At 41.6% G+C, this 72,089-nt stretch overlaps 1 protein-coding gene across 1 annotated transcript; it reads left to right on the top strand.

Annotated features, from left to right (window-relative positions):
- Nucleotides 1–51,861: 51,861 nt before the first annotated feature.
- Nucleotides 51,862–52,260, top strand: LOC149147226 (uncharacterized). The gene has a single exon (XM_089441756.1). The coding sequence runs from the start codon at nucleotides 51,862–51,864 to the stop codon at nucleotides 52,258–52,260; it is 399 nt and encodes a 132-aa protein (XP_089297882.1).
- Nucleotides 52,261–72,089: the final 19,829 nt, after the last annotated feature.

Below are 72,089 nucleotides of genomic sequence, written 5' to 3'. Positions count from 1 at the left end.
ACTACCCAAGACCCATTGCCCATCCATGTTTATCATAAGGTATTATGGGATTGCCTGTTTGCCCCTCACTTTTACCAGATTTGCCATGGGCTTATTTTGCCCCTATATAGAAAAATATATGATAAAGACCCCCCAAGGTGCTCTCCCAAGGCCCAAATTGACATCATCCCCATCGCGAGATGGTTCGGGGAAGAATGGTTTACTTACAATAGAGTTTTTGGAGGCACTGTACCTCCACATGTCCTACCCGTATATGTCCCTGATAAACTTTTGGCTCAGGAAATCGCTTATCAAACCTGTTCTGAAGGCGGCCTGACCAAAGACCTAAAGGACAAGAAGAAGGCCATAGGGCCTCAATTTCCCGTAACTTGTGGGGCCTTCTCTTTGTTCGATGTAGGACACGCTTTTGGCGAAGTGGAGAATGTGACGTGTCTTCAATTATTTAAATTCCCAGCGAGGCCATTCGACCCAAATGATGTGGCCCAAGAATTCACAACGAATGCCAAGATAAGAGTGTTCTCTGGAAAGAAAGATTTGTTTGATGATCTGTTTCAGAATAAGAGTTCGCTCCAAGAAATTTTGCGGGAAGCTCAGTCGAGGTTGTCTCCAGGTGACCTCCAAAAATTCATGTTATACAGAGAAAGAAGGCTGGCCAGTATTCCGCTAGAGAAACTGCGACTGCCTGCTAGAGAACCAACTCAAAGCATCAGCCTCAGTGAAACCTCTAGCACTTCTAGATCCAAGTCCAACATCGTGCAAGAAGTATCTGAGCATCCTAAAGAGTCTGTTTATGACCAAGGAAAAAACGAAGAAACAACCAAAGATACAGCTCAGTCAAGTGCAATGTCTCAATAGCAAGTTATCGCCTCCCCACCAAGAAATCTCACCCCTCCTATCATCGAAGCACCACTTGTCACAACAGAGTTAGATAAAGAGTGGGAAACCTTCAATGAATTGATCAATCTTGAAGGGAAAGCCCCAAAAACACCTGTGAATAATACAAAGGTGGTGCAAGAATTGGTTTCGACCATAGTCAGTAGTGCTGCAGAAGCAGAACACCTTCCTATCGCTCCACCTTCAGAGCTTCTACTTAACGTAGAAGAAATTCCCCCACTGGATGTATTCTATAGACCCAAACACAAAGCAGTTGTAAGGAGACAGAGAAAGAAAAGAAAACTAGAGAACACACTGTCGCAAGATGCTGAACATTTGGACGTCTTATGGAAAGACCCCAATAATAATCCGACTGAAAATCTCACGAAGTTGTCTCAGATTGCAGGAGCATATGCTTCTGCAACTATTGACAAGGCCTCGGAAGTTTAGCAACTATTGAAGGAACAAGAAATTAATATACAGGTACTAAAACAATAGTTGCAACAAGCCAACGCTAACACTGAAGCTTCCAGACAGCTCGAGAAACTACAGGAAGACTTTCAACAAATGCAGATAGGCTATCAAAGGAGTCTCGAAGAGAAAGAAAAACAATTGTAGACTTTACAAGAAATGCATAAAGATGAGCCCAAGCTGGTAGAATTCATTTCAGAATCTATTGGCTTGAACGAGCAACTACTGCATCAACAGGAAGAGTTGGGACGTAAAATATCATAGTGGAGGCACTATTGTGAGTTGAGCGACAAAATCACCAGTCAAGTGGTGGACTTGCGGAGTGACTATGATCAGAATGACAAGAAGGTGACAGAATATTTGACTTGGCAAGATGATGATGAAGGCAAAAGGGCAGGTGCACCCAGGATAAATGAAAATCATAAGGAGTTGCTCTTTAATAAATGGGACGATCAAATCAGGCAGGCGGAGCAAGCAGCAGAGACAGCGGCAACTCAGGCAAGTATTCTTATCGACTGTGTAAATGAGAATTTACACAGGGCCAATTTAATTGCAGAGACCACCCCGGGGTACCTACCAAACAAGTCGCAAATGGAAACAGAATGGAGGCAGAAAACACAGGCAAAAGGGAAAGCAATCCAGGCATTGGCTAGGTTGAACTGGGAATGTTGATGAGCCCCAAAAATGTACAATTATTTGGGCTCATTCAACCTCCTAATTTGGCTTAGTCCACCATTCTCATTTGTTTATTGCATGTTTTTGATTATTTTTATGTTAATAGAGTGAATTTGGTTAGTCATTATGCCAACAAGTCTAATGGGTGCTTTGTGTAGCCTTTTTGGTCAACTTGGAGACAAAATTGAAGGTCTTAATGAGCACTTGGCAGCCAAATTCGTGGGAGAACAAGCTAGAGGATTTGTAGGAAGGTGTCCCCCTCATTTATGGGCCCTTACCTCGAATTCTCCACCATCAGCTCGGAGTTCAAGGGCCACCGAATCAATCAGCTCAAGGGCATCCAAGCAAGTCAAGTTGGACTGCTGTTAACTACAAGTCTTGGGCAGCCAAGTCCCTAAATTTTAGGAGGACTGTTGGGTCCTCAAATTGTATAAATAAGAGGGCTTAAGACCTCATTTCAGTTAGTCATTTTTGGGATTAGCTAGTTAGTCAATTTGGTTAGCTAGTTGGTAGTCATTTTGTAGCTAGTAGTTAGCCAGTAGTTAGTCATTTTGTAATTCGATTTGTAGGCCATGGATTAGCTTTGCTTTCAGCTCATTCTCAGCTCTCCTTGTGGACAGTTTTGATGTAACTCTTCATTCTTGATTAATAAAGATGAATCCAGCTTTGCACCAGCTCTAAATCTATCTTGGGAGGCTATAGCTCTTGGGGTTGGGCCCATCTCAAGCACCCAGTACCTCCCTTGTTTATCTTTATGTGTTTGCTGCGTTCTTGAAATAAACTCTGCTCTTTAGATTTAATTCGTGCTTTTTTACTTAGGTTTCTTTTGATGGTTCAAGTAGCTTCTCATGTTTATAATATATTGGTAGGAGTTTGTTATGCATTTAGATCTTTTGGCATGTTCTTGCTCACGTGATGTATATGGTTCTCTTTCCAAACAAAGCTGCTGTTTATTCATTTCATTGACAGTTGGATTGAGTTAGCTAGGACTTGGTTTGTTTGCAAGAATTCATTGATTCGTTTGAATGAGCATTGTGCAGGGCACCTCTAGCACCTTCATCACCTCCTCGTTCATCTGAGCCTCGTCCAGATCAGCTCCTCCATCACCAAGTCTGTTTCCTTATCTCCCATCTGCTCTTTTTCCACGTTACCCTACCTTCTTCTCCATTGTTGTCTCAACTACCTTAAAGCCAAATCAGCCTTCCACATATCATCTCATCACTCCATCCATCAGTTCCTGGGTCACTTCAGACCCCCATCCTACCTCCATAACCATCCATGCATCTTCCATCAACCATCCATCCTCAAAAATCCAATTCTTAAACATCCTGTAGAAGAATTACAGAACATCCTGTAGAAGACTTACAGAACTTCCTGTAGAAACCCCTGCAGAATTCCTGTAGAAGTTCATAAACATGGTTGCATGGCCTCCAGACTTTTTGAAACTCTCAGAAAGAATGCTAGGGATCCCTTAGACCCTCTCTGTACCATCCCAACCTTTCCCAAAGCATTTCATCCCTTGATCCATCCCTGCACAGTGGAAAACTAGTTAGAAGCACATGCATGATACTTCCAACAACTTAATCAAAAATACAAAAACATGTCTTTTCATATGCAAATAGCTTAGATTCATGTATTTCAACTCACTGCAAGTAATGGCATCATTGGTAGAAGTTTCATTCACATTTTTGCATTGTAAGGGTCAAGCTAGTTAAATTAGGGTTTATTAGGGTTTCCATGCTTTGTTGGCTTTCAATTTCCTTTTTGCAAAGTAGGTTAGCTTCCTTCAAGATAGCTTTCGTCCATCACTCATAAAGCTTCTTCTGAGAGCATATAGAAGTTGGCTTGAGCCCTAGCGGACTTGTGCCATCTGACCAAGTGACAGCTGCGACAAGAGCTAGTACTTGTGCATACAGCACCGTCGCTTCCAAGTTTGTACGAACTACCGGGTTGATAAAATTAGAGATAGGAAAGTCCAGGAGTTGTAGCATTATTGCTACAATACTGGAGCCCACCATATTTTTGGCACCGTTGCCGGGGAAGCGTCAGAGTATTAGTGATTGTTGCTATTCTTCTATTTTCTACTACAACCTTCTGCTAAGTAGTTTATTTCATTTCCATTATGCAATTTCATTTATGCAAAAGTAGATTAGCATTTCTTGCTTTCATATATTAGCATTTCAATTCCGCAATTTCATTTCTGCAAGCGTAGATTATCATTTCAATTCCACAATTTCATTTCTGCAAGCGTAGATTAGCATTTCAATTCCGCAAGCGTAGACTAGCATTTCATTCCTGCAATTTCATTTGAGCAAAATAGATTAGTCTTTTCCTGCTTTCATTTCAATTCCGCATGTTCATTTTAGCGAGATAGTTAGTTGCAGTTCAATTTATTTCAGTTTTGCAAGTAGAAGTAGAAAAAAGCAAAAATCAAGCAAAAAGATTTCATTTCATGCCTTGTAGGAGTAGAGATAAGTTAGAAAAATGATTGCACAACACCCCCACTACTTCACACAGCCAACGTTCTCTCTTCTTCGATGGCTGTGATTAAAGAACCTCTGGGTGGAAATCAAGGCATATTTAAAGAACCTCTAGGGGAGAAGAAGAAGAAACCATTCCTCTGGAGAAAATGGCTACAAGCAGAAATGTTGGGAGCAACATCTTGTCCAAAGATGAATTTGAAAATCAGATCGAAGATTTCAAGAGTGATATGAGGCAGTTTCTTGCCATGCAACTGGATACCTTGTGGATCCAAAAGAAGCAAGAAGAAGCCAAGAGGGCTTTGGCCATTTTTTGTCCTAGGTGCACTAGAAAGCATCCTAAGAATGAATGTCCATTGTACTCCATAGAAGTGTGTTTTGTCTGTGAAGAATACCATCCTACAGATCAGTGCCCTTCCTTACCCAGATTCAAAGCTGCATATCAGAGAGCCAAAGGAGCCACTGAATCACTCTATTACATGAACCAAAGTTGGCCGCATGGACCTAGATCTTACCAGGAGGAACTGCAAGGGACACCCAAGACCTATTATGACCCCTATCAAGCCACTTTCATGCCTTCTTGGGGTCCCCCTGCTCCTCCTTCCTGGTCTACACCTCGTCCTTGGTCATATCCTCCTTGTTCCTTCACAGATCCATATTATGCCCTACCAGTTGCTCATTCATTTCACTCTTATGCTCAGCCACAACCTCAGTGGAATGCACCTTATCAGGAGTGGAGGCCCCAGTACAACTCTCATCCCGCTCATTTTCCTCCACCACCTGCTCATCCACAACCATCGCCTCCTCCTCCACCAAGGCAACCCCAAATGCCTACCCAACCACAATGCCATCCACCTCCATCTCAATTACACCCCTCCACTCAGCTACCCGTAGCACCATTTCCAAAGCCATACAATGGAGCAGCTCAACCCCATTGCAAATCTGAGGCACAACATGTGCAAATGACTCCTCTTGAGCCCAATGATCTTCACCAAAGCTCAGGAAGAGTGTTGCAAAGCAGAGATTCTATTGACAACATTGAAGGACCAAAAGAAAAAGAAGAGTCCAAAGAGGAGATCAAAGAACCATGGGCTGCACTTGATGAAGAGAAGACATCAGAATCAGAGATCGAGAAAGCTTCCTCATGGTTAGCATCAAATCTTCCATGTATTCAAGAGAAAAATCAACAACAAGAGGAAGATCAGAAGGTCATGATAGAAGGTGACATGAAGAATGATCCAAATCAGCAAGATGACCAAGGATATCAAAGCTATATTGAGATATGGTTTCAGAAGGTCACTAAGTTGCAGCAGTACTCTCCTCCTCAGCTATGTTTTGTACTTTCAAAGACAGATCATTTTGTCTCTGAAAGTTGGATACCTGTCAAAGCATGCATTTCGAGCCTTCTGATGAGCCCCAACAATGTACAATTATTTGGGCTCATTCAACTTCCTAATTCTACTTGATCCACCATTCTCATTTGTTTATTGCATGTTTTTGATTATTTTTATGTTAATAGAGTGAATTTGGTTAGTCATTATGCCAACAAGTCTAATGGGTGCTTTGTGTAGCCTTTTTTGTCAACTTGGAGACAAATTTGAAGGTCTTAATGAGCACTTGGCAGCCAAATTCGTGGGAGAACAAGCTAGAGGATTTGTAGGAAGGTGTCCCCCTCATTTATGGGCCCTTACCTCGAATTCTCCACCATCAGCTCGGAGTTCAAGGGCCACCGAATCAATCAGCTCAAGGGCAGCCAAGCAAGTCAAGTTGGACTGCTGTTAACTCCAAGTCTTGGGCAGCCAAGTCCCTAACTTTTAGGAGAACTGTTGGGTCCTCAAATTGTATAAATAAGAAGGCTTGGGGCCTCATTTTGGTTAGCTAGTTGGTAGTCATTTTTGTAGCTAGTTAGTCATTTTGTTTTAGCCATTAGTTAGCTAGCTTGTAGTTCGATTTTTAGGCCATGGATTAGCTTTGCTTTCAGCTCATTCTCAAGCTCTCCTTATGGACAGTTTTGATGTACTTTTCATTTCTTGATTAATAAAGATGGATCCAGCTTTGCACCAGCTCTAAATCTTTCATGGGAGGCTGTAGCTCTTGGGGTTGGGCCCATCTCAAGCACCCAGTACCTCCCTTGTTTCTCTTTATGTGTGTTTGCTGCGTTCTTGAGAAGAAATCTGCTCTTTAGACTTAATTCATGCTGTGTTACTTAGGTTGCTTTTGATGGTTAAAGTAGTTCCTTATGTTTAAGATAGATTGGTAGGAGTTATTCATGCGTTTATATCTCTTTGATAATGTTTTGTTCACAGGTTGTACGTGATTCTTTTCATGAATAAGGTTGATGTCCACCAATTTCATTAACTTGTTAGATAGATCACATGATATTTCGATTGCACGCAAGATGTAGTTGGTTTGATCAAGCAACCACTATGCAGGGTATCTTCATCACCTCCTCGTTCATTTGAGCCTCGTTCAGATCAGCTCCTCCATCACCAAGTCTGTTCCCTCATCTCCCATTTTCTCTTTTGCCAAGTAACCTTACCTTCTTCCCCATTGTTGTCTCAACTACCTTCAAGCCAAGTCAGCCTTCCACATCATCTCACCACTCCATCCATCAGCTCCTGGATCACTTCAGACCCCCATCCTACCTCCATAACCATCCATGCATCTTCCATCAACCATCCATCCTCAAACATCCCATTTCAGAACATCCTGTAGAAGAGTTGCAGACCTTCCTGTAGAAATTCCTGCGTTTCCTGTAGAATCCCCTGCAGACATCCTGTAGGAGGCCACTCACTCGGTTGTTGAGCCTCTGAACGTGAGGAACCTCTGTGGACTGATGCTAAGGATCTCTGGGGACCTCTCCTAGCCTCCCCAACCTTGCCCATGCTTTCCTTCCATCTGAACCGCTCCTGCACAGTCAAACCCTAATCAAAAGCATCATCACAATAAATCCAACCACTTAATGACAAAATACAAAAAACATGTCTTTTCAAGTTCAAGTAGCTTAGATTCATGTATTTCAACTCACTGCATGTAATAGCATCATTGGTAGAAGTTTCATTCACGTTTTTGCATTGTAAGGGTCAAGCTAGTTAAATTAGGGTTTATTAGGGTTTCTATGCTTTGTTAGCTTTCCATTTCCTTTTTGCAAAGTAGGTTAGCTTCCTTCAAGATAGCTTTCATCCATCACTCATAAAGCTTCTTCTGTGAGCCTATAGAAGTTGGCTTGAGCCCTAGCGGACTTGTGCCAGCTGACCAAGTGACAGCTGCGACAAGAGCTAGTACTTGTGCATACAGCACCGTCGCTTCCAAGTTTGTACGAACTACCGGGTTGATAAAATTAGAGATAGGGAGCTCCAGGAGTTGTAGCATTATTGCTACAATACTGGAGCCCACCATCTTTTTTGCGCCGTTGCCGGGGAAGCGGCAGAGTATTGGTGATTGTTGCTATTCTTCTATTTTCTACTACAACCTTCTGCTAAGTAGTTTATTTCATTTCCATTATGCAATTTCATTGATGCAAAAGTAGATTAACATTTCTTGCTTTCGTAGATTAGCATTTCAATTCCGCAATTTCATTTCTGCAAGCGTAGATTAGCATTTCAATTTCGCAAGCGTAGCCTAGCATTTCATTCCTGCAATTTCATTTGAGAAAAATAGATTAGTCCTTTCCTGCTTTCATTTCAATTCCGCATTTTCATTTCAGCAAGATAGTTAGTTGCAGTTCAATCTATTTTAGTTTTGCAGGTAGAAGTAGAAAAAACAAAAAAAATCAACCAAAAAGATTTCATTTCATGCTTTGTAGGAGTAGAGATAAGTTAGAAAAATGATTGCACAACACCCCCACTGCTTCACACAGCCAACGTTCTTCTTCGATGGCTGTGATGAAAGAACCCCTCGGTGGACATCAAGACATATCTGAAGAACCTCTAGGGGAGAAGAAGAAGAAACATTCCTCTGAAGAAAATGGCTACAAGTAGAGATGTTGGGAGCAACATCTTGTCCAAAGATGAATTTGAAAATCAGATCAAAGATTTCAAGAGTGATATGAGGCAGTTTCTTGCCATACAACTAGATACCTTGCGGATCCAAAAGAAGCAAGAGGAAGCCAAGAGGGCTTTGGTCATCTTTTGTCCTAGGTGCCTTTAAAAGCATCCTAGGAACGAATGTCCAATGCACTCCCTAGAAGTGTGTTTTGTATGTGAAGAATACCATCCTACAGATCAGTGCCCTTCCTTGCCCAGAATCAAAGCTGCATATCAAAGAGCCAAGGGAGCCACTGAGTCACTCTATTATATGAACCAAAGGAGGCCACATGGACCTAGATCTTACCAGCAGGAACTGCAAGGGATACCCGAGACCTATTATGACCCTTATCAAGCCATTTTCATGCCTTCTTGGGATCCCCCTGCTCATCCTTCCTGGTCTACACCTCCTCCTTGGTCATATTCTCCTTGTTCCTTCACAGATCCATATTATGCCCAACCAGTTGCTCATTCATTTCACTCTTATGCTCAGCCACAGCCTCAGTGGAATGCACCTTATCAGGAGTGGAGGCCCCAGTACAACTCTCATCCCGCTCATTTTCCTCCACCACCTGCTCATCCACAACCATCGCCTCCTCCTCCACCAAGGCAACCCCAAATGCCTACCCAACCACAATGCCATCCATCTCCATCTCAATTTCATACCTCCACTCAGCTACCCGTACCATTTCCAAATCCACACATTGGAGTAGCTCAACCCAATTTCAAAGATGAGGCACAACATGTGCAAATGACTCCTCTTGAGCTCAATGATGTTCACCAAAGCTCAGGAAAAGCATTGCAAAAAAGAGATCATCTTGAAAGCATTGAAGGATCACATCCAGCAAAAGAAGATTCAAAAGAGGAGATCAAAGAACCATGGGCTGCACTTGATGAATGGAATAGATCAGAATCAGAGATCGAGAGAGTTCCCTCATGGTTACCATCAAATCCTCCATGTACTCAAGAGAAAGATCAGCAAAAAGAGGAAGATGAGAAAATCATGATAGAAGGTGACATGAAGAATGATCCAGATCAGCAAAAGGACCAAGGATATCAAAGCTATATTGAGATATGGTTTCAGAAGGTCACTAAGTTGCAGCAGTACTTTTCCTCAACTTCGTTTGATCCCTTCAAAGCCAGATCATTTGGTCTCTGAGATCTGGATACTTGTCCAAGCATGCATTTCGAGCCTTCACATCATTTTTTCTCTAATCTCGATGTGCACATGGCTCCATTGGAAGTATTCTTATACTTGAAAATGATTTTGTTTTTCAAGTAGGGTAGGGTAGAAAAAAAAAGAAAAAAGAAAAAAAAAGAAAAAAGAAAAAGAAAAAAAAATGAAAAAAGAGGAAAATAGAAATCTAAGGTGAAAACCTCCTCGGAGGTGCCTTAGATTGGTTCATTGATTGAAAACCTCCATGAGGCGGTCAATGGGTTGGGAAAAAATAGAGAAAAGAGAATAAGATCTCTGGGTGAAAACCTCCCTTGGAGGCTCCCAGGGCAGGAAATTAGGGTGAAAACCTCCATGAGGCGCCCTAGTTGTTTTTCAAAAAAAAAGAGAGAAAAAATAAAAAGCTAATCTCCATTGAATAATTTCATGTTGCAGCAGTGACATTGCAGGTTGCAAGAAGGACATTGTAGGTCAGGTGGATCATTCAAAACAAAGACAAAGGAGTTTTTGTGCCTTCTACAGGAAGTTTCGTATCTTCTACAGGAAGCTTACAAAAAAGCAAAATTGATCTCCGAGGAGGACCTGAAGGCTTGGAATATGTCCATGAGGCCTACCCACATCCATGTTTCCATTCCTCACCCCTTTTCAATCATTTTTTTCATGTCATTATGCTTCTTTCCTCAAAACTGTGTCTTCTACAGGAAGCTCTGTATTTCTACAGGAAACATCCTCTAGAACCTTTGGACGAGCCAAATCCAATTTCAAAAGTGAATCTGATGGTGGGAGTCTATTGGTTAGGCCTGCAAGCACTTGTGTGTCCATCCCTTGCCTTCATCCATCATTTTTTTCACCTCCTTGTGCTTCTCATTGTGCTTCTACAGGATCTTCCTGTAGAAATTGTGGGAAACTAGGCATGCTTTTCAAAAAGTGATTTGGTAAGAATGGTAGCTTCCTCAAAGGTTCAAAAGTCCTCCTGCAATCTTCCAACTCCTCCTCCATCATCTCCATACCTGCGTCACAAACAAAATTCATTTTGTCATCCCATGCAAGCAAATTCAAAAAGCCCTGAAGCAAAAATACCTAGAGCCAAATTTGTTTTTGCCATAACTTGAAAACCATGCATCCATTTGACAAACCGTTTTATGGGGAATTGTACAAGGTTGATGACAGCATGCCTGAGCAGTTTCATGCAATTCCGATGCACGGTTTCCAAGAAATCAGCCTCCATCACCATCAGCCATTTTTGCCTTTTCTCCATAACCGTGCATCTGTTTCAAAACCTGTTTCATGGGGAGATGCATATGGATGATAGTAACCTACCCAAGCCATTTCAGCGGATTCTGATGCACGGTTTCCGAGAAATCGAGCTCTGAAATCTTCAGCCATTTTCCATTTTTCTCGAAATCCGTGCATCCATTTATCACGAATTTGATATGGGAGATGCATAATGATGGTAGTAACATGCTCACCAAGTTTCAGATCAAACCGATCTACCGTTTGGGAGAAATGGCAAAAAGAAGTTCTGGTTGTGACCATGCAGCAGCAGCAGCTTGAACGGGCAGAGTTGAACGTGGAAATCAATGCACGCAGCTCAGATCCGGCCAGAGGACACCTGCACAAGGGAAAAAACAATCAAAGATTAGCAGCCAAGCCACATGCAATCAAGAAAACTAGTGCATGCAGCAATGACAGGCCACAACAGCTCACGGCAACCATTTAACTTCGAGGTATGTGACTAATCTCATTCTTCTATTGCATAGATTTAATTGGGAACTGCATAAACGAATGGGATGAGGGATTAAGCCACGAATGTAGCAAGGCTCAACTGATTGTCTGCTTCAGAACTCCGCCGGCAGCCACGCAGTGCACGTGGACAATGGACTCTCGTAAAAATTAAAAAAAAATTAAAAGAAAAAAACAGTGATAGAAAGTTTAACTCCAATGAACAGGATGTCAATTAATTAACAGAGAGAAGAAGACATGTATCACTGCAGTTTGAAAAATCTAGCGCACATGTTTTTGCCACCACATCACAAATCACGGAGAAATTAAAGACGGCTTGGCTGAAACTCATGAACTGTTGTCCATCTGCACTTTCCACGTCCTCCACTGAAGTTTCCACAATCTATTAACTTTATATCCTCCACCGATCTTTCTCGGCCATTTTTCAAGACCCTTCAGCTCATCGGCATTCTACAGGGAGCACTGTTTCGTTCTACAGGAAGCGAGAGCCGCCTACAGGATGTCGTCTACAGGAAAGTGCAGCAGAGCAGAGGAGCCTGAGTTTCTCTTCATCAAGTTTGGAGCTTGAAGAAAGGTGAAAATAGCTGAGGTGGATCATGCTATTGATTTTATTGTTTGTTCACTTGCATGTGATATTGCAGAGGGTATGAAAGCCGTAGAATTGCTTTTAGAGCTTTCAAAGGATATGGCTGTGTGTGAACAGATTGGCAAGGTACAAGGTTGTATCCTCCTCCTTGTAACAATGTCAAATAGTGACAATCCTAAAACTGCTAAGGATGCAAACGAAGTTCTGGAGAATCTCCCATGCAGTGAGCATCATGTACTGCAAATGGCATAGGCGGACTATTTCAAGCCCTTGATACAGAACCTGAGAGAAGGGTCTGAAACAATGAAGATTGTTATGGCAAGGAAGTTGTCAGAGATAGGTTTAACAGATCAAAGCAACGCTACATTGCTCAAAGAGGAGGTTGTATTTCCACTTCTTGAAATGATTTCCAATGTTCATTTGAAGGCAAAATTAGTAGCCATTTAAACACTTCAAAATCTTTCAAGTTTACCTGAGAATGCATTACAAATGAACAAAGATGGGGTGGTCTGACCCATCTTGGACCTTCTATGCACACCACTGTCAACTATATTTTCTTTGAGAGAAAAAGCTGCTAATACCTATGCAAACCTTGCTATGTCTACAGCATTGCCCCAAAGAACAAATGACACAACAGCTGCATCTTAAAAGTGTGATTCGGTATGAAGTTTTGCTCTACTCTTGGTTATACAGCAACTTGAAACACAACTTGGGAATTCTCATTTTTGGCCTGTTTTGAAGCAATTGCAGATTGAAGGGAAATGCTGATTCATAGCAATGATATGTGAGCAAGTCATATTTTCTCTACCCTTGATCTATCTTATGTTCTGCTCTGCCTCTGTTATCAATTCTTAGTAGAGTTCAAATCCAAGATTAAGAATGCCATTCGATTCAGTTAAAGGCCTGGAAACACTCTTTCCCATCCAGATTTGGCATGCACTATCTATTCTCGGGCAGTTCATTGTACTTGTGTGCTTTTATAATACATTAGACTTGCCATTCATGTTGGATTCGTCAGCTTTCAGGCAGCACAGTTCAAGGAGAAGGCATCCCCAGCCAAGCAAGCAAAATCAGAGAAAATTGTTCCTACAGGAAGTTAGCAGACTGTTTCTACAGGAAGACAGAGACTGTTTCTACAGGAAGCCAGCGAACAGTTTCTACAGGAAAGTTTGAAAAGCGGGAAGCCAAAGGAGAAATCGGCCGAAATGCTAGCCAAGAAAGTCACCAAGGCCATCAAAGACAAGGGGAGAGATTTGGTTGCTCAGAGGATGAGCAACACTTTCAGTAGGGGGGTGATGATGAGCCCCAACAATGTACAATTATTTGGGCTCATTCAACTTCCTAATTCGACTTGATCCACCATTCTCATTTGTTTATTGCATGTTTTTGATTATTTTTATGTTAATAGAGTGAATTTGGTTAGTCATTATGCCAACAAGTCTAATGGGTGCTTTGTGTAGCCTTTTTGGTCAACTTGGAGACAAATTTGAAGGTCTTAATGAGCACTTGGCAGCCAAATTCGTGGGAGAACAAGCTAGAGGATTTGTAGGAAGGTGTCCCCCTCATTTATGGGCCCTTACCTCGAATTCTCCACCATCAGCTCGGAGTTCAAGGGCCACCGAATCAATCAGCTCAAGGGCAGCCAAGCAAGTCAAGTTGGACTGCCGTTAACTCCAAGTCTTGGGCAGCCAAGTCCCTAACTTTTAGGAGGACTGTTGGGTCCTCAAATTGTATAAATAAGAAGGCTTGGGGCCTCATTTTGGTTAGCTAGTTGGTAGTCATTTTTGTAGCTAGTTAGTCATTTTGTTTTAGCCATTAGTTAGCTAGCTTGTAGTTCAATTTTTAGGCCATGGATTAGCTTTTCTTTCAGCTGATTCTCAAGCTCTCCTTATGGAGAGTTTTGATGTACTTTTCATTTCTTGATTAATAAAGATGGATCCAGCTTTGCACCAGCTCTAAATCTTTCATGGGAGGCTGTAGCTCTTGGGGTTGGGCCCATCTCAAGCGCCCAGTACCTCCCTGTTTCTCTTTATGTGTGTTTGTTGCGTTCTTGAGAAGAAATATGCTCTTTAGACTTAATTCATGCTGTGTTACTTAGGTTGCTTTTGATGGTTAAAGTAGTTCCTTATGTTTAAGATAGATTGGTAGGAGTTATTCATGCGTTTATATCTCTTTGATAATGTTTTGTTCACAGGTTGTACGTGATTCTTTTCATGAATAAGGTTGTTGTCCACCGATTTCATTAACTTGTTAGATAGATCACATGATATTTCGATTGCACGCAAGATGTAGTTGGTTTGATCAAGCAACCACTATGCAGGGTATCTTCATCACCTCCTCGTTAATTTGAGCCTCGTTCAGATCAGCTCCTCCATCACCAAGTCTGTTCCCTCATCTCCCATTTTCTCTTTTGCCAAGTAACCTTACCTTCTTCCCCATTGTTGTCTCAACTACCTTCAAGCCAAGTCAGCCTTCCACATCATCTCACCACTCCATCCATCAGCTCCTGGATCACTTCAGACCCCCATCCTACCTCCATAACCATCCATGCATCTTCCATCAACCATCCATCCTCAAGCATCCCATTTCAGAACATCCTGTAGAAGAGTTGCAGACCTTCCTGTAGAAATTCCTGCGTTTCCTGTAGAATCCCCTGCAGACATCCTGTAGGAGGCCACTCACTTGGTTGCTGAGCCTCTGAACGTGAGGAACCTCTGTGGACTGATGCTAAGGATCTCTGGGGACCTCTCCTAGCCTCCCCAACCTTGCCCATGCTTTCCTTCCATCTGAACCGCTCCTACACAGTCAAACCCTAATCAAAAGCATCATCACAATAAATCCAACCACTTAATGACAAAATACAAAAACATGTCTTTTCAAGTGCAAGTAGCTTAGATTCATGTATTTCAACTCACTGCATGTAATAGCATCATTGGTAGAAGTTTCATTCATGTTTTTGCATTGTAAGGGTCAAGCTAGTTAAATTAGGGTTTATTAGGGTTTCTATGCTTTGTTAGCTTTCCATTTCCTTTTTGCAAAGTAGGTTAGCTTCCCTCAAGATAGCTTTCGTCCATCACTCATAAAGCTTCATCAGTGAGCCTATAGAATTTGGCTTGAGCCCTAGCGGACTTGTGCCAGCTGACCAAGTGACAGCTGCGACAAGAGCTAGTACTTGTGCATACAGCACCGTCGCTTCCAAGTTTGTACGAACTACCGGGTTGATAAAATTAGAGATAGGGAGCTCCAGGAGTTGTAGCATTATTGCTACAATACTAGAGCCCACCACCTTTACATCATTTTGTCTCTAATCTTGATGTGCACATGGCTCCATTGGAAGTGTTCTTATACTTGAAAATGATTTTGTTTTTCGAGTAGGGTAGGGTAGAAAAAAAAGAAAAAAGGAAAAAGAGAAAAAAGAAAAAGGAAAAAAAATGAAAAAAGAGGAAAATAGAAATCTAAGGTGAAAACCTCCTCGGAGGCGCCTTAGATTGGCTCATTGATTGAAAACCTCCATGAGGCGGTCAATGGGTTGGAAAAAAAAGAGAAAAGAGAATAAGATCTTTGGGTGAAAACCTCCCTTGGAGGCGCCCAAGGCAGGCAATTAGGGTGAAAACCTCCATGAGGCGCCCTAGTTGTTTTTCAAAAAAGAAGAAGAGAGAAAACGAAAAATAAAAATAAAGCTAATTTCCATTGAATAATTTCATGTTACAGCAATGACATTGCAGGTCAGGAGGAGCACTCAAATCAAGGTCAAAGGAATTCTTCTTGTGCCTTCTACAGGAAGCTCTGTATTTCTACAGGAAACATCCTATAGAACCTTTGGACGAGCCAAATCCAATTTCAAAAGTGAATCTAATGGTGGGAATCTGTTGATTAGGCCTACAAGCACTTGTGTGTCCATCCCTTGCCTTCATCCATCATTTTTTCCACCTGCTTGTGCTTCTCATTATGCCTCTACAGGAACTTCCTGTAGAAATTGTGGGAAACTAGGCATGCATTTCAAAAAGTGGTTTGGCAAGCATGGTAGCTTTCTCAAAGGTTCAGAAGTCCTCCTGCAATCTTCCAACTCCTCCTCCATCATCTCCATACCTGCATCACAGCCAAAATTCATTTTGTCATACCATGCAACCAAAATGCAAAGTGCCTTGAAGCAAAAACACATAGAGCAGAATTTGTTTATGCCATAACTTGAAAACCATGCATCCATTTGACAAACCGTTTTATGGGGAATTGTACAAGGTTGATGAAAACATGCCTGAGCAGTTTCAGCCAATTAGGTGCACGGTTTCCAAGAAATCAGCCTCCATCACCATCAGCCATTTTTGCATTTTCTCCATAACCGTGCATCCGTTTCAAAACTTGTTTCATGGGTAGATGCACATGGGTGATAGTAACCTACCCAAGCAGTTTCAGCCGATTCCGATGCACGGTTTCCGAGAAATCGACCTCTAAAATCTTCAGCCATTTTCCATTTTTCTCTAAATATGTGCATCCATTGATCACGAATTTGCTATGGGAGATGCATAATGATGGTAGGAACATGCTCACCGAGTTTCAGATCAATCCGATCTACTGTTTGGGAGAAATGGCAAAAAGAAGTTCTGGTTTTGTGACCATGCAGCAGTAGCAGCTTGAACGGGCAGAGTTGAACGTGGAAACGAGTGCATGCAGCTCAGATCTGGCCAGAGGACACCTGCACAAGGAAAAGCAATCAAAAATCATCAGCCACGCCCTCATGCAACCAAGGAATCCAAGCATGCAACAGCAAAAAGCTTCACAGCAGCCAGTCGACTTGCAGGTACGTGACTAAACTAATTCCTCTGTTGCATGAATGTAATTCGAGAACTGCATGAACAATGAGATGGTTGGATTTAGACAAATTGGTGGCCAGCTAACTGGCCACCCTCATCCAGTTCAACAGCACTTGGTGGGTGAATGAGACACGTGCGCTCAGCCATCTCAGGAAGGAAATTGAAAACGGGCAGTGGTGAACAGTTAGACTTCAGCGTGCTTGATGGTAAGTGATTACAGGCAGAGGACTACAATTCATAATTACACTACAGTGAGGAACAATACTTCTGGTCGCATGAGGCCACGTACACTTGGCCACTTCTCTCTCTCACGTGAATCACGCCTCAATTAAAGTTGCTCGGCTGAATATTTGCAAGATTTGGGATAAGAATTGGTTTTAGTAACAATCTCTTCCACTGTAAACCACCATCTAAAAGGTAATTCAGCTTCTAAAGGTGTCTCTTGTTATCCCAAAAAGACCACCAATTCTCAACTGCTTCAATCCATGCATGCTGCATTCTCTGTGTGTGTTGACATTTTTTTTTTACAAGTACCTGTGCAACAAAGTGAAAAAAATGAACAAGTACTCATGGAACTCCAGAGACGCTGAAAGATTCAGTTGACTTTGTGCAGCACCTTCTTGATAAGTATGAAAAAATTATTAGCATGGCATTTAGCAATGATAAAACTTTCCAAAATTCTTTGAATTCATCATTTGAATTCTTTATTAATTTGAATACAATGTCACCAGAATATATTTCTTTGTTTGTTGATGATAAACTTCGGAAGGGTCTAAAAGGAGTCAGCGAAGAGGATGTAGAAGTAATACTTGACAAGGGAAAACTATTTCAGATGATGCTGAGAGGAATCTAATTGTGAAATTGAAGACAAAATGTGGTTATCAGTTCACTTCGAAGTTGGAAGGTATGTTTACAGATATGAAGACTTCCAGGGACACTATGCAAGGCTTCAATGCATTGCTGGCTGGCTCCAATGAAGTCAGCGAAGAGCCTACTTTGGCCGTGCAAGTTCTCACAAAAGGGTTCATGGCTAACACAGCCAGGTGCATGATGCAACCTGCCCACAGAAATCTGGGATGTGTGTGAAAGGTTTAGGGGATACTATCTCAACACACACACTGGTCGGAGATTGACATGGCAGACTAACATGGGAACTTGAGGAACATAAAGTGCTTCTAGGTTCAGTGAAGAATAAAGAAGAAGCAGTGACTAAGGGAACCGGGTGTCTGTTCGATAAGCCAACAAAAGGGAAAAAGAAGATTGTTTCGTTGCAGGAGGATGATGAGCTTGATGCAGCGTTGGATGTAGCAACTTCAGGGCTCATTGAAACTAAACATGGAAGGTCTCGCCCAACGGAGGATGATGGGGACAAATTTTCTTTAAATTCTGTCTCAAAAGCTTCCAGATCATTGTCTGCACTCTCAACAGCTCGACATTCAACAAAGTTGCTTGATGCAGGAGATTTACCTAAACTGAATCCTCCCACACATGAATTCTGAAGGCTTAGAAGGTCTTTCAATACTCAAGAATCCAACGAGGTTGAGAAACCTCCAAAGGATCAAACAAACCATTTAAGAAAACGAGGAAGATGACCTGTACCTGATCAATACTGGAGGAAAGCTACCTCAAGTGATGATAAGCCATGGAATGATTCTGATCACCATGAAGGCTGGGAAGACGACATCTTGCAAAAACAGAATGATAGGAATGGACAGCAGGAAGTTAACAGACTGTTTCTACAGGAAGCCAGCGAACTGTTTCTACAGGAAGTTTGGAAAAAGGGCAGCAAAAGGAGAAATCGGCCGAGATTTTACCTAAGGAGGCAGCACTTGTGTTGGCCACCCTAAACACATCCATCCCCTCCATGAACACTCATTTCTTTCAAGGTTCGGGCACAATTTAGTCACGGTTCAACCTTCTACAGGAAGTTCTGTATTTTTACCAAAAACATCCTGTAGAAGCCTTTTGGTGGGCCAAAATCAATTATGGAGAGGGATTTGAAGCTTGAAGTCTGTTGAGGAGACATGCAACGACTCTTTTCTTCCATCCTCCACTGGTTTCATCTCCTTTCACCACCGTTTCCGCCATCAGATTGAATATACTTGCACAATCATACCCAAGCTGAGAATTCTTTAGGAAAAGGAGCAAGTAGTGGGAAGAAGCAAAGAAGCATGGTTTCATGACAGAGAAGAGGACATCACTTCAGAAGCTTGGCATGACAAGGAGGCCATCAGGGCCCTCAAAGACGAGGAGAGAGATTGGTTGCTCAGAGGATGAGCAACACTTTCAGTAGGGGGGTGATGATGAGCCCCAAAAATGTACAATTATTTGGGCTCATTCAACCTCCTAATTTGGCTTAGTCCACCATTCTCATTTGTTTATTGCATGTTTTTTATTATTTTTATGTTAATAGAGTGAATTTGGTTAGTAATTATGCCAACAAGTCTAATGGGTGCTTTGTGTAGCCTTTTTGGTCAACTTGGAGACAAAATTGAAGGTCTTAATGAGCACTTGGCAGCCAAATTCGTGGGAGAACAAGCTAGAGGATTTGTAGGAAGGTGTCCCCCTCATTTATGGGCCCTTACCTCGAATTCTCCACCATCAGCTCGGAGTTCAAGGGCCACCGAATCAATTAGCTCAAGGGCAGCCAAGCAAGTCAAGTTGGACTGCTGTTAACTACAAGTCTTGGGCAGCCAAGTCCCTAAATATTAGGAGGACTGTTGGGTCCTCAAATTGTATAAATAAGAGGGCTTAAGACCTCATTTCAGTTAGTCATTTTTGGGATTAGCTAGTTAGTCAATTTGGTTAGCTAGTTGGTAGTCATTTTGTAGCTAGTAGTTAGCCAGTAGTTAGTCATTTTGTAATTCGATTTGTAGGCCATGGATTAGCTTTGCTTTCAGCTCATTCTCAGCTCTCCTTGTGGACAGTTTTGATGTAACTCTTCATTCTTGATTAATAAAGATGAATCCAGCTTTGCACCAGCTCTAAATCTATCTTGGGAGGCTGTAGCTCTTGGGGTTGGGCCCATCTCAAGCGCCCAGTACCTCCCTTGTTTATCTTTATGTGTTTGCTGCGTTCTTGAAATAAAATCTGCTCTTTAGATTTAATTCGTGCTTTGTTACTTAGGTTTCTTTTGATGGTTCAAGTAGCTTCTCATGTTTATAATAGATTGGTAGGAGTTTGTTATGCATTTAGATCTTTTGGCATGTTCTTGCTCACGTGATGTATATGGTTCTCTTTCCAAACAAAGCTGTTGTTTATTCTTTTCATTGACAGTTGGATTGAGTTAGCTAGGACTTGGTTTGTTTGCAAGAATTCATTGATTCGTTTGAATGAGCATTGTGCAGGGCACCTCTATCACCTTCATCGCCTCCTCGTTCATCTGAGCCTCGTCCAGATCAGCTCCTCCATCACCAAGTCTATTTCCTTATCTCCCATCTTCTCTTTTGCCACGTTACCCTACCTTCTTCTCCATTGTTGTCTCAACTACCTTAAAGCCAAATCAGCCTTCCACATATCATCTCATCACTCCATCCATCAGTTCCTGGGTCACTTCAGACCCCCATCCTACCTCCATAACCATCCATGCATCTTCCATCAACCATCCATCCTCAAAAATCCAATTCGTAAACATCCTGTAGAAGAATTACAGAACATCCTGTAGAAGACTTACAGAACTTCCTGTAGAAACCCCTGCAGACTTCCTGTAGAAGTTCATAAACACGGTTGCATGGCCTCCAGACTTTGTGAAACTCTCAGAAAGAATGCTAGGGATCCCTTAGACCCTCTCTGTACCATCCCAACCTTTCCCAAAGCATTTCATCCCTTGATCCATCCCTGCACAGTGGAAAACTAGTTAGAAGCACATGCATGATAATTCCAACAACTTAATCAAAAATACAAAAACATGTCTTTTCAGATGCAAATAGCTTAGATTCATGTATTTCAACTCACTGCAAGTAATGGCATCATTGGTAGAAGTTTCATTCACATTTTTGCATTGTAAGGGTCAAGCTAGTTAAATTAGGGTTTATTAGGGTTTCCATGCTTTGTTGGCTTTCAATTTCCTTTTTGCAAAGTAGGTTAGCTTCCTTCAAGATAGCTTTCGTCCATCACTCATAAAGCTTCTTCTGAGAGCATATAGAAGTTGGCTTGAGCCCTAGCGGACTTGTGCCAGCTGACCAAGTGACAGCTGCGACAAGAGCTAGTACTTGTGCATACAGCACCGTCGCTTCCAAGTTTGTACGAACTACCGGGTTGATAAAATTAGAGATAGGAAGCTCCAGGAGTTGTAGCATTATTGCTACAATACTGGAGCCCACCAAATGTTACTGGACGTACTTGGTTAAACCGCACAGCCAATGGATGACGGTGAAATGCGTTACAAACGCAGCCGAAAAGGTAGCGCCAGCTCTCGTAGATGCCGTTTTCGCAGCCCAGCTCAGCGCAGAAATCAGTCAGCCGACTCTTCTCAAGCCTATGCTGAACACTTGAAACTTTAAGGACCAAGTTCATAAGTGACTTCATTTAGAATGTTGTTTTTTTTCTTCAACTAGATTAGAAAAAGGACGGTCGTTTGAAAACCGCATCCTAAATTTTGTAATAATACTATTATTAAAATTAGGAAGTAGTATTTTAACCCTTCTCATGCATTTAGAGAAGGGTCCAGAAATTTGTCAAAAACTTGTCCTCGGAACATGCACTTCTGCACCCTCAGAAGAGGTTTTGATAAATGGATAGATCGAGATTTATTCATCTTTGCATTTTAATGTCTGCTACTGATGTTGCACTTTTGTACTCTTAGTAGATGTTAGAACAAGTAGAGATAAATCGTTATTGCTTGAATTTTGTGAGTGAAATCAGTCATAAATGGTACTTTTATCTCTTGACCAATTTTTGCTTATATTCTTAGAGTGATATGCAGTTTTAGTTGTTTCTATGTTAATATATGAATGTGTGGGTTACCATTTGGCACTTCTGTACGGTGGAGTCATTTATTTGTGTTTGACATATGAATAACTTATTATGCGATATGCTGTTCACAACTGTTTTGCCTAACTTTTTATGCAGAATGGTTTATCTTAATTGATTTATATTCTTATGATAGCTGAATGATCTTTATTACCAGTTATTGTTTGAAATCTTTTTAGATTGCATAATAGAAGAAATATACCCCGGGTTAGCGTAGATTAGATGTGTTGTTTTCATTAGATTACAATAGCATAGAGTCGGTTTAGGAGTTAGAATTGAATTATCTCTAAAATTACTTCTAGATCAGCATCATCAAACTCTACACGCACACACACCCCTTAGATTGGGAAACTGGTCCCATTATCCCCAATCAGACCCGCTATACCAAACGGACAAGGAGCTGCCAACCAAGTTCCAGACCGGGTGGCTATCCCCCTTATTGTTGACCCGATTTTAGGGCCCTCAACACCCAGCTACGAATGAGAGTTGGTTACGAGGGGCCAAACGACTTACGCGCCCACCTTTCCTGATGGGTACAACCATATGACATGCAGATTTCGCGAGCGCACACCACCCCGAGGCTAGAAAATCATAACACAACACAGTGGCAAGAAATGAAAAATGCGCCAAATGTTATCCATGGAGAAGCATTCGATAGGGTGTGTGAAGTGCTGAATAGGGTTCACCAATTGAAACACACTGACTGAGACCTGCGTGTACTAGTAGTTCAATGGGCCTATAGGACCATGTGTAAAACCCTGACCGCAAAAACAATTCCAAGGTGGCGAAATGAGGTAGGGATCAAAATCTCTAAAGAGCATGGCAAGATGAATCCACATGTAATAGCATCCACAAGTGTGATAGTGCACAAAACCCAGGACGAAGAACTCAAAAAGCTACGTGAAGTAGAACATATAAGGTTTCGGGAAGCCATTAGGTAAGGGAACCTTTGACTTCATGAACTTTAAAAGGATCAGGTATGCCTAAGGTACAAAAGTAGCTTGATGGACACAGAGGTCAAGAGGCTGGGAAACAAGGTCCACCGCAGCATGTCTCATTGATAAAACAAGGATGGCCAGGCAAGGTGCGGATAACTATCCTAACGAATTATAAGATTGTCGCCGAGAATTAATCAGCCTGTTGCCATGGCTAGGAACGCATATCACTAACCACAGTAGCCAGGGGAGTGAACTACCTAAAGTAGAGTGCACAATGCCGACTGCCATGAGGACGAATGAGGATTCTTCACGAACTATACTGGAGGGCGAGATGGGGTCTCACACAGGTGGTGTGGCCACCCGACTAGCCATAGGAAGAACAGTCTTAGCACTCCAGGTAGCTGAAAGGGAGTGCGGGACTATAAATTAATCTACCTAGGAGTTGTGCGCTCTGATAGGTGCATGCAGTAATAGCTTGTCCCAAGGTTTGCACCCGTGCAGGGGGGATGTGTTGCCATGTGGGTAGGCTGGGAAGTAACCATTGGTGTCACTATTCATGAAGGGATGTTCGATTTGAGGCCAAATGGAGCGGGCAGTGAGCATTTAAAACATTAGTTATGAGCAAGATTTCAAAAAATTTGCCACCAAGAAAGCATTAATGGCCTAGAATTGGGGGGAATGATCGAATTTGAATTCACAAGACACTATAAAACTCCATGGGTTATCCACAAGGAAACACTTGTTCGTTTGAAACTTGAGCGGTTGAACAAAGCAGAGAGTGTTGAGTGTCGAGCAATATTATAGCTCCTAAGTTTGCAAAAAACTACATACAGTGCAAAAATGATGTTGGGCATGGTATCCGTCGCAACATGTTTATGGGGCTCAAAGCCCAAGTTTTGGTCAATTATATTGTAAGACTCTGTGAAGTGCGAGTGCGAAGTCTAGGATGAGTCATAGGGTTGTCCACCCTAAAATATTGTAAGTTAATGTAAAGTTGTGTCAGCCTACCCATGGTTCACAGACCATGGGATTGTATAAATAGATCAAGGCTCTAAGTGTAAAGAGAGGTAATGAAATATAGAATAACGAAGGCATGGTTAGGGCGTAGAGTTGGATCTGAAGTGTATTGGGTCATAGTAGTAGTAGGAGGCTCTACAGCTGAGTGCGCAGAGGCCTAGTAGAGTCCGCAGCTTAGTGCATGGACCCCTACAGCTAAGTGCATAGGGCAGAGTCAAGTTTGTAATTGGGATTGAAAGTTAATAAAGAGAAGTTTACTCTGTGCATCTATTATCGAATCCGTATTTTGATGTTATGCATTACTTTTACTCTATTTATTTATGGTACGCACTTGATAATTACTTGTATGAATGCTTATAGATGAAAATAATCTAAGTAATCAACTAACAGAGTCTAATTAAGGAAGACTTGGGTGAATAACACGGGTCATGCTACAGTGAGGGTTGCAAGAGGACCACATCACAAGGCATGGCGTGCGCACTTGTGCGTAGCCCAATAAGTGCGAAGGTTGGACCACAAGCCAATAACCTCACATCAGACATCCCAAAGGTGTGGAAACCTGGTTCTAGCACCCTCCCAAACTACTTCAAGTGAGACATCAGTCCGTGTTCCATGGACTATTGCTGAAAGGGCCAGTAGTACTGGGATTTGCTTGGCTAAATCACTTCTGAACCTGGGTCAGGCCCCACTAAGCCAATAAATGGTTTCATTGCCAAGACTGGGATCTACATAAGGGATGTCTGATGTCATGCCACTAGGAGACAACAAAGAAGGAAATTGAAGAGTGGTTGGACAAGAAGATTCACGAGTTTACGACACAGGAAAAAAGAACTCTGCAAGTATCTAAGGAAATGTGGTTGGAGAACTACGTGTATACAGAGATCCAGGAGATTTTCTTTGCATCCTTTCCTTCTGAGCTATATGAGTGGATTGTGAGGTTAGCCGAAAGACAGAGAAGGTGTAGGCTCGACAAGCCAATAGTGTGAACTTCGGAACTAGTGCGCCAACTAGAAGCATCAAAGGACAAGATGATGCAAGTTGTGGACCACTAGCTCGACCAGATAATAGGGGGATTTATCATTGAGTTTGCAGTAGAAATAACTGTGAGCTACAACGAGGTAGAGAGATGCTTTCTCAAGGGACCACAAGGTAAGTATATTAAATCTTTGAATACTTGGATTAAGATGCTATTGTGTGAAAAACGGGTCATGTGAATACATTAATGTTTGGGACTACATGGAGCAGAAATATCTACAAAAGTAGCAAAGAATTAGAAAATAGTCCCTTAATTTCACCCTCACAAGAGAGTGAGGAAGAGTTCTCTAAGGTCTCTCTAAGAAGCACAATCAATTTGATAAGGCAGCACATTCTGCAGTTACCACCTCCACCCGCTTCACCTCCCTCACCTCCATCTCCACCCACTCCACCTCCACCACCTCCACAGTTCAGTATGGCAAGCGTAATTAAGCTACCAATATTCAGGGGAGTAGGGAATGAAGATCTAGACCAATTCTGGTTTGTGGTAAGAGCGGTATGGGAAGCACAAGGTGTCACGGATGGTAATATTACGAAGGCTACATTAGTGAGTGCGCTGCAGGATAGCGCATTAACATGGTATATCAAGAACTCTAATGACCACCCAAACGCAGGGATAGTAGAGATCCAGACCGCACTGGACAGAAAATTTAGTAGGCCAAAGTCAGAAACACAATCAATCATTGGGTTTAAATAAATCACGATGCTCCTAGGTGAGACTCCCTAGGATCGGGATCAATGGATGAAGAGTACAATCCGCAAAGCCAATATGAAGTTGATATATGGACAACATTGTGCATGGTTTGTAGCATCTCTGACACCACACTTGAGGACGGCGTTGTCACAACAGAAAATTTCCACCCAGGGCGAAGCGTTGGAAATGGCAATGAGATTACATTAGACCCTGATACAAGACCCTAGGTTGGGAGTTCAACAAAACCACGTGCAACTATAGAATCCGTGTTTGGAAATGCAAATTTTGAAGTAGGATAGGTCACTGCAGCCATAGGTGTGTGAGGAAGTATGGTGCACAAAATTCAAAGGCCAGGGCCATGACAAGGATCATTGTCCAGTGTTCGCAAACTACTTTGCAGGAGGAGGGCCAATGCCATTGAGGCCAGAGGCATAGGCAGGGTTGAGCGCAACATCTGCTTTATGGTGTGCGATCTGTCAGATAGGAGGGAAACACATGATGGATGATTTTCATTTGCTGCAGAAGTATATGCAAACACCCCAACAATTGTTTTGTAATTTCTATAGGTCGGTAGGCCACGATGAGCATACTTACTGCAGCTATGAGCTAATGATGGATCGAACATCACCCTATAGGATGCAGATAGAAACGCGAGCCCTCAACCCAACTGCGAGGATGGAATGCACTGGATTTCAAGGGCGAGGTCGACAACGAGGAGGAATGGGACCAGGAAGGGGCCGCGGACAATTAATTTGTTACAATTGCAGAGGACTAGGGCACTATGCCCATGATTGTACCAACCTGACAAGGATGTCCTGTTCGTATTGTGCTTAGTTTGATATTGAAACAATAGATTGTCATACATTGATCATAAAGATTCACGAAAAAGGGGTATTCCAGCCTCCTCCGACTCAGAATATACAAATGATGAGGTCTGAGATGCGCGAAGAAGACCCAAATGTGAACATGATGCTGAGAAGCGCTGCAACCATGGGAGAGGATAAGGGGAAGTAGCCAGAGGAAGATAGGTGGGTTCACAAGGCTCCTGCAAAGGAACCCGAGTTTGACTTAGAACGCATAAAGGAAACATTCATGGAAGCTAAGAAGAGCTTCACAAAGGCCTCCACTTCATTATTAAGGATCAAGCAGAGCCAGGAATGGATCCTTCAATGCTCACTACCTTTCTGCAGACATGTATGAAACTATTGCACGACAGCAAGGTAGCGAAAGGACTACAGGAGGTGATCACTAGGTGCGCAAGGTCAGGAGAAGCGCGTGTAGTCCAGAAATTGGGGAAGCATGCTTTACGCACTGGAAGGGAAATGAGGTTGACTATGCAGATTGGTGAGTATGAAATGGATCAGGTAATCCTAGATCTGGGTTTGGACAAGAATGTGCTACCGAAGCAAACATGGGAATGCATGGGCGGGCCCACATTATAATGGTCCCCTATTCAATTACGCATGGCAAACCAACAGAATATTTTGCCCATGAGGAGGCTGCAAGGGGTAACAATTGATATTGAAGGCATGAGCGCACAGGTGGATTTTGAGGTAATAGAGATTGTCGATGACAGCAATCCCTATCCTGTATTGCTAGGAATAGACTGGGCCACCGATATGAACAGAGTCATCAACCTGAAGAAGCATAAAATGATCGTCGATAAAAAGTCACTACGAGTTGTGGTCCCGCTAAACCTAGCCGAAGGAGTGCACTATACTGAACCAGTGCGCGACGATCATAGCGACGATGATCTTGATTGTATTTACAAGATAACTATGCGAGCTAGGATTGGGTGAATCTGACTATAGATGGGAGGATATTGTGGGAGCGTGAAAGCTCCTACACTTCGGATTTAGATGAAGAAGTTGAACGATGGAACAATCGGTTGCACGAAGTAACAACGCTGAATTGCAACATGATGGTTAGATCAGTGCATTGCATGACATAAGAGGCAAGAGAGCTGCCGACATATGATGTATTGACAGCAGTGGATAAATTCTTGAGAAAATTTGAAAGCATAGTACTGGAATAGCAGCGGTTCAATGCGTTTAAATGGGCACTACGCGCAACACCCATGCGATCGTGGGGAACACATCAAGGAAATTTTGAGGACTGGCACAGATGCAGAAGGATGATGCGCCTATGATTTGGGAAAACGCAACTACGGTTGGTAGACAAATACCATGGATGAGATGACCCATGCACGAACCTCACGAAATGGACCAAGGTCTACGAGGAAGAACCATAGCCTGAATGGGTACACTTATTCTACCATACCCTGGATGTCATACCCATGAACTAGTACACTGAGACAGAGCTCCGACATGGGATGGGTGAATGGGATATCTTGTGTGAAGGATTTTTGTCAACATTCACATTTGAAGACCGATGGTCAGATATTGTTGATGACATGCTACAAGTACTAAAATCCACCATCTTCAAAATACCACAGGAGCCACTAGAAATTCTTCAACTAGTATGGGCGCCCTTGTTAAGAAGCACTCTAGAATGTTATATTGTGCAAGTAGAAGAGGATGATGACGATCCTCGAAATATTAATATTCCAAAAACTGAAGGTTGTCGCGAGGTTTGAGGACCATCAATTGAAGATCCCGACATCACCGTGCCACTATAAACAAAGCAGGACAACATTGGCATAGAAACGAAGCCAAAGTATGCAATGCTTCAAGATTATTTGGATGATGCTATGGTAGATAAGGTCGCTGAGTTACTCTGCGAATACCAAGACTTGTTCCCGACCAAAATCACGGACTTAAAAGGGATCATTGGCGACTTAGGGATGATGAATATCACTCTGAAACCAGACGTGAAGCTAGTTAAGCAGCAGCCTTACCGCTTTAAGCCAAAGTATACAGAGAAGGTCTGCAACAAATTAGACAGAATGCTCACAGCCAGAATTATTGAACTAGTGGAAGAATCCAATTGGGTGAGTCCTATGGTAGTGGAGGAGAAAAAATAGAAAGGCGAAATAAGAATATGTGTGGACCTCAAGAAGCTTAACGACGCCTATGTTCATAACCCATTCCCGACAACATTTACAGATGAAGTATTGGAGAATGTTGGTGGACAGGAATCTTAATCATTCACGAACGGCTTCTCAAGGTACCATCAGATCAAGATCGCTCTGAAAGATAGGAGGAAAAAAACCTTCACAACAGAATGGGGCTGCTTTCAGTACACTATTATGCCCTTTGGACTGAAGAATGTGCCCACCTTATTCTCGTGCATTATGGTGGCGGCGTTCAAAGAATACATCCACAAGTTCTTGGAGGCCTATCTGGATGATTAGACTGTCTTTGGATTAGTTAAACACCATGTAGCGAGCCTACGTTTGATGCTAGATACTTGCCTTCGACACCAGATTGCACTGAACCTTAAAAAGTGCACCTTCCTCATTCCCTTTGGAAACTTGTTGGGCCATGTGGTCTACAAACAAGGCCTGATGGTGGACCCTGTGAAGATTGCTATTATTTTGAATATGGGAGAAATGCGCAGTGTCAAGCAATTACACGCTACTTTGGGCACACTGGCTACTATAGGAAGTTTATCAAGAGCTATGCCCAAATAACAGCGTCGATTGGAAAAATATTGAAGAAGGATGCTACAAAATGTTGGAATGATGATTGCATGAAAAGTTTGGATGTCCTCAAGGAGAAACTGGCATCCACTCCCATCTTGATCTTCCCAAAACGGGACGTGGAATTTCATGTACATGTTGATGCATCGTGTATTGCGTTGGGAGTTGTACTCACGTAGGAAGGTACGGAAGGCGTGGATAAGCTGATCGCGTTCGCAAGTCAGAGATTGTCCACAGCCAAAAATAACTACTCTACTACTAAGCGTGAAGGGTTGGACATGGTGTACGCGCTCCAAAAACTACCGACACTATTTACTTGGTGGACATTTCAAGATGTATACCAATCATTCCGCGTTGAAATACCTGGTGAACAAGCCTGGGTTGGGGGGGCACATATGCAGATGGCTTTTACTATTTCAAGAATATGATTTTACAGTCATAGTCAAGACGAGATGCCCAAATGCAGGACCAGATCACTTGTCACGAATCGAGACAGGTGAGGAACTAACAAATTTGGAGGAGGGACTATCTGATGCATAGCTCTTCACAGTGCGTGTCGCGGATGGCCATTTAGAAGATACATTCCATTTTTTAACCACAAGGACTGTGTCGAAGGAATACTCAGTTCAATAGAAGAAGGAGTTGGTGGTGCGCACGACGAACTTTTCTATCATCGTGGGTCACCTCTACAAAATGGGAAACAATGAGATATTATGACGATATGTACCTGAATTTGAACAAGGGTAGATCCTCGCGGAAGCAAATGGGGTTGGTGCAGGAGGAAAATATGTAGCATGCGTGACTACCCAGAAGATTCTTCGTGTTAGAGCCTAGATTTATCTCAGGCTGAAAAGGTAAGATTCTAGGTCCACATCAAACCACACTCAGCCTCGTAGCTAGCCCTACGAGGACAGGAGAGGGCTCTCTCCGGGTCAATCTCAGCAAAGGATAATCAGATGGGGCTTGAGATGACCAATTTAACAACTAATCTTAGGCTAGGTATGAAGTGTAAGGATTGATTTGAGTTTTTGGGAGATTTTTTGTTGGAAAAAGGGAAAGGAAATTTTGGGTTCGGGGATAAGGCCAAATTTTTGCAGAGTTCTGATTGGGGAAAGGAAGGAAATCGTTTTGATGCTTTAGATTGAATGTATGGATGGATCAGACCAATGAGGAGCCAAGGAGGGCAAGAGAGTCTCAAGATTCCTCCTTAAATAGATGAAAACATTGAAAATTAAACAAAATTTCAAGGCAGAGCACAAAAATCCAGTGAATTCTACCTTAATCACTCATTTGTTTAATTTAAGAAGCAAAGAGAAGGGAGAATGATACACATAAACATCAATGAACTTACAAGTACATAGAGAAAAACACCATCAAAACACAAAGCCACATGGATCCCAACAAGTCTGTTGAAAAGTGTGCAACAAGAAATGCTTGTTGAGATTGCAACAAGATGATGGAGCTTAGTGAAAAGAGTTGCCTTCACTAAGTGGGCCCACAGGAAAATTATGGCGCAAGTTCTATTTTTGATCCCAGCAGGGATGATCAGAGTATGGGTGATCACAATATGGGTGATCACAGTATGAGTGATCACAGTATGGGTGACCACAATATGGGTGATCACAGTATGAGTGATCACAGTATGAGTGATCAAAGTCTATTTTTATACTGGCTGTCAAAAATAGAAAAGTCAAATATTATTGTCTCATAATAATATTTGGACTATAAACTTGATCTTATTCTCTTGGAGCACTTCAGGATGAGCTACAGATGTGGTACATGCAGATCCCAGAAGGAAATATGTGGTTACCTATGGGATGAGTAATATTTGCATGCAGGACTTTAGTTAGAACTCAAGTGAGTTGAGTTTAGTGGACTGGAGGTGCAGTTGATGGAGTTGTGTTCAGTTTAACTTTGTTAAACTAGTTTTATTTAGTCTAACTGATCAATAGACTAGAGATGAGTTGGGTGAATTAGTTATTAATTAATTCACAAGTTATTAACTCATAATGCAACTATAGAATACATCAGCTAACTTAGTTGCATGTCAGTGCATGTTCAGTTCAACAGGGACAGGTGTTAGAGGATCAGATTGCTATCAATTGTGACTATAGCTATGCATGATGATTTGCACAATCAGAGGGATTGAGTATGCCAATGAATTGGCCAAATACCACGAATTGTAGCCTATGCTCACGTCAAACACAGTGTGAGTGATTCTTTGCAGGTGAAATATGAGTTTGGTAAACCATTCTCATCAATTCTCTTACAGGTATTGTGCAGTGGAGGCAGGCAAGCGGCGGAGGAGATTTGGAGATCAAATCTGAGCTGTATTATGTGTAGCATGAGGAGATAATACTGAGTACTTGGGATGAGTATTGTACTATGTATTGTTACATGATTCAATCAATATAATATACAGATAGTTGGGGTTTTTAGCGAGATGCTTTCCCCGGGATACATACTGTGTTAATGAGTTTGATTGATGCTTCTATGTGCGCCTGTGAATGTTTATGCTTCTGTAAATTGATTATCAACGTAGAGGAGGTTATGTATTCTACATGTTCCACTTATAAGTGTATAATCAGGATAATATCCATTGAATATGTGTCATATTTTTCAAAATTTCTACATGGTATCAGAGCTGCTTGATTTTTAGAAGATATTTTTATAGGATATCAAGCGAGGATTGATCATCGGATCTATTATTGAGAAAGCGTTTACATTTTATTTCTTCAGGCAGAGTCTATAATCGGGCCAGGTAGCCTTTGGATTCATCCTTCTTTTGGAAGGTGAGATATCCGGTGAATGCCTAGACAGTCAATCTCTGTACAAGAAATACTTTGTTCTCACGAATTCTAGATCGGAAGTGCTTGAGTTTTTGAGCTGGTGGAATTCGAATTTAATTCCAAATCAAGAGATAAAAACTCAGAAACATTCAGTGTGAGAATGGAGACAGTATGCCCCAGTATCTCACGAAGTTCACCCAATACCGGGATGAGCTGGGAAGTGTGGGGGTGACTTTCGGATGAGGATGGTGAGTCTAGCACTCCTTGACCTTCCTAAGAGTTGGCATAGCTACTAGGACTCGGTGAATGGAAGGGAGAAACTGCCAGGATGGGAGAGACTTTGGTCGGATCTTATGCAGGAGGAGATTAGACAGAGCACCAGAGACGGTTATTCATCCATGCAGGATGAGGAGAACCGTGCCTTAGCGAGTAAGGTAAAGAAGAGGAAGGAGAAGGTTTTTCTTTCCGAATCCAGTTCTTCCAATGATGGGAAGAAGGTTGACAAGTCGAAGGTGAGATGCTTTCATTGTCATGAGATTGGTTCACGGGGCAGGAACCTGTATGCTCTTAAGGTTCAAGATGCATGCAAAGCCTTGAGCAGCAAGGCAACTGATGGAGACTTGGTGGTTGAAAGGGAGCATACATTACCTCTCAACATGGAAAGCCAGAAGAAGTCTTAGACGATTGTGGAGGAGCCACGATTGGTGTAGCAGCTTCAGGAGGTTGTGGAGGAGCCAGAACAAGGGAAGTTGAGAGGAGATCGAGTAGAGACATCTACTCATCCAGAGACCTCCAATAGGGGGAAACTTCGAGCCAGGTGGGCTGAGGGATCGCATGCAGCCATACCTCTAGGTAGGAGGTGGGGTGATGTGGATTGATAGTCCTAAGGAGGAGGGGCAGGATCCTTGAGGTACCCAACCTCTTGGATGAGACCTTGCTACAAGATCCCTAGATGTGTAGTAGCAGGAACTGACTTATTGGGTAGAGACAGATGCGGATGGAGCGGCAGAGAGAGCGACAGTGCGGGGAATCCTAGGACAGCACATAGCTAGCAGGCTGCAACAATGCGAGAGGCAAAAGTGTTTTGCACAGTGCTAGGTGGCACAGAGAGGTGTACAATGGCGCGAGATGCATGGAGATGTTGCAGTAGCACAAATGTCAAAGAGGGAGCACTTGTCAACAGCAGGTAGAGCTTCAGCATCAGAGGATGTTTCTAGCCCAACAGGGAGGTCAGTTGGGAGGTGCAGTGCGGATGCAATGCTGGGAGATAGAACTAGCAGCAACACAGATGAAGTCAGAGATCAAAGTGACAGAGGCTAGAGCAGTCAGATACTGAAGAGCACAGAGATGCAGAGTTTTCAGTCGACAGAGGCAATAGCAGTCAGAGACTTTGATGACAGAGCAAGTGGACCGACCAGATGTGTTGCATGGATAACATTCCAGAGTTATAGGATCGGGTTTGAGAGGAAGACTTTATTGTTGAGAGGGAGTGTTGAGAAGTGTGCAACAAGAAATTCTTGTTGAGATTGCAACAAGATGATGGAGCTTAGTGAAAAAAGTCGCCTTCACTAAGTGGGCCCGCAGGCAAATTATGGCGCAAGTTCTATTTTTGATCCCAGCAGGGATTATCACAGTATGGGTGATCACAGTATGGGTGATCACATATGAGTGATCACAGTATGGGTGAACACAGTATGGGTGATCACAGTATGAGTGATCACAGTATGAGTGATCAAAGTCTATTTTTAGACTGGTTGTCAAAAATAGAAAAGCCAAATATTACTGTCTCATAATAATATTTGGACTATAAACTTGATCTTATTCTCTTTGAGAACTTCAGGATGAGCTACAGATGTGGTACATGCAGATCCCAGAAGGAAATATGTGGTTACTTATGGGATGACTAATATTTGCATGTAGGACTTTAGTTATAACTCAAGTGAGTTGATTTTCTCCAAATTCCTTGAAATTTGTGCTAGAGGTCTATCATTGAGTATCATGTTCAGCCAAGGAAGCCTCAGCCAAGATTTAGAGCCTATCATCCTTTTTGCGTCGTCTCAATGCCTTCTTCATCCATGTTGCCCGAGGCAAATATGAAGAGTTTGGTGTCTTGTTGTGATTTCCAAATGTGTACCAAATAGAAAAAGACTATGAACAATGGGTACAATGGACTTTTTTCAAGTGAAAATTGGAGTGTGGGGACAGTCACTTGACTGTTTGGGAACTTTGGGCTTTGGGGATCTTTTATAAGTGAAATAGGAAGTGGTAGGGTTTAGGGATAGGGACATTCAAGAATGAGTGATAATGGGATTATAATGGAATAAGAGAGGAATGTAAACAATGATGATATTAGAATGAAGGGGAACAAAACCATAGGTGAGGAATGGTTTTTGAACTATTTGGCACAAAAATCAAACTTTTGAAACTTGAAATCCAAACCATAAGGAGCAGTTTAAAACAAGGTAATAGGGTTTGCAATTTGACATCACAAACTCTCATAATCCACTTCAATGAGTACCAGACATGTTAATGGCAATTTCATAAACTTCTTGGAGCGAGAAGAACCAAGTGGATTGGAGTTTTTGAAACAAATGACAAAAATTTGAGTTCTGGCTCTGTGCGCTGCGCAACAACCCAACGCACTGCGCATGTCATGTGCACCGCGCCAGTGTATTTTTACACTGCGGAAAACTACCCAATGCGCCGCGCACACCATGTGCGCCGCGACACTCAGCCTATGCGCCGCGCTCTGCAACTGCAACACATTTTCGGCCTTCAACGTGATTTCTTCACTCCTCCATGATTTGTCTTGGTTTCACTGATGTATCTTGGCATGAAATTGGATTATTGGAACACAAACATATCTCTTATGACAGGGATTTTGATTTTTGATTTGGGCACACCCACTTTTTCAATTTTTGAAACATTTGACACTTCACTCTATCTCTGTTTTGCTTGATTTGTGATTTTTTTGACTTATGAAAAATAGAGGAGTGACTTTGACTTAATCAATCACAGAGAAACCAAGCAAATTCGATGGGTGAAAGGAATGGCAAAAATCTTGTGTTCTGGCCCAATGCGCCGCGCACCAACACAGTGCGCCGCGCACAAACCCAATGCGTCGCACCACCAAACCGTATGCGTAGTGCATCTTTCAGGAGACCTTTGGAGGACTTCCCGGTGTTCAAATTGGGTGCGGGATCGCTCGTTGGAAATTTATTTGAGTCTAATTTCGAACCCAACTAGAATTTTTCAATTTGGAGTTCCTCTGCCCTGTAAAACATCAATTCTCCCAAGACTGGTGAAAATGTGCGAAATGAAGCTTCCTAAAGGCAGAGTGTTGTTGTAGTCAACTTTTGAAGGGCTTTCTCAACTCCAATTTAAGCACGTGATAGCTCATTGGAAAGATATTTGTGTCTACTTATCATTTGACTCATCATGAAAGTCATTTGGCGAAGAAAGCTAGGAGAAAGCTTGATTTTCCCAAGGTCACTTCGGAGGTGCATCAATTCTCCCAAGGTAACTGTATTTTTGAAATTTCTCCAAAACGATAACACCTGTGTAAAACGTGAAGAATGTGTTTCTTCCTTTTCTTGTTTTGGACCAAAACCTCTCTCAATTTTCCCAAATTCACTTTTTCTTGCTCAGAAAAATCATTGGAGTAAAACCTATCTCGATGTGTGGAACAAGGGATTTGTCGAAATGAAGCAAAATGAAGGGGATAACGGACTTTTAAATTCTTGAGAAAATTTTGGGAAGTAGGGAGGGATGTTAGGAAGTAGAGGAAAGTGGAATTTCAGAAATTGAGTGAGGGGAAGGGGTCCAAAAGGGTAAAACACAGGCCTAGCCTAGAAAATTGCCAAGTTGTAGCAAGAAACTAGGGTTTGTGCAAAAATGAGGAATTTGGCGGATCTCAGTGATGGGAAGTGTTTAAGAAGGTACATTAAGGATAGGGGAATGTGTATGAACATCAAGATACAAGTTTTGTTGATGGTTTGATCATCCAGGAGAAATTGCCTTCAAAACCCTAGGAGAGGGAAATGAACCTTACCTAGGCGCAACTGAAGCATGAACAAGGTGTAAAATACCTAGTGGAACTTGACATGATAATGAAAACCCTCTGAACAATGGCACACTCATCCGAATGGTGACATGGACTGACATTTGTACAACTTTGGAAGAAGTAAAAGCAAACCCTAGACCTAATACATAGTGACCAAATTTTGCTTGAAGACTCATTGAAATGACAAAATTTGACCTTGACACTTTAAAATCACTTTGTAAGGGCATGTTTGTTCACTGGAGGAAGGCTGCAAATAATGACACTAACATTGGCTCCAATGGGGATGGTAGCTCCTTGGAGGTGCCAAGAAAGACAGATCTCTGGGAGAGCAGACAAGTGCCTTCATCCATTGGGTAATGGAGTCAAAAACTCAAGCTGAAAGGCATGACTAAAAACTCATGACTTGACAACAGAAACTGACTCTCACTGAACTAAAAACTGACTCGATACTTAAACACAACCGAAAAACTAGAAAATATGCTCAATGTAGAGCTTATTCATCAAAACCTACTCTAACAGTTTCATTCATCACCTGATCAAGTGAAATGAAACAACCAATGCAACCAAGTACGTATCCTGGCTGATATTTGATTTCTTCCCAAATGCTTTCTGATGTGCAAGAAAAGGGAAGAATCGAAAGGCAACTCCCATGAACACTTGGAATCAAGTTGACTGGTGATAAACTTGCAAAATATGAATTGGCTGGATGACTTCAAGAATAATGCAAAAGGATCTTCATAAGCATAGCTATTGATTTCCATTAACACATTACTGCTCTCATCCAAGTAATCTTCGTAGCTAGATATTAAGATTTTCCTCACATCTGTGCTGTCTTTCTTTTGCGATAGTAGCAGGCTATCAAAAGGATCCTCAATTTCATGAATAACCAAACTCTGTTGTTGATTCCAAATAGAACAAAATTCTCCTTTATCGATCTCCTCATATGACTGCAAACCTTGGTATGGGGTATGTAATGAACAATCTGTTAAACAAGACAATGAAGGTTACCTTTGAATCAGACTATTATCAACATTCTCTTCTGTCACATGGTTAGCTAATGGAGAATAACTTTTACAGAAAATATCATCAAACACACGAGCAATAGTATCATCAAAAATTTGAGTAGACTGCTGCGAGATATCTATTAAAACTGTATGACATCATACTGGCTGTTCATCTTTTTCTTTAGAGATATTACGAAAATTCTGCCTTATAAACTGAAATGCTTCGAAACAAAAGGGTACAGAATCCTCTTGCATCATTAAATCATGTATTTCGGCTGCCACACCTTCATATGTAATCTGACCTTCATCCTCAACATTAAAGCTGAGACATTGTTGATTTCCTACAAGCTCTTCATTTGAAGATTTACTATGCAATTTACCCTTCAACAACTGAAATGATTCAAAACAAAATAGTATGGAATCATCTTGTATCATTTAATAACATGTGACAGCTTCCATGTCTTCATCTGCAACTTGACAAGCAATGGCTTTCGGGGACTGCAAAGCTGAATATGAGAAGTCTGGAACAAAGTATTCATCACCCTCAAGAGGGTCCAAATCAAGACCTGTTGATAGCTGATTTCTGATTGCATGAATGTTGTCTCCAATGAACTGAAACGAAGCAAAACAAAAAGGAAAAGATCCTTCACTTACTTCAAAATTTTTTGCAATTTCTCATCACTGTCATAGCTGATATGCATCAGCTCATCACTGTATTCGAGCTGCTATAAGTGAACTTCCTCCTCCCACAAACTAGCTGCTGGTTTGTTTGCAATATTGGCTTTTGTTTGGAGAACATAATCATCATCATACTGATCAAATTGAGGCAAATCATCAGTATAAAACACATCATCAAGCATACATGTCATATTTATAGATCTCTCTTCACCAAGATCATCTATAAAACAATCATTACCAGATTTATGACAACTAGAATCAGAAAGAAGATGTTTTGGATCAACAACTTGTTCTTCTTCAATCATCGAGCGATGGGCTTGAACACTATACTCATTCCTTGTGGTGATCATTTTCATTATCTCTTCTACTGCACCTACCAACATGTCAAGGTTTACCTCTAGAGATGTCAATTTATCTGGATCTACATTTTTCATCCCTTCTTCGTTCAATTTTTCCCTTCGAATCAGCAAATGAGCCTCTACATCTACTGCACTATTCTGCATGTCCTCAAGTTTTGCAATATTCCTTTCTCTCAGCTAAAAATCCATTTCTGGATCAAAGGCACCCGGATAGTGCAAGAGAGGAGGCCTTATATCAACTGGCATCAAATAATAAACTTGGTTAAATCTAGCAGAAAACTATTGTACTGTCTCCAGTGGTAATCTTTTCAGCTGGTTGTACTCTTCTAAAATAAGGCAAAGGTTTTGTCCGATCATCCACCTGTCGAGAAAAAATTTGACAAACTGCTCGAAATTTGAGATGCTCACATCAGGCAGGGTTTTGAACCAACTCTTGACTTTGCCTTGCAAAGAAAGAGCAAAAATCCTAATACTAACATCTTCTTCATCAACCTCAAAAATATCTAGAAAAGACTCAAAATTCTGCACCTGTTGCTCAGCGTTGACATTCTTACTTTCACCATCAAACCTCGGCAAGTATAGATCATAGCTTTTGGGGAAAGCATGAAGAAACAAATGTAAAACAAGAGGTTTATACATATTTGGGATTATAAAAGGTGTAGGAGTATATAAAAGAGCTACGGGATCAGGTTTGTTTTCTTTAGGCTCATCACTCTGAAGAGAGTCATCACGAGATATGGGAAAAGTAAGGAGGCTAGGATCAGAGGGAAACTCAGTATTTACATTTTTTGAATAGGTCGAGTGAAGATTTTTATCACCATCATCATACAACAAATTCTGAAAAACTTTCAGGACAACTTCAAGAACAACAAAGAAGTAATTTACAAGAAAGCAGACTAGATCCTCAATACCACTCCACTTTGGATACCAGAACTTTGTGTAAGATCCTTCCATTTTCTCAGAGAAAATTTAGTCCTCCAGTGGATTCTCTCCATTGAGTTGGAGTAACCAGGTGAATGATTTCAGCCTTCTTATGTCTGATCATTTTCCACCATCAACCATCAGATATAACTTGATACATGTACTGGGGTGATCGTTTAGATCAGATGTTTAGCTTATAAGACTAGACCGAAGATTGACTGAAGCAGCTCTTATCTACTTGCACTAATGCAAAGCAAAAGCGTTTCAAAGGATACTTGGCTAATCTTCAGGCTCCCTCTGTAGTCTACAAAGCCAAACAATGAAAATAAACTTCCTTCCCCAGTATGGTTGCCACTATGTTAGAGCCTAGATTTACCTCTGGGTAAAAAGGTAAGATTCTAGCTCCACATCAAACCACGCTCGACCTTGTAGCTAGCCCTACGAGGACAGGAGAGGGCTCTCTCTGGGTCAATCTCAGCAAAGGATAATCATATGGGGCTTTAGATGAAAAATTTAACAACTAATCTTATGCTAGGTACGAAGTGCAAGGATTGATTTGAGTTTTTGGGAGATTTTTACTTGGAAAAAGGGAAAGGCAATTTTGGGTCCAGGGATGAGGCCAAATTTTTGTAGAGTTCTGATTGGGGCAAGGAAGGCAATCGTTTTGATGCTTTAGATTGAATTTATGGATGGATCAGACCAGCGAGGATCCAAGGAGGGAAAGAGAGTCTCAAGGGTCCTCCTTAAACAAATGAAAACATTGAAAATTAAACAAAATTTCAAGGCAGAGCACAACAATCCAGTGAATTCTACCTTAATCACTTACTTGTTTAATTTAAGAAGCAAAGAGAAGGGAGAATGATACACATAAACATCAATGAACTTACAAGTACATAGAGAAAAACACCATCAAAACACAGAACCACATGGATCCCAACAAGTGCTGCAAAACCCTGGTCTTTCCTTAGCCAAAAATGCAGAGATAGAATGTACAATGATGTGCCAAGCAATCCCAAGTCTCCAACCCTGAAAATGACTTAGAAATTACATAATAGAGACAAGCCAAACCTATTCCCTTGCCTCTAGGGGTCGAGCTCATCATTCTAGGATCCGTTTGAACTAATTCTAAACAAGGAAATGAAATCTAGGTAGTTAAACAACTTGACCCTATATGCTAGGAAACTTATTCATTCATTTAATTTTCACTTTTTAGTGAATGAATCCTCTAGAAAAAGTACAAATGTGCCAACATTACATCATGGTTATTAAATTACATCATGGTGGATCAAGAGTTACATCAAAAATCAAAACTTGTCAAAACTGGGCGAATTTCTGAGCTATACAGTGAAAAACAGGCCAAAATTCTCTATGCGTCGGGCCCAAATTCTCTATGCGTCGCACCACTTTGGAGCGAATTTTGAGGCACTTACCAAAGTCCAAATTGAGCCCAAGATAGCTCGTTGGAAATCCCTACCTGTCTACTTTCCAACGCAAGTGGAATGTCTAGAGTTGGATGTCCTTTTCCCCTCCAAAACTTCAATCTCCCAATATTGCTTCCTGTGGGTGCAAAAGGTGGCAAAGAGGTCATTTTTAGGGTGTTTTTGACCTTTTAGGCAACCCAGAACTTGATGAAATCCTTAGGTAATCCATGAGCATGCATAACGTTTGATAAAAAATCCAAAAATGCAAATTTTTCCTCCAAAGGATCTCCCAATTATAACCACGCGCCAAGTGGCGCTACGCGTTGGGTAGAAAAATCTGTTTTAAAGCCAAAAAATTCAAAATTGACAAAATTTTCACCAAATTCCTTGAAATTTGGGCTAGAGGTCTATCATTGAGTATCATGTTCAGCCAACGAAGCCTCGGCCAAGATTTGGAGCATATCATCCTTTTTGAATCGTCTTAGTGCCTTCTTCATCCATGTTGTCCGAGGCAAATATGAAGAGTTTGGTGTCTTGTTGTGACTTCCAAATGCGTGCCAAATAGAAAAGCACTGTGAACAGTGGGTACCATGGACTTTTTTCAAGTGAAAATTGGAGTGTGGGGACAATCACTTGATTGTTTGGGAACTTTGGGCTTTGGGGATCTTTTATAAGTGAAATAGGAAGTGGTAGGGTTTAGGGATAGGGACATTCAAGAATGAGTGATAATGGGATTATAAGGGAATAAGAGAGGAATATTAACAATGATGATATTACAATGAAGGGGAACAGAACCATAGGTGAGGAATGGTTTTTGAACTATTTGGCACAAAAATCAAACTTTTGAAACTTGAAATCCAAACCATAAGGAGCAGTTTAAAACAAGGTAACAGGGTTTGCAATTTTACATCACAAACTATCATAATCCACTTCAATGAGTACCAGACATGTTAATGGCAATTTCATAAACTTCTTGGAGTGAGAAGAAGCAAGCAGATTGTAGTTTTTGAAACAAATGACAAAAATTTGAGTTCTGGCTTTGTGAGCTGCGCACCAACCCAACGCGCTGCGCATGTCATGTGCGTCGCCCCAGTGTATTTTTACACTGCAGAAAACTACCCAATGTGCCGCGCACATCATGTGTGCCGCGACACTTAGCCTATGTGCCGCGCTCTGCAACTGCAACACATTTTCAGCCTTCAACGTGATTTCTTAACTCCTCCATGATTTGTCTTGGTTTCACTGATGTATCTTGGCATGAAATTGGATTATTGGAACAAAAAAATATCTCTTATGACAGGGATTTTGATTTTTGATTTGGGCACACCCACTTTTGCAATTTTTGAAACCTTTGACACTTCACTATAACTCTGTTTTGCTTGATTTGTGATTTTTTTGACTTATGAGAAATAGAGGAGTGGCTTTGACATAATCAATCATGGAGAAACCAAGAAAATTTGATGGGTGAAAGGAATGGCAAAAATCTTGTGTTCTGGCCCAATGCATCGCGCACCAACCCAATGCACCACGCACAAACCCAATGTGTCGCACCACCAAACCCTATGTGTAGTGCATCTTTCACGAGACCTTTGGAGGCCTTCCCGGTGTTCAAATTGGGTGTAGGATAGCTCGTTGGAAATTTATTTGAGTCTAATTTCGAACCCAACTAGAATTTTTCAATTTGTAGTTCCTTTGCCCTATCAACAATCAATTCTCCCAAGACTGGTCAAAATGTGCCAAGTGAAGCTTCCTAAAGGCAGAGTGTTGTTGCAGTCGACTTTTGAAGGGCTTCTTTAACTCCAAATTAAGCACATGATAGCTCATTGGAAAGATATTTGTGTCTACTTATCATTTGACTCATCATGAAAGTCATTTGGATAAGAAAGCTAGGAGAAAGCTTGATTTTCCCGAGGTCACTTCAGAGGTGCATCAATGCTTCCAAGGCAATTGTATTTTTGAAATTTCTCTAAAACGATAACACCTGTGTAAAGTGTGAAGGAGGTTTTTCTTCCTTTGCCTGTTTTGGACAAAAACCTCTCTCAGTGTTCCCAAGTTCACTTTTCCTTGCTCAGAAAAATCATTGGAGTAAAACCTATCTCGATGTGTGGAACAAGGGATTTGTCGAAAGGAAGCGAAATGAAGGGGATAAGGGGCTTCTAAATTCTTGAGAAAATTTTTGGAAGTAGGGAGGGATGTTAGGAAGTAGGTGAAAGTGGAATTTCAGAAATTGAGTGAGGGGAAGGGGTCCAATAGGGCAAAACATAGGCCTAGCCTAGAAAATTGCCAAGTTGTAGCAAGAAACTAGGGTTTGTGCAAAAATGAGGAATTTGGTGGATCTCAATGATGGGAAGTGTTTAATAAGGTACATTAAGGATAGGGGAAGGTGTATGAACATCAAGATACAAGTTTTGTTGATGGTTTGATCATCCAGGAGAAATTGCCTTCAAAACCCTAGGAGAGGGAAATGAACCTTACCTAGGCGCAACTGAAGCATGAACAAGGTGTAAAATACCTAGTGGAACTTGACATGATAATGACAACCCTCTGAACAATGGTACACTCATATGAATGGTGACATGGACCGACATTTGGACAACTTTGGAAGAAGTAAAAGAAAACCCTAGACCTAATACCTAGTGACCAAATTTTGCTTGAAGACTCACTGAAATGACAAAATTTGACCTTGACACTTTAAAATCACTTTGTAAGAGCATGTTTGATCACTGGAGGAAGGCTGCAAAGAATGACACTAACATTGGATCCAATGGGGATGGTAGCTCCTTGGAGGTGCCAAGAACGATAGATCTCTAGGAGAGCAGACAAGTGCCTTCATCCATTGGGTAATGGAGTCAAGAACTCAAGCTGAAATGCATGACTGAAAACTGACGACTTGACAATAGAAACTGACTCTCACTCAACTAAAAACTGACTCGATACTTAAACAAACTGGAAAATATGCTCAATGTAGAGCATATTCATCAAAACCTACTCTAACAGTTTCATTCATCACGTGATCAAGTGAAATGAAACAACCAATGCAACCAAGTAGGTATCCTGGCTGATATTTGATTTCTTCCCAAATGCTTTCTGATGCGCAAGAAAAGGGAAGAATCGAAAGGCAACTCCCATGAAAACTTGGACTCAAGTTGACTGGTGATAAACTTGCAAAATATGAATTGGCTGGATGACTTCAAGAATACTGCAAAAGGATCTTCATAAGCATATCTATTGATTTCCATTAACACATTACTGCTCTTGTCCAAGTATTCTTCATAGCTGGATATTAAGATTTTCCTCACATCTGTGTTGTCTTTCTTTTGTGTTAGTAGCAGGCTGTCAAAAGGATCCTCAATTTCATGAATAACCAAACTTTGTTGCTGATTCCAAACAGAAAAAAATTCTCCTTTATCGATCTCCTCATATGACTGCAAACCTTGGTATGGGGTATGTAATGAACAATCTGTTAAACAAGACAATGAAGGTGACCTTTGAATCAAACTATTATCAACATTCTCTTCTATCATATCGTTAGCTAATGGAGAATAACTTATACAGAAAACATCATCCAACACACGAGCAATAGGATCATCAAAAATTTGAGAAGACTGATGCGAAATATCCATTAAAACTATATGACATCATACTGGATTTTCATCTTTTTCTTTAGAGATATTACGAAAATTCTGCCTTATAAACTGAATTTCTTCGAAACAAAAGGGTACAGAATCCTCTTGCATCATTAAATTCACTATGAAATTTACCCTTCAAAAAAAGAAATGATTGAAAACAAAATAGTATGGAATCATCTTGTATCATTTGATCACATGTACTAGCTTCCATGTATTCATCTGCAACTTGACAAGAAATGGCTTTCGGGGACTGCAAAGCTGAATATGAGAAGTCTGGAACAAAGTGTTCATCACCCTCAAGAGGGTCCAAATCAAGACTTGTTGATAGTTGATTTCTGATTGCATGAATGTTGTCTCTAATGAACTGAAACGAAGCAAAACAAAAAGGCAAATATCCTTCACTTACTTCAAAATTCGCTGCACTTTCCTCATCACTATCATAGCTGATATGCATCGGCTAATGACTGTATTCGAGCTGCTGTAAGTGAACTTCCTCCTCCCACAAACTAGCTGCTAATTTGTTTGCAATATTAGCTTCTGTTTGGAGAACATAATCATCATCATACTGATCAAACTGAGGAAAATCATCAGTATAAAACAAATCATCAAGCATACATGTCAAATTGACAGATCTCTCTTCACCAAGACCATCTATAAAACAACCATTACCAGATCTATGACAACTAGAATCAGAAAGAAGATGTTTTGGATCAACAACTTGTTCTTCTTCAATCAGCGAGCAATGGGTTTGAACACTATACTCATTCCTTGTGGTGATCCTTTGCATTATCTCTTCTACTGCACCTACCTACATGTCAAGATTTACCTCTAGAAATGTCAATTTCTCCGGATCTACATTTTTCATCCCTTCTTCCTTCAATTTTGCCCTTCGAATTAGCAAATGAGCCTCTACATCTACTGCACTATTCTGCATCTCCTCAAGTTTTGCAATATTCCTTTCTCTCAGCTAAAACTCCATTTCTGGATCAAAGGCACCCCGATAGTGCAAGAGAGGATGCCTTATATCAACTGGCATCAAATAATAAACTTGGTTAAATCTGGCAGGAAACTATTGTACTGTCCCCAGTGATAATCTTTTCAGCTGGTTATACTCTTCTAAAATAAGGCAAAGGTTTTGTCCGATTATCCACCTGTCGAGAAAGACTTTGACGAATTGCTCGAAATTTGAGATGCTCGCATCAGGTAGGGTTTTGAACCAACTCTTGACTTTGCCTTGCAAAGAAAGAGCAAAAATCCTAACACTGACATCTTCTTCATCAACCTCAAAAAGATCTAGAAAAGACTCAAAATTCTACACATGTTGCTCAGCATTGACATTCTTACTTTCACCATCAAACCTCGGCAAGTATAGATCATAGCTTTTGGGGAAAGCATGAAGAAACAAATGTAAAACAAGAGGTTTATACATATTTGGGATTATAAAAGGTGTAGGAGTATATAAAAGAGCTACGGGATCAGGTTTGTTTTCTTTAGGCTCATCACTCTGAAGAGAGTCATCATGAGATATGGGAAAAGTAAGGAGGCTAGGATCAGAGGGAAACTCAGTATTTACATTTTTTGAATAGGTCGAGTGAAGATTTTTATCACCATCATCATACAACAAATTCTGAAAAACTTTCAGGACAACTTCAAGAACAACAAAGAAGTAATTTACAAGAAAGCAGACTAGATCCTCAATACCATTCCACTTTGGATACCAGAACTTTGTGTAAGATCCTTCCATTTTCTCAGAGAAAATTTAGTCCTCCAGTGGATTCTCTCCATTGAGTTGGAGTAACCAGGTGAATGATTTCAGCCTTCTTATGTCTGATCATTTTCCACCATCAACCATCAGATCTAACTTGATACATGTACTGGGGTGATCGTTTAGATCAGATGTTTAGCTTATAAGACTAGACTGAAGATTGACTGAAGCAGCTCTTATCTACTTGCACTAATGCAAAGCAAAAGCGTTTCAAAGGCTACTTGGCTAATCTTCAGGCTCCCTCTGTAGTCTACAAAGCCAAACAATGAAAATAAACTTCCTTCCCCAGTATGGTTGCCACTATGTTAGAGCCTAGATTTACCTCTGGCTAAAAAGGTAAGATTCTAGCTCCACATCAAACCACGCTCGACCTTGTAGCTAGCCCTACGAGGACAGGAGAGGGCTCTCTCTGGGTCAATCTCAGCAAAGGATAATCATATGGGGCTTTAGATGAAAAATTTAACAACTAATCTTATGCTAGGTACGAAGTGCAAGGATTGATTTGAGTTTTTGGGAGATTTTTACTTGGAAAAAGGGAAAGGCAATTTTGGGTCCAGGGATGAGGCCAAATTTTTGTAGAGTTCTGATTGGGGCAAGGAAGGCAATCGTTTTGATGCTTTAGATTGAATTTATGGATGGATCAGACTGGCGAGGAGCCAAGGAGGGCAAGAGAGTCTCAAGAGTCCTCCTTAAACATATGAAAACATTGAAAATTAATCAAAATTTCAAGGAAGAGCACAACAATCCAGTGAATTCTACCTTAATCACTCATTTGTTTAATTTAAGAAGAAAAGAGAAGGGAGAATGATACACATAAACGTCAATGAACTTACAAGTACATAGAGAAAAACACCATCAAATCACAGAGCCACATGGATCCCAACAAGTGCTGCAAAACCCTAGTCTTTCCTTAGCCAAAAATGCAGAGATAGAATGTACAATGATGTGCCAAGCAATCCCAAGTGTCCAACCCTGAAAATGACTTAGAAATTACATAATATAGACAAGCCAAACCTATTCCCTTGCCTCTAGGGGTCGATCTCATCATTCTAGGAGTCGTTTGAACTAATTCTAAACAAGGAACTGAAATCTAGGTAGTCAAACAACTTGACCCTATATGCTAGGAAATTGATTCATTCATTTAATTTTCACTTTTTAGTGAATGAATCCTCTAGAACAAGTACAAATGTGCCAATATTACATCATGTTTATGAAATTACATCATGGTGGATCAAGAGTTACATCAAAAAGCAAAACTGGTCAAAACTGGGCGAATTTCTGAGCTATACAGTGAAAAACAGGCCAAAATTCTCTATGCGCTACGCCCAAATTCTCTATGCGTCGCACCACTTTGGAGTTGATTTTGAGGCACTTACCGAAGTCCAAATTGAGCCCAAGATAGCGCATTGGAAATCCCTGCCTGTCTATTTTCCAACCCAAGTGGAATTTGGACCAGAGATTGACTGAAGCAACTTTTATCTACTTGCACTAATGCAAAGCAAAAGCATTTCAAAGGCTACCTGGCTAATCTTCAGGCTCCGTCTGTAGTCTACAAAGCCAAACAATGAAAATAAACTTCTTTCCCGAGTATGGTTGCCACTATGTTAGAGCCTAGATTTACCTCAGGCTAAAAAGGTAAGATTCTAACTCCACATCAAACCACGCTCAGCCTCGTAGCTAGCCGTACGAGGACAGGAGAGGGCTCTCTCCAGGTCAATCTCAACAAATTATAATCAGATGGGCCTTTAGATGACCAATTTAGCAACTAATCTTAGGCTAGGTACGAAGTGCAAGGATTGATTTGAGTTTTTGGGAGATTTTTTCTTGGAAAAAGGGAAAGGCAATTTTGGGTCCAGGGATGAGGCCAAAATTTTGCAGAGTTCTGATTGGGGCAAGGAAGGAAATCGTTTTGATGCTTTAGATTGAATTTATGGATGGATCAGACCGGAGAGGAGCCAAGGAGGGCAAGAGAGTCTCAAGAGTCCTCCTTAAACAGATGAAAACATTGAAAATTAAACAAAATTTCAAGGCAGAGCACAACAATCCAGTGAATTCTACCTTAATCACTCATTTGTTTAATTTAAGAAGCAAAGAGAAGGGAAAATGATACACATAAACATCAATGAACTTACAAGTACATAGAGAAAAACACCATCAAAAGACAGGGCCACATGGATCCCAACAAGTGTTGCAAGACCCTGGTCTTTCCTTAGCCAAAAATGTAGAGATAGAATGTACAATGATGTGCCAAGCAATCCCAAGTGTCCAACCCTGAAAATTACTTAGAAATTACATAATATAGACAAGCCAAACCTATTCACTTACCTCCAGGTGTTGAGATCATCATTCTAGAAGTTGTTTGAACTAATTCTAAACAAGGAACTAAAATCTAGGTAGTCAAACAACTTACCCCTATATGATAGGAAACTGATTCATTCATTTGATTTTCACTTTTTAGTGAGTGAATCCTCTAGAACAAGTACAAATGTGCTACTATTACATCATGGTTATGAAATTACATCATGGTGGATCAAGAGTTACATCAAAAAGCAAAACTGGTCAATACTGGGTGAATTTCTGAGCTGTACAGTGAAAAACAGGCCAAAATTCTCTATGCGCCGCGCCCAAATTCTCTATGCGTCGCACCACTTTGGAGCTGATTTTGAGGCACTTAGCGAAGTCAAAATTGAGCCCAAGATAGCGCGTTGGGAATCCCTACCTGTCTACTTTCCAACCCAAGTGGAATTTTTGGATTTGGATGTCATTTTCCCCTCCAAAACTTCAATCTCCCAAGACTGCTTCTTGTGGGTGCAAAAGGTGGCAGAGAGGTCATTTTTAGGGTGTTTTTGACCTTTTAAGCAACCCAAAACTTGATGAAATCCTTAGGTAATCCATGAGCATGCATAAATTTTGATAAAAAATCTAGAAATGTAAATTTTTCCTCCAGAGGATCTCCCAATTATAAGCGCGCGCCAAGTGGCGCTACGTGTTGGGCAGAAAAACCTATTTTAAAGCCAAAAAATTCAAAATTGACAAAATTTTCTCCAAATTCCTTGAAATTTGGGCTGGAGGTCTATCATTGAGTATCATGTTCAGCCAAAGAACCCTCAACCAAGATTTGGAGCCTATCATCCTTTTTGTGTCGTCTCAGTGCCTTCTTCATCCATGTTGCCAATATGAAGAGTTTGGTGTCTTGTTGTGATTTCCAAATGTGTGCCAAATAGAAAAGCACTGTGAACAGTGAGTACCATGGACTTTTGTCAAGTGAAAATTGGAGTGTGGGGACAGTCACTTGACTGTTTGGGAACTTTGGGTTTTGGGGATCTTTTATAAGTGAAATAGGAAGTGGTAGGGTTTAGGGATAGGGACATTCAAGAATGAGTGATAATGGGATTATAAGGGAATAAGAGAGGAATATTAACAATGATGATATTACAATGAAGGGGAATAGAACCATAGGTGAGGAATGGTTTTTGAACTATTTGGCACAAAAATCAAACTTTTGAAACTTGAAATCCAAACCATAAGGAGCAGTTTAAAACAAGGTAATAGGGTTTGCAATTTGACATCACAAACTCTCATAATCCACTTCAATGAGTACCAGACATGTTAATGGCAATTTCATAAACTTCTTGGAGCGAGAAGAACCAAGCGGATTGGATTTTTTGAAACAAACGACAAAAATTTGAGTTCTGGCTCTATGCAAACTACGGAAACTACCCAATGGGCCGCGCACGTCATGTGCATGGTGACACTCAGCCTATGCACCGCGCTCTGCAACTGCAACACATTTTCAGCCTTCAACATGATTTCTTCACTCCTCCATGATTTTTCTTGGTTTCACTGATGTATCTTGGTGTGAAATTGGATTATTGGAACACAAACATATCTCTTATGACAGGGATTTTGATTTTTGATTTGGGCACACCCACTTTTGCAATTTTTGAAACCTTTGACACTTCACTCTAACTCTGTTTTGCTTGATTTGTGATTTTTTGACTTGAATGATGAATCTTGTCTATTTTTGAAGGGATAGATGGCATGGTGTAGTGATGAGATAATAGTGATGGGATATGGGAAGAAACAAGGTGGGGAGGTGGGATGATTGACACCAACAAGTTGCAAAACCCTAAGGAGGCACTTCTCAACAAGATAGTAGGGTTTAGTTTTGTACTCAAATCTTCATAATCAAAGACATAATCAACACCAAGCACACATTATGAGCAATAGAGGAGTGGCCTTGACTTACTCAATCATGGAGAAACCAAGAAAATTTTATGGGTGAAAGGAATGGCAAAAATTTTGTGTTCTGGCCCAATGCGTCGCGCCACCAAACCCTATGCGTAGCGCATCTTTCATGAGACTTTTGGAAGGCTTCCCGATGTTCAAATTGGGTGCTGGATATCTCGTTGGAAAGGTATTTGAGTCTAATTTCCAACCCAACTGGAATGTTTCAATTTGGAGTTCCTTGCCCTGTCAAAAATCAAATCTCCCAAGACTGGTCAAAATGTGCCAAATGAAGTTGCCTAAAGGTAGAGTGTTGTTGCAGTCAACTTTTGAAGGGCTTCCTCAACTCCAAATTGAGCTGATGATAGCTCATTGGAAATATATTTGTGTCTACGTATCATTTGACTCATCAAGAAAGTCATTTTGCCAACCAAACTAGAAGAAAACGTGATTTTCCCAAGGTCACTTTAGAGGTGCATAAATTCTCTCAAGGAAACTATATTTTTGACATTTCTCTAAAACCATGACACCTGTGTAAAAAGTGAAGGAATTTCTTCTTTCTAGGCCAGGTTTGGACAAAAACCTCTCTCAGTTTTCCCAAATTCATATTTTATTTCTCAGAAACATCATTGGAGTAAAACCTATCCCGATGTGTGGAACAAGGGATTTGTCAAAATGAAGCGAAATGAAGGGGATAAGGGGCTTCTAAATTCTTGAGAAAATTTTGGGAAGTACGGAGGGATGTTAGGAAGTAGGGGAAAGTGGAACCTTAGAAATTGAGTGAGGGGAAGGGGTCCAGAAGGGAAAAACACAGGCCTAGCCTAGAAAATTGCCAAGTTGTAGCAAGAAACTAAGGGTTGTGCAAAAATCAGGAATTTGGGGGATCTCAGTGATGGGAAGTGTTTAATAAGGTACATTAAGGATAGGGGAAGGTGTATGAACATCAAGATACAAGTTGTGTTGATGGTTTGACCATCAAGGAGAAATTGCCTTCAAAACCCTAGGAGAGGGAAATGAACCTTACCTAGGCGCAACTGAAGCATGAACAAGGTGTAAAATACCCAGTGGAACTTGACATGATAATGAAAACCCTCTGAACGATGGCACACTCATCTGAATGGTGACATGGACCAACATTTGGAAAACTTTGGAAGAAATAAAAGAAAACCCTAGACCGAATACCTAGTGACCAAATTTTACTTGAAGACTCACTGAAATGACAAAATTGACCTTGAAACTTTAAAATCACTTTGTAAGAGCATGTTTGATCACTGGAGGAAGGTTGCAAAGAACGACACTAACACTTCGCACTGGGTTGTGTTGGCCAACCCTGCACCAAGATTTGAAAGCTCACTAGCAGGCTTGTGACATATGTCAAAGGACTGGAAAACCCTCGTGAATGGACGAGAAGCCACTAATTTCGCAAATGACATTGCAACCGTTTGAAAAATGGGAAATATTTGTGGGATCGATCAAACCTCTGGGAAATATGGGAGTGCACTACATCATCACCATCACAGAGTACATAACACGATGGGCAGAAGCGTAGCCAGTTAAGGACTGCAAAACCGCTATGACTTCGAAGTTTTTGTTCGACAACATGCTAACACGATTTGGTTGCCCAAAAATCTTGATGAGTGACCACGGAACGCACTTCCTGAATGAAACCATCAGCGCACTCACCAATGAGTTCCAGGTGTATCATCAGCAAAGTACACCGTATCACTTGCAAGCTAATGGGACAATAGAGGCATTCAACAAAATACTGGAGATTGTGCTGACTAAAGTATGTAACGTGCAGCGAAATGACTGGGACCTGCACATACCTGCCCTATTATGGGCATACAGAACCATGTGAAAAACTTAACGAGTCAAACACCCTTCCAGCTAGTCTATGACAAGGAAGCTATCATGCCGATGGAATACATCGTACCTAGTCTACGAATAGCAGCACTTACAGGCATGTCATACCACAAAGATTTGGAGGAGAGGCTCGCACAATTAGAAGAACTCGAGGAAGAACAATTTATGGTGGGGTTTCATCAGCAGGTACAAAAAAAGCGTGAAAAGGCCTGGCACGATCGTCATATCAAGTTGCGCACTTTCAGGGTCAACGACTTAGTACTACTGTACGACAATAAATTCGGAAAATTCCTGGGAAAAATCAGAATACACAGGCTAGGACCTTACGTGGTTAAAGAGGTTACAGACAGAAGCGCCATCCAGCTAGGTAAACTTAATGGCAAACCCTTCCCTGACAAGGGAAATAGCAATCACTTGAAGCTCTATACGGGTGGGACGGCTACCTGATTCACCAACCGCTACACAATCTTCATGTCCCGAGGGGCCGGACTAGGGCACGAGACTATAAACATGTGCAACAGATGCCAGTACAGCTATAAGGGAATAACTTAGATGTGGTGGGCTCAAAGGATCAGATGTCACAAGTTCAACCAGCAATAGCTCCATGCGCTGCGGACCTTCGTGCAGCCTAGGCATAGTTGGAGGGGCTCTGTGCAAAGATCACCGCACCAGCAGAGTGACTCAGGACAAGTCACGATGATTGTGTTGGGGGCCTGTTGGGCATGGGTTCCCTCGCAACATATTTTTGGGGCTCAAAGCCCAAGTTTTCGTTAATTGTATTGTAAGACTCCACAAAGTGTGGGCGCGGAGCACGAACTCTAAGATGAGTCATAGGGCTGTCTGCCCTAAAATATTGTAAGTTAATGTAAGGTTGTGTCGACCTACCCATGGTCCACAGACCATGGGATTGTATAAATAGATCAAGGCTCTAAGTGTAAAGAGAGGTAACGGAATATAGAATAGTGAAGGAATGGTTAGGGCATAGAGTTGGATCTGAAGTGTACTGGGTCATAGTAGTAGTAGGAGGCTCTGTAGCTGAGTGCACGGACCCCTACAGCTGAGTGCATAGGGCAGAGTCGGGTCTATGATTGGGATTGAAAGTTAATAAAGAGAAGTTTACTATGTGCATCTATTATTGAATCCATATTTTGATGTTATGCATTACTTTTAATCTGTTTATTTACTGTGCACACTTAATAATTACTTGTATGAATGCTTCTAGATGAAAATAATCTAAGTAATAAGGTAATAGAGTCTAATTAAGTAAGACTTGGGTGAATAACATGGGTCACGTTGTGGCTAGAGCTGCGCGAGGACCACATCACAAGGCCCGAGGTGCCCGCTGGTGCGCATAGCCTAGTAAGTGCGAAGGTTGGACCGTGTGCCAATCACCTCACATCAGACATCCCCAGGGTGTAGAAACCTGGTTCTAGTACCCTCCCATACTACTTTGGGTGAGACCTCAGACCACGCTCCACGGACTGTTGCCGAAAGGGCCAATAGTACCAAGATTTTCTTCGCTAAATCACCTTTGAACCTGGGTTAGGCCCCATTAAGCCAACAAATGATCATGGCCACTAATGATTGGTTGGGTATTGAAGAAGGAACCGCTGGCGAGGCCGCGCAGACCCCCATGGTCCACGATGTTCTTAAAGGTAGTGGCATTGTGACAAAAAACCCTAAATGCCCCCAGACGCCGAGACCGAAGAAAGATAAATAGGGAATGGGACCGGTATGCATGTCCCCGAGGAATCCGTGACACAAGTTATCAATGGAAGAAAAAGGCAAGGTAGTTACCATTGAAACAAATGAAGAGGAAGAGGGCTTACAGGATCTAATTGTCGCAGTAGAGGAAGAAGAAGACATGGAGGAAGACATCCAACCATTGCGCTTTGCAGGGAAATTGCCCGAGTATGTCCCTCCACGAAAAGGGAAAACCAGGATACTAAACGATCTGGATGCAAAAAAGAGTGCTTCCAGACCTCGCTTCTCCCTAATGGAATTAACTTTGATGGATCGCTCCTAGGATGCATTCCCACTATGAAATTTGAAGTTTGGGACCTCACGACAGCGAGAAGTTCCCGCACTTAGAGACAGCGAGCCTAATGAAACAGAATAAGGAGGGGCCAGGGATAACATTAGAGCTGCGAAAATGGTTGTGTGGTGTGGAAAAGGTCAGGTTGCTTCATCTACTATGGATACCACATTTTCACCGCGTTCCAATCACCATTTTCATCATCAGGCAGTTGGTTTTCCTGGTGCATGATGGGTACTTATGGCTGGAGGAGCCTATTCCCATCATGACAGATCTCATCCATAGAATTTCTCGGCTTCCCTGTAAGGGAGAGGACCCCACGATGATAGCAGGAAAAAGTAGCAATTTGGCTCTCATGGAAGCCATGAAGACAAAATATAAGATCGAGAAAAAAAATAGGGGTTACGCTATCACTAGTATCAAGGATAAAGGGGTGCATGTAGCCACCCAACTCCTGGCTGGTAAAATAACGAGAAAATGCGATGCCGATGAAGTACCAGTGCTAGTGGTTGCTTTGGCAAAACAATGTGTGGAGTGGGTCCAGTTCAACTAGGCCAAGTTCCTCTATGAAGAATTTTTTCTCAACTGTCAGGAGGCCCAAGAATAGGGTAAGACCTTCCGCTATGCATGGTTTCTCTTATCCATCTTGCTGGTAGCAGGAGAACTATCAGAGGATAGCCAATTCCCGAGCATTGACAGAGACCTACCAGAGGCCGCAAAGTATGCTTTACTTTGGGCCACCAAGGACACGAAACGAATTAGCGATACCAAGATTTTTTGGGTGCTCATGGAGGCGAGTATCCAAATGTGGATTAATAGGAGGCTGTGCATGTCCCCCATAGTGCACAATAGTATGTAGAGTTTTTCAGACTTCAAGGTGAATAAGCAAAATATCTACATCAGGGCGTGAAAGGATTCGCCACAGCAGTGGACAAATTTCCCATTCATAGCCATTGACAATGTGATCTTTACAGTGTTAGAAACATGGCCTCCCAAGTGGCGCGCCTTGGATTTAGCGGAGTTGGAAAATATGGCAGTGCAACAAAGGAAGGATGATGCCAAGCTGCGCATCACCCAAGTAGCTGAGAAAAGATGCAATGAAAAAGTGGCAACCAAGGTCCGAATAGCCTGCGAAGTGGCACAGGCAGTCATGGAGCAGATGAAGGCCTGCTGATGGTTTCATTCAAGAAATGTGTTTTGTAGTCACTCATTAAGAATTTTGGACAACCAAATTGTGTCAACATGTTTTCGAATAAAAAATTCACAGCTGTAGTGGTCGTGCAGTCCTTGACCGGCTGTGCTTCTACCGATCGTGTCAGGTACTCCATCGCGGTGATGATGTAGCACGCACCAACCTTTCCCTAAGGTTTGATTAGTCCCACAAAGTCAATTGCCCATTTTTCGAATGGCTACAATGTCATTTGTGGATTTAGTGGCATCTCATCCCTTCGTGATGGTTTTCCAGTCCTTTGACATATGTCACAGGCCTGATAGTGCGCTTTCAAATCCTGGTGCAAGGTTGGCCACCATAACCGGGTACAAAGAATCTTCTGTGCAGTCATGCATCCTGCATAGTGTCCTCCTATAGCACCCCCATGTGCTTCTGTGAGGATCTCACCTCGTTCAAATTCAGTTACATATCTTCACAACATCTCAACATTTCCCATTTTATAGAGGTGCCTCACGATGATAGAAAAGTCCACCGCGCGCACCACTAATTCCTTCTTCTGTTGGACTAAGTATTCCTTCGGTGTAGTCCTTGTTGTTAGAAAATGGATTATATCCTCGAAGTGGACGTCTGTGATGCGTACTGCGAAGAGCTATGCATCAGGGATTCGCTCCTCCAAATTTGTTGGTTCCTCACCCATCTCAATTCATGACAAGTGATTTGGTCCTGCATTTAGGTGTCACGGCTTGAAAATGACCTCAAAGTCATATTCTTGAAATAGTAAAAGCCATCTGCATATGTGCCCCCCCAACATAGGCTTGTTCACCAGGTATTTTAACGCGAAATGATCGGTATACATCCTGAAATGTCTTCCAAGCAAATAGTGTCGGTATTTTTGGAGCACATACACCATTTCCAACCCTTTGCGCTTAGTAGTAGAGTAGTTATTTTCGGCTTTGGATAGTCTCTGACTTGTGAATGTGATCGGGTGATTCACGCCCTCCGCGCCTTCCTACATGAGTATGGATCCCAACACAATACGCGATGCATCAACATGTACATGAAATTCCATGTCCCATTTTGGGAAGACCAGGATGGGAGCGGATGCCATTTTCTCCTTGAGGACATCCAAACTTTTCATGCAATCATCATTCCAACAATATTTAGCATCCTTCTTCAATAACTTTTCCATCGGCGCTATTATTTGGGCATAAATTTCGATGAACTTCCTATAGTATCCAGTGTGCCCCAAAGTAGCGCGCAATTGTTTAACACTTTGCGGTGCTTCCAAATTCAGAATAACGACAATCTTCATAGGGTCCACCATCAGGCCTTGTTTGCAGACCACATGTCCCAGCAGGTTTCCAAAGGGAATGAGGAAGGTGCACTTCTTAAGGTTCAGTGCAATTTGGTGTCGGCGGCAAGTATCCAACATCAAACATAAGCTCGCTACATTATGTTTAACTAATCCAAAGATAGTCTAATCATCCAGATAGACATCCAAGAACTTGTGGATGTATTCTTTGAATGCGACCACCATAATGTGCGAAAATATAGTTGGCGCATTCTTTAGTACAAAGGGCATAACAGTGTATTGAAAGCAACCCCATTCTGTTGTGAAGGTCATTTTGCTCCTATCTTCCGACACGATCTTTATCTGATGGTAACCTAAGAAGCCTTCCATGAATGAGTAAGATTCTTGATCGCCAACATTCTCCAGTACTTCATCTGTGAATGGTGTTAGGAATGGATCATGTACACAAGCATCATCAAGCTTCCTGAGGTCCACGCATATTCTTATTTCGCCTTTCTATTTTTTCTCCTGCACTACCATAGGACTCACCCAGTCAAATTCTTCTACTAGTTCAATAATTTTGGCTATGAGCATTCTGTCTAATTCATCACGGACATTTTCTTTATACTTTGAATTCAAACGGTAAGGCCACTTCTTAACTGGCTTCGCGTCCGGTTTCAGAGTGATCTTCATCATCCCTAAGTCGCCAATGATCCCTTTTAAGTCTGTAATTTTGGTCGGGAACAAGTCTTGGTATTCACGAAGTAACTCAGAAACCTTATCTACCATAGCATCATCCCAATAGTCCCCAAGCGTCGTGTACTTTGGCTCCGCTTCTGTGCCAATGTTTACTTGCTTTTTTTTTATCAGCGCGGTGATGTTAGGATCCTGAATTGATAGTCCTTGAACCTTGTGAAATCCTTCTGTTTCTGGGATATTAATATTTCGAGGGTCCTCATCATCCTCTTCCACCTGCACATTGATGATGATGATGATGATGATGATGATGATCATGATGGTTAACATCCACTGAGACCAAATTGGTCTATCGGACCTACAATTTTCTTAATTTTTACTTGTCTGGCTCCTCGTCTTTCTTGGCGAGATTGGTGTTGTAGCTTTCTTTCTTTTCTCTACGGTCTTCCAACTTCCTTTGTCTTGCATCTCCTTCATCTCTTCTGGTTCTTGGGACATTGGTGTCTTAGCTTCGCGATCTATAGTCAGAGAAGTTTGGTTTAGGAGATCTGCTTCGCTGTTAAATGAAGATTTATTTTCTGCGGTATTCAAATCCTCATAACTGTTGATTTGTTGGGGCGGGCTTTCTCCTTGCTTGCTTTGAGAGTTGTTTCCTTCTTCCTTGATTTCTTCTGACTCAGATTTTTCTCTAGAATATTCTTCTTTGATCACAGTGTAGTGTTCTTTTTGTGCTCCTTCCCACCATGTAGATCTATGGTGGTTTTTTCTAGCAAAATTTTTCTCAGAGGCTTTTGGGCAATTTTTGGCTAGATGCCCCATCTCAAAGCACGATCGACATCTGAAGAGGACACTTTCATAATCAAGCTTCTGGTTCCACACATATTCTTTACTTGTTAGGTTTATTTCATTTGGGAATCTGGCGCTGAAATCCATTTCCACACAGATGCGTGCATAGGTGGTTCTAGCATATTCCTCTGTTTCTGGGCACCTGCAGTAAAATTTCCTAATTGCATTTCCGATGGCTTTTAGCGAGGAGAGATTCCAGAGATGCAAGGGTAGGCTTGGCAATCTCACCCAAACTGGTGCTGAGGTTATCACTACTGTAGAGGGATCGAATGATGGGTTCCATGGCTTCATGAATAGGCCTGATTTTTCCCAAAGCCAAGGGCCGAAATCTAGAATACATTGTCTGCTTTCAGGATTTTCAAAATCTACTATAAAGAAACCTCTAGCACAGGGGTAGATATTTATTTCATCAAAAATGATAGGCTTCCATACCTCCGAGATCCAATTGTGAAGTGCTATCAGCCGCGGCCAAAAACCATTGAACCGGCAAATTAGGGCACTTTCGGAGAACTTCAAAGCTTCATCGAGTGAGTCTTGGACCACTTGGATAGTGGGAGCTGGGGCTTCACTCACGATATGGGCAGGAGATTTCCCTCCAGAGGCGGATGAGCCACCAGTTATTTTTGCGAAGCTCGGAGCCATATTTTACGCAGATCTGCACCAGATCAAAAGCCAAACAACAGATCTAAAGAGGATCTGCGAGATTTGCGAGATCTGCGAGAATACTAGACCTGCGAGATCGACGCAAAGCCCTGAAGTTCTGTCTTATCGAGTAAAGACCTGCGAGATCTGAACCAGAAAATCTGCGAGATCTGCGAGATCTGCGAGAATACTATATTCTCCATTCTATTATCTCACATAATATAGAATATATGCATTTACATGCGTTTAAATATATGCGAGTTTAGAATGCGAGTGCTGGATATATATGCGAGAACCCTCAATGGAGAGCCGCAGAGAGTCGCTGGATGTGTAGAGAACCCTCAATGGAGAGCCGTAGAGAACCCTCAATGGAGAGTCGCAGAGAGCCGCTGGATGTGTGGAGAGCCGCAACTGCTAAAATGTCAACGGAAACAGATCCCTTGCTAACACTCTAGGGCGCTACTTAACCATGTCACCCATACTGGCTGAAGTACATCCACTGGCTCCTATGGTATTTTGAAGATGGCAGCTTTTACTGCTTGCAGCACCTTGTCAACAGTATCCGACCAATGGTCTTCAAATGTGAATGTTAACAAAATTCCCTCGTGTAACACATCCCTTTCGCTTGTCCCATTTCAGAGCTCTGTGTTAGTATACCAGTTCATGGGTATGACATCTAGCGTATGGTAGAACAAATGTACCCATTCAGGCTGTGCCTCTTCCCTATAGACCTTGGTCCATTTCACAAGGTGCGTGCGTGGGTCATCTCGTTCGTCATATTTGTCTACTAGCCATATTTGTTCTTTCCCAAATCGTAGGCACATCATCCTTCTACATCCGTCCCAGTCCTCAAAATTTCCTTGATTCGTACCGCACTATCGTGCGGGTGTTACGCACAGTTCCCACTTCAGTGCATCGAACCGCTACTATTCTGGTACTGCACTTTCAAATTTTCTCAGAAATTCATCCACCACTGACAATCCATCATATGTAGGCAACTCCCTTATTATAGACATTTTTGGGCACTGCAGCCCCAATCATAAATTTCCATAGACCAAGGGATCTTAAGTCCCTAAAAGTGTTGTTCCAACCTCTAAAAGAACAAGGTCAACTGATTACATCTTCTCCTAGAAGTTCTCCATGAAAAACTGCTCAGAACTGGTCAAAACTGGACCATCTCACCTGCTCCATGGTCAAAGTACGATGCATCCCACCTAAATACACATGGGAGGTGCGATGCATCTTGAAAATCCCTTCTATGGGGTGCAATGGGCAAGAGTGGACAAATGGCAGGGTCAATTTGCAAGGTGGGGGATCATGGAATCTTCCAGAAACTTCTCCTGTGACACTTGCCTCTCTACATTCGCCCAGGAATGAGTAAGAGATCATGAATCTCCAAGTGGATTCAAGAACTATCAGAGAGAGGACACTAATCAAATCTCAAAAGTTGACTCACCCCCCTTGCAAACATCTATATATGGATCCCTCATCCCAGAGATCCAGAGGCTAGAATTTTGTATCTTGTAAGGAAGTGTCACTGGTTTCTTGGTGCAACATCATAGTGTTGGGTGATCTAAGCTTTTCATGAGGTGAAGAAGGGCTTTCTTGCTGAGAGGATGATGTTGGGTCAGAACAATTGGTTGTAATCCTCTTTGCTATTCTTGATTATTAATAAAGCTATTCAAGTTTTCCTCCACATTCTTGTATGATTGATGATATATTCATTTGTGTGGTCAATATATATCTGGTCCTATATTGTTTATGATAATAGATCTGTGTTCTTGGATAGTGTTATGTTGCTTTGATTCTACAGGTGCTCTTTGAAGCTAGGTAGATGAGGAAGCGAGTAGCAAAGATCTATCAGAAGCGAAGGGAATCAAGCAAGGAACCAAGCGCAAGACAGAGGTTGGTCTCCTTTATTCCCCTCTTATCTATTTCTCATAAAGGAAAACGAAAGTAGTTTTAGTTTGTTTGTTTTTGAGATAGCTACCAGCCTTAGTGGGACTAGCAGCTCTGCATAGACACTAGATTTCCTGATAACAAAATGGCAACTCCACTGGGGAGCGAATAGATTGTTTGCTTATCCACATTTGTTTGCTTTATAAACTTACAGATGGAGCCTGAAGTCAAGCCAGCTAGCCTTCGAACTGCATTTGCTATGCAAGTGCAAAGTAGATCAATGCTGCTTTATTCTATCTTTGAGTTTTGTTTATGAACTGAACAATTGATTTACAAGCTCTCTAATTGCCCTTGTGGTGGCTCCAGTAACCTCTTTAGATCTACCCCTGTGATTGATTTACTGATTACCACTTGCTCGGCCTAAATCCCTGAACTGAGCTGCAAACTGTGACCCGGAACCCAGTTGAAGTTTCGTCCCTTGACCATCGCACTATCTCTTCTTTGGATTCTGGATGCATCGCACTTCCCGAGTGTAGTAGGTGTGTTGCATCTATTTTTTCCTGTGTTACAGGTGCGCTGATCAGACAAGGCCTCTTCGGCTCTTAGATTTTGGTTTATGTGTTCACTCTTTTCAGCTCTATTCAGGAGTATTGCTGCCTATAGTCAGTACACCTTTGTTGAAACCCCCTTCCTTGTCATTATTCCGCCTCCATTGTGAAAAGAACTGTAAATGTTTTTATGTATTTTGAGCCATTTTCAGTTCTCTTTTACAAAGAAGTAGCATAATTGAACTGTCGTTTCTTGATTTGAAAGTGTCACAAGTGTCGTTTTCAGTCATAGAAGAGAATCCGATTGTTCTTGATAGTCGATTATACTGTTACTCTTGTATTTGATTTGAATTAGTAATTTTTCAAGTGTCGAAAGCAAGTTTTCAATTCCAAATCGCAAAGTATCGTCATTGTCTTCATTTTGTCTTGAAAAGAAACTTGTTAGTAATGTCGCTTTGAAAAATAATTCAGATTTGTGCTTAGCTTTCTTTTTATCATTCACAGATTAAGAAGGCTGAAAACAAATACATGCATGTGAATTGCATTTAGACTGTTTTTTGGTTTGATTTAGGACAGTGCATATAGTGTGTGCTCTCTACTCTATGTTGAAAGAATATCATCTCTCTTTCCTTAGTAGCTAGGATTTTCATTGCAAAAAGAAGATTAAACGATTTTTTATCATCTTAGATTGCATTTTAGGAATTGTACATCTACATCACGCGGTGAACCTGAAAGGCAAATTTCTTAAGCAAGATCAAATGTAAAATAAAATTAATGAATCTAAAAACGCTTTGGAACCTAACGCACAACATTTAAAAGTCTAGGCTAGAGACGTATTCCGACGTCGTAAATCCTGGTAACTATGGTTTTCATTGTTGGTTGGGTGATTCCTCCACTTTGAGATGATAAGTGCCAGTACGGACTTATATTGGGAGACCACAATAGGCTTTATCCTTTATCCATAGGAAGTTGTGTCTGCCACCCTATCGATCGCAATGCACTGAACACAGCATTCGGGAAGATTGACTGCCATACCGTAAAAAGTATTCTATAGTTTTGCGATTGGTTTGGTAATCGCTCTGTCTAGATTTCCATAGTAGTCTCTTTCGTTCCTTTTCAGACTCCTTAAATGAAAAGGTCCATCTGAGCACTTGTCACTTCAGGCTCATTAAAAATCGAAGGCGACTAGAGTCATCTTTTGTTTTTTCTCGACTCCTAAAAATTGAAAAAGCAAGTTGTGTTAAAGCGTCTAAAATTCATTTAATTCGGAAACATATTTCTCCTTTATTTTAGTTGATTGAGTAATCCACAATTGTGGAAGAAAGTCAATTGAAACCCCGTCGTTCGCGGAGGCTTACGAGTCAACCGCCTTTGTCTCCAGAATCGAAACTGTTACGGACAAAGCGAACTCGTTTAACCAGTTCCAAATACCCTGGTAAAGTTAGAACAAGTGTTCCAACACCTTCGGAGACTTTGGTTACTCCAAACATTTCTGGTATCCCTGCCTTTACAGAAGAAGTTTAGCAGCCACCAAAGGATAGTAGAACTGATCCTAGTGTGAAGGAAAACACTTGTATTACTGAACCAACTCCATCTACAACTGATTCGGAAGGTGTTATTCCCCAAACATCTATCGCTGCAGATTCTATACCTTCTTCCGCACCAAAAATATTTTACGGACCTGACGGTCTACCTCTTCCACCTGGTCTGATTGCTATAGAAGAGATTGTGGAGGATCCTCCATCTAGTACTCCATCGCAATTTGGAGTCGGGATCACCCTATATCCTTCTTCATCATAAATTTGTCTACCATTATCGTAAGCTCCTGTAGAATCGCTAGGAAATCTTTTGCATAGACTAGAAATGTCTGAATGACCATCGACATCTAGGACTGTGTCATCCAACACTGCGACGGCAGAACTTTCTGCTGTCACTCCAACAATGTTCGCCGACATACCATCTGTCCCAACTAGCTCTCAATCACTAGAAGGGGCCCACTCAGGGGCTATTTCGAGAGTATGGTCCGTTCCTATTTGTTCATCCAGAATAGTATCCGGGAACTCTTATGTTGAGTCTCAACAAATTGATCCTTCAGGGTGTCAATTTGGGTAGTCCGGTTCTCAAGGATAAACAATTCCTTTGAGTACCAGATTACCGCCGTATGGGGGGCAGTATACCCTTTCATTTTCTCCTCTAGGAGGACAACCATATGTGAGTTCACAACAAAATTCAGGTTATGCTGGAATTACATCTAGCGGTTGGGTGCCAATACTGCCTCAATAACCAAGAGTTGTATATTAGACGCAACAATGTTTACCTATGTCAAATATACCAACTACGCCGGCTATTGTGACGGTGTCACAAGTACAAGCATTACCTATTGTATGCCAACCTCAGGTTTCTCAGGTTGGAATGCAACAGCCTCTTGTCCCTATGACTCAACCACAATTGCCAACTAGTGGAATGACATAGGCCCAGACGGGTATAATTACCCCTCGTCTTGGTCAAACGGCCAGTATTGGACAACAGCACATGGCTTCACAACCATGGCTGGTGCAATACCAACAACTGCAATTCCAACAAGTATACCAAGGATCTGAGCAACAAATCTTTGCAAATAATGGGCAGCCATATATTCAAAATGGTCAAAACCAACCATTCTACAATGGTTATGCCCATCAACCTTACCAAAGTTACCAGCATCAAATGCATTATGCTGGTATGCAAAGGCCAACTGCTCAGGCAATTCCGTCTTATCCTAGGTATGCTTCGCCAAACCTAAATCAATAGTTACCCTTCGTGGCAACTTTAGAGTTACCAGATCTAAATCGGCTAACGAACGATCCAATTTCTTACGCCCCTTGGTGGCCAGCGATTCCGCATAAACTTCCATTAGATATTCCTAAATTTAATGGAAATCCGGGTGAAGACCCGTCGAATAATGTGATGACATTTCATCTGTGGTGTTCATCAAACACCCTATACAATGATTCGATTAGGCTTCGCCTTTTTCAGAGGATGTTAACTGGTCTAGCAGTAAAGTGGTATATCGAGTTACCCAAAGCTTCGTTTGACAACTTCAGTGCCCTAGCCACAACCATTTAAACCCATTTTTAGTTACCGATAAGGTACGAAATGGGAACAAAACTTCTTACCAATTTCAAGTAAACAACGACCACTCACATATCCGATCATATTCATGAGTGGCGACCTCGTCGTAGAATGGTAGAAATGTATGTTCCTAATCAACTTTTAGCTGAATGGTTTATTAAGTCATTATTACCTTCCATTACAGAAGATGTGGCAAAAGGAGGAGTCGTCACTGAAGAGCAAGTTATTGCTCGTGCGCAATATTTAGACTTGATTTATACTCATTCTGGCATGCTCTACAATAAAATCCTTGACGCTCCCAGACCGAAATTTTCCGTCCCTCCTCCTCCTAAATCGAACAATGACTCTCATGCCGGCGATGGCATGATTGGTAAAACATACACGAAATCGACGAAGGCTACATCTAAAAAGGCCCGTAAGATTTCCAGTCAAAATGCAAAAGAAGAACTTCTCGCCTCGGATGTAAATGTCGTCTCTACTGATAAAGGAAAAGAAACCCAACAACCATGAGGCAAGAAGAAAAACAAAGGGAAGAAGAAGAAACAGGTGGAATCATCACCTAACAATTCTTCTGCAAACACTCCTGGAGATAGGAAACCAAAAAGTCCATGCTTAATATGTGATGAGGATCATTGGACAAGAGATTGTCCATATAAAGCTGAGCTTAGAAAATTCTTCAAGAATTCAAAAACCTTGGCGGTATTGACTGATCCTTTTCCAAATCCAGGGATAAATCTGGTTGCTAGTGAAAATGCTTCCCCGTCCCAAGTGCTTATGTTGTCGGTTTCGAAACAAAAAAATGATGCTTTGATATCGACAAGGAATAAAGATTACGGGAATCCACAGCTGTCAAGTAACAAGGATAAAGATCAACCTAGTAGTTTGACAACAACTTCAACAGAAGTTGCGCTGCCCATCATTCCAGAGCTAACAATAAAACCGCTAAAGGGAGTAGTACACAAGTCGACATTTAATCCTCGTGCCAGAGAAGCACAACATTATAACATAGTGGAAGATCTGGCCCAATCGTCATCTGCTATGTCGACACTTGAGGTACTACAAAATTGCCCATCCCAAAAGCAGGCTTATTTATCAGCTATAGGTGGGATAGACCCAAAGGATTCTAATCTTGTGTCCTTTAATCACAAAGGATATTATCCTCAGTTACCAGCTCAACTAGCTTTCTTCATTCAGGTCAAAGCCCTCAACAAAACTGTTCATCGAACAATTATTGATGAGGGGGCATCTACATGTATTATGTCGATGAGTTGCTGGAAAACTTTAGGATCTCCAACCTTGTCACGATCTTCGACGACATTAAAAAAATTTGACGGACGAACATATACCCCATATGGTATTCTAAGTAAATTTCAAGTTGAACTAGGGGGGGAAACAGTAGAAATAGATGTCGAAGTAATTGACGGAAACCTCGATTACAACATCCTACTGGGAAGGCCATGGATATATGTTATGGCTGTGGTTGTGTTGACCTACTTTAGGAAGATTGCATTTCCTTTTCAAGGAGGAATTAAAATTGTCGACCAACAAACATTTCTCCCCAATAGTTCTCAAGTTACGGGAAGCATTCTGATGATCCATGGAAGCCCCCATTCACTTCAAAATATCGGAGTAGGCCTACTAAAAGACCCTATATTAATGGGGACTTTTGCCCTCCTGTCTCCAATCAATCTGGCTCTCGAAGCTGTTCAAGCGATACAGATATTTCCTATGTTGAAAAGTTGGCTCTCGAAGTTGTTCAAGCGATACAGATATTTCGACATTGTGTCCTCTTTCGAAAAACTACCATTTTGTCAGATTGCAACCCCATGACTTATATATTGTCACGACAGTTGCTAGGGGGAAAATATTCAAAATGGATAGCAATTCTCCAAGAGTTTGATCTGGAATTCGTAAAATCCAAATCAAAGAAATCCCTGGTTTTCGCGGAATTACTATGTGATCTCCCATTGTTGTCCAACAATGAAACATTCAAAGAAGCCATCATGGATGAATCTTTGTTTCTGATATCTTCAAGCAATCCGTGGTATGGAGATATAATCATCTATCTCCAAACCCAAAAATATAGGTCTAATACCTCTCGCTCGGAACAAAAACGTATTCGATACCAATCAAAAGACTACATGATCGTCGGTGATACACTTTACCATCATGGTGTCGATACAGTTCTGAGGAGGTGTCTCACCCATGAGGAGGCCGAAAAAGTCTTCAATGATTGCCATTTAGGCGCATGTGGGGGGCATCAATCTGGTTATGCTACGGCACAAATGTTTTTACGGGCAGGATACTTCTGGCCAACAATGTTCAAAGATTGCATAACCGCGGTCAAAAGTTGCCATGCATGTCAAATTTTTGATAGAAAAACCAGAAAACCACCCGCACCTCTACAACTGATAGTTGTTGTTGGGCCATTCGCCAAATGGGGCATTAATTTCATGACATGTAACCCCACCTCGACTGGGGGGCATGGGTATATTATAGTCGCTGTAGACTATTTTACCAAATGGGCCGAGGCGATGCCTACATTAGATAACACTGGTGAAACAACTGCCCTTTTCTTTTTCAATCATGTAGTCGCCAGATTCGGCGTTCCACAGGCTATAGTCACAGATCATGGATCGCATTTTCGCAATCACATGATGGTCAAATTGGCTACCAAATTAGGGTTGTCCCATGATAGCTCTACTCCATATTACCCACAGGCCAATGGACAAGTTGAAGCAATCAACAAAGTCCTGAAGCGGATGCTGAAAAGGATGATTGGAGCCCACAAAAGGAGTTGGCACCTGATCCTTTACTCAACCTTGTGGGCATACCGAACATCGGTAAGAAATGTAACCGGGTTTTCACCTTTTCAACTGGTGTATGGCCTAGAAGCAATCGTACCAGTTCAGTGTGAAATCTCGTCCCTCAAACTCACAGTCGACCTTCTCCCCGAAACTTCAGAAGAGGAGGCTCATTTCTTGGAACTAATCCAATTGGCTGAAACCCGTCGTGATGCCGCTTTGGCTAACAAATCCCATAAGAAACGAGTCAAGGCACAGTTCGACAAAAATGTCAAACCCCGTGTCTTCTCAGAAGGTGACTTGGTCTTACTTTATGACCAGGAATCCGATAAATTGGGAGCAGGTAAGTTCAAGTCTTTATGGATGGGCCCCTATATTGTTAAGCGAGTGTTAGCAAAAGGAGCCTACAAGTTAATGGATTATGACGGGATCCCACTGGCGCAACCCCGTAACAGGTTGTACCTTAAGCGTTACTATGCATGATTCAGTGTGGTAACCGATATGCTTTTGTTACATTTTTGTTTTTGCTAAGAGTATTTGGTTTGGTCAAGTAATCCACTTTTTACATTTGTCATAGATGTCGAACCTATTGTAATCTTTTGTTGGATATACCGACGGAGCGAGTCGTAGTTCGCGGAATTTATCTTCTGTGGCCTGGGCCATTTTTGATCCAAGCGGTGAGTTAGTAAGTTTCAGAGGGGTATGTATTGGTCGGTCAACAAATAACATCGCTGAATATAGCGTGTTGATAGAACTTCTCTCTGATGTCATCACACGTGGCATAAGCCAACTTGTTGTCAGGCTAGACTCACAGCTCGTCATACTACAACTCACTGGTATCTACTCCGTCCGAAATCCAGCTATCTATCACATGTTCCTAAGAGTCAAGATTTTGGAAAGACAATTTGATTTTATTCAATATCAGCATATTTCCAGAAACTTAAACACATTAATAGACTCATTAGCAAATTATGTGTTAGATAGACATTTGCAACATTTATAAAAAGAAGCATTTCATCAGTATTTGCATTAAGGTCATGTAACGTAACCAAAATAAAACTTCGAAAATAAAAAAAAAATATATAATTGTTTATGGTTTACACATAATGTTCTATAACCAAGACAAAACTAGTCAAATGACCCAAAACTCAAAACGCTAGGGGGCCCCCTAGTCTAATGATGCTGGTGATAACAAGTCACCGCCTGTGCAATCATGTGTAAAAGCCTAGTCCACCGACTCGGTACGCCGGTGGTATGTCGCTGCAACCTCAGGGGCAGCTCGTTGGTCCTCAGATCCGGAATACCAAGAGTGAGGCCTTCGACCTGATCCTGCAATGCTGAAAGAGTCTCGACCACATCAAGGTCATGAAGGATAACGCTTCCCACACCCTCTCCTGCTGAAGCGGCAACTAGCACTCTCAGGCACACTACTGGTTGAACTGGTCCAACATCTGCATGAGCACATGAGTTTTGATTAGTCCTAATAGAAGAAAGCACAAGAACATTATAAATAGAAATGATAAACAAAGATATGGTCAGAGAATTTACTAATGACACCCCACTGCTCGCCAGCAGGTAGTACCAAATCCGGATCACCTCGAAAATCCATACCAACATATGGATACTCGGAAAAAACCATCTCCTAATGGTTGAACCACTCGAAATAGGTATCAGAAAAGGAACCTGGGACTGAACAGCATGTTTGGCCATAAGGTCGACCCATCTCTGCATCCGTGGCTCAGTCGGTGGAGGTAAACCAAGTGAAACATATTGCGACTACATCAGCGAGATCTTTTCCAAGTCGAAAGCTGTTAAGATAGAACCATATCCAAAGTTATTCAATCTTCCATTTTTCACCTTGGTCAGTTTTTCTTTCATCCCAGAGAGTACTGCATCACACCAGTTGAACACCTTTGGTTCAAGGCATTCCAAGGCGTACTGCATATAAGACCTGTTGACCATGTGAAGTGTCGCACTACTAGCCAGTCTAACAAAAGTGAACATAATGGTCCTCAGGGACCTGTCAGTGACATCTTGGATAATGATCTTGCCATCCTTACTCTGCTGAGATCCCTCTCTGCAATACCTGTGAATGTAATCTCTCACAGATTCACCCCCATGGGCCGAACTTGATGATGAGATAGGGGCACCCCGCCTCGATAAGCTGGTCAAAAAATAGATGTCCACAACAGTCAAGGGGATGGGCTTGCCCCTAATCTAGAACTCATGGGTTGTAGGATCCCATGCATCGAGAAAATATTGCAACAAGTTGATTTGTTGCCTCATGAAAGAGATGCGGAAAAACTTGAACAGGCCACAGTTCCGCAGTGCATTTACCGTAACCGGATCATGTAAAGCAAGCATGTCCTCTTCTTCATGCTCATTTTCTCACCATGTAACAGGCATTTTGCTCCAATGAATATCTAAAACAAACAAGAGAAGAGTCAAGATCCCGATTTGGTGAAAAACAGGCAAAAATTTCCATGAAAAATTGTGCATAAATTACCCTCTTTGCACCCATCGCACCCCCAGCAATGTTCTAGGTGGGATGCATGCTGACTGGCCACTAGCCAAGCTAGCATGCATTGCACCTTTCCATGTAGAAGAGGTGCGATGGAGCCAGGGCGAGTTTTTCAAACCCCAGAGGCTCAGAAAAACCAAAAAATATGCTCAGAATTCAAAAAGGAAAGGATGAAATTAAAGAGCTCAGGTTTAGCTCCTACCTGGTCCAGATGGCCGAGAATTGTCCACAGAATCTCCCAGAATCAGCTAGTGAAAATCAAGGGGGAAAGAACCTCCAAAGCTCCAACAAACCAAAGTTCAAATGAAATGGTAAAATGAGAGGTAAAAAGCACTTTTAAATTACGTTTCACGTAATTCAAGTAAAATATTAGTGCTTTAACTCATTTTTCAAACATGTATTGTTAGTTTCTAACTAGTTTGATGAAGCAATTGAGCAGGCAGTACAACCTTTGAAGGAACGAAGTTGTCAATAGTAAAACCAAAATAATCAATGACCATTATATCGAGCAGTTTTAATGCGGAATTCAAGCTCGTTAAAAAATAAACATAAGCAATGAGCAAATGTTCCCCCAGAGTTTAAGCAACCAATTTCCAGTAAATAACCATCGTGAATGTATTATCATCAGCCTTTGAAGCCTTGGTCATGTTCTCATCACCACCTCCACTCTGTATTGGCCGATCATTCACACCCATTTGATTGTTTACCCTTTTGAGGAACAACTGCGAAGAGTGATCCTGTTAGCCATCCTTGTGACACTGCTAGATTGGAAAATTCCAAACCTTACCTAGAATCAGCTGCTATCCGAATTTGTCACTCGTTCCTCAAAAAACGAGTCTCCTTTAAGCTCTTTTCAACTGAATCGTAAAATATGAAAAGATTGCCGAGCCATTGGCCTTTCCAGCTCGTTAAAGGGAACGGAAGTGCCATCCCTCCTTTAGATTTTAATCTTTCTAGACTTGAGGGATCATTACACAAAAAGATCGAGCGCTTGTCTTGTTCGGCTAGTTAAAAGTACTGAAAATTCACCCCTTTTATATTGATTTATACTTTTTCGGACTCAAGGGACTATGTGACGAAAAAGGATTATTGGAGTTTTCTTTACGTCCCTTTTTCAGACTCTTTAAAATTGAAAAGGACCGAGTTATCCTTGTCGTTAAACTCGTTAAAACTAAATAGTGACAAACTTGTCCATACAGACAAGAACAAGTTTCACTATCGCTAGGCTCGTTAAAACATAGCGATGGGTTTGCCCGAAGGGAAAATTATAGAACAAGCATATGTTATCCTCCTCAAGCTTGACAAAAATAAAGAGGTATTGGTCAGCAATGACTGGGGGAAAATTCGGAAGAAAACTTGAAAAAACTTTATTGGTAGCAAGTCACTCTTGAACATGACACTTTCACTCCGCATCCGAGCCAGGTTGGGTTGTTCTATTCACTGGTCATATAACCATGGGTCCATCACACCATCCATATTTGGGGTTAATGCTACCAATCCATCATGTCAATGTCGCCGATATGTTCAAGAGAGGTCGCTCAAAGAATTCACCTATGTCTCATCCACTGCAATACATTTACGCTCCATTCGTTCATGACTGCCACCCTGAACCTTATAACACTAGATCGTTTTCACCTCCATTAAAATAATTTGCTCCGTTCCATGTCATTGATGTGGGATTCACTAAGGCCCTCCTATGACGGATCGCTTCTTGCCGACATCAGCTCATTATCCAAGAGGTCGATCTAGGAAGAACCCTTTCAGTACTTTGAAGCTTGCATGCCTCAATGGCAAGTTTCTCACTTCCGACAACAGGTTTACATCAATGGCCTACGACCGAAAGATTTTGCGTGGTGTTCGACGTCAAGTCCCTTATTCATGCCACGTGAATTGTACTGCAGTACCTTGAGGGTCATCCTCATTATCGGTGATTCCTCTCGTGCCTGTTAACAACTTACATCATTGGCTGGTAATCAGGCGATGTCTTTCCATGTTCGACTCCAGAACATCTCTCACATGGATCGACTTGTACTTTGGGTGAAGATCGAACGAGATTGAAGACCCCGGATCTAGTTTCATCCATCCAAGTTCAGGAAAATAAAGACATCAAATGTACATCATTACTTCACAAATAATCATCCAACCTAAGGGATGATGGCTCTACCAGAATCATCAGTCTACACTCAGACGATTGTTTGTCTCATGTACATGAAAATGAATTTATAAAGTTGAGCATAGGAATGCCCACCTCAGCTAGATCATAAAAATATTATGAAGATAATGTATTGTATTGTATCTTATTACAGGTCGCCTTCCAGCATTAAAAAACTTCAGATCCTCATGATAAAGCATTTCACCCGACATCAACAGATTAACGACCTCATGCTTTAGGGGGAAACTGTTATAGACATTTTTGGGCACTGCAACCCCAATCATAAATGTCCATAAACCAAGGGCTCTTAAGTCCCTAAAAGTGTTGTTCCAACCTCTAAAAGAACAAGGTCAACTGATTATATCTTCTCCCAGAAGTTCTCCATGAAAAACTGCTCATAACTAGACCATCTCACTTGCTCCATGGTCAAAGTGCGCTGCATACCACCTAAATACACATGGGAGGTGCAATGCATCTTTAAAATCCCTTCTATGGGGTGCAATGGGTGAGAGTGGACAAATGGCAGGGTCAATATGCAAGGTGGAGGATCATGGAATCTT

The sequence above is a fragment of the Pinus tabuliformis genome, chromosome 9, assembly GCF_031772625.1.
Source record: "Pinus tabuliformis cultivar Carrire ecotype Pingquan chromosome 9, CPIR1, whole genome shotgun sequence".
In the NCBI taxonomy this organism is placed as follows: Eukaryota; Viridiplantae; Streptophyta; class Pinopsida; order Pinales; family Pinaceae; genus Pinus; species Pinus tabuliformis.
The sequence above is the reverse complement of the archived record's forward strand: the minus strand, read 5'-3'. Positions and strand labels throughout refer to the sequence as shown.

Coding starts and splice junctions, on each gene's coding strand:
- LOC149147226 (XM_089441756.1), top strand. CDS start 51,862: ATGCCGATGGAATACATCGTACCTAGTCTACGAATAGCAGCACTTACA.